Source organism: Ochotona curzoniae, unplaced genomic scaffold, assembly GCF_017591425.1.
Source record: "Ochotona curzoniae isolate NIBS_2020 unplaced genomic scaffold, NIBS_Ocur_1.0 scaffold_2476, whole genome shotgun sequence".
Taxonomy (NCBI): Eukaryota; Metazoa; Chordata; class Mammalia; order Lagomorpha; family Ochotonidae; genus Ochotona; species Ochotona curzoniae.
Genome location: NW_024467095.1, coordinates 21008424 through 21062306, shown reverse-complemented (window position 1 = coordinate 21062306; position 53883 = coordinate 21008424). Strand labels below are relative to the sequence as shown.

Below are 53883 nucleotides of genomic sequence, written 5' to 3'. Positions count from 1 at the left end.
TCCCTCTCTGTCGGCCGCCCTGCTCCTGCTGCTGCTGCACCCACAGCAGCGCTCTCCGAGCCCCTGGCAGCTGGGAAGTGTGGCTCCTGCGAGGAGGCCTGGGCGGCACCCTGCATCTTCGGTACCCATTACCGTGTTCCTTTTGCTTGCCATCACGTGTGTGTTGGAGGGCTCCAGCTGTGCGTGTCTGTTCCCTCCAGGCTGCCCCAGAAGACGAGACCTTGGTGACCCACGGTTTCATGGAACCAGAGATTGGTCCCTCAGTCTGCTGCTCATGGCGGCAAGCACACAGAACTCCTGTCGGCCCTTTTCTCATCATTTGCAAGCACCACGCGTGTCTCCAAGCAGATAGAACTTCTTTGGTGGGGAACGGTACACAGTTGCATTCGTCTCGTTAGCCTTGCAGTGCCTCGTGCAAAGGAGTTGCTTGTTCTAAACCGTGATGATGAATGGATGGCTCCCCTGCCCAAGGACCCGTGTTACCGTGTTACCGATGCAGGCTCTGGGCTGGCTGCTGATGCTCCAGCCCCACAAGCTACTCAGTGTGTCGCCTTCAAGCCGCTGCAACCCACACACGTCTTCAGAAATCCAAACCGCTAAGTTAACTGACGGAACTCAGCAGCAGCAGATCTGGGGATTGGTAGTGAACTTGACCAGATGTTTTAGCCTGAATATCACTTGTATAAAATATAGCAGCAAAGTGCTGAGCAACCTAAGCAGCTTGGGAGTGGAAACCTGTCCCCACCTTGCTGTAAATGACACATGTCCCTCCCAGATGTGTGAGCTGGAGAGCGGGGCTCTGGGAGATCGGAGCGTTAGGCCCGGGTTTCGTGGCTGCCCTTGTAAACACCTGGGAAGCCCCTGAGAGGAGGTCCCTCTGCCAGGCGGGAAGTGACACCAGGTGGCCGACCACACACCAGACAGAACCCTCACTGGAAAATGTGTCGGTCAGCACCTTGAGGTTGGATCTGTGAGATGTGAATGCATATTGCATAGACACTCGGTCGATGCTTATTAAATGGCCTTCTAAGACCTAACTTGCTTCACTACGCTGCCTGACCCAATATTATTGTTATTATTGTTATTATTATTATTATTATTATTATTATGTCAGATATACAGAGAGGAGGAGAGACAGAGAGGAAGCTCTTCTGTCCATTGATTCACTCCCCAAGCGGCTGCCAAGGCCAGAGCTAAACCAATCCAAAGCCAGGAACTTGGAGTCTCTTCTGTTGTGCCCATACCTGGCCCTATTTAAAAAGTTTACTGGGGGGCCCAGCATAGTAGCCTAGTGGCTAAGTCCTCACCTTGCACACACAAGAATCCCATTTGAGCAAGTTTGTGTGGCCCCACTTCCCATCCAACTCCCTGCTTGTAGTCTGGGAAAGCGGTGGAGGATGGCCCAAAGCCTTGGGGTCCTGTACCCACAAGGGAGACCCAGAAGAAGCTCCTGGCTCCTTGCTTCAGACCAGCACAGCACTGGCTGTTGTGGTTAATTGGGGAGTGAATCAGCGGTGAAAAATTTTCCTCTCTGCCTCTCTTCTTCTCTGTATATCTGACTTTCCAATAAAAATGAAATAAATCATAAAAAAAGTTTACTGGGCCGGTGCAGTAGTCTAGTGGCTAAAGTCTTCACCTTACACATGTCTGGATCCCAAGATGCCGGTTCGTGTCTCAGCAGCTCTACTTCCCATCCAGCTCCCTGCTTGTGGCCTGGGAAAGCAGTCGAGGATGACCTAAAGCCTTGGGACCCTGCACCCAATTAGGAGACCTGGAAGAAGTTCCTGGCTCCTGGCTTTGGATTGGTGCAGCTCTGGCTATTGCAACTGCTTGGGGAGTGAATCATCAGATGGAAGATCTTCCTCTCTGTCTCTTCTCTATGTATATCTGACTTTTCTTTTTCTTTTGCCTTATGACATGGTTTCATAGGCTCTGGGATTCCCCTAACCCCTTCCCAGGCCCTCCCCCCATGGTGGATTCCTCCACATCGTCGCAGTAGTACAGTTCATATCCAGTCACGATTCCTTCATTGTGAGCATGTACCACGCCTAGCGTTAGTAACTGGCACAGCCAGTAAAGCTACAGACTGATGCTGGCATCCCATATGGGGACCAGTTCATGTCCTGGCTGATCCATTTCCGACTCAGCTTCCTGCAAACACTCCTGGGCAAGCAGCAGGAGTGTGTGGGCGCCCTCAGCCATGCGGGAGAGCCTGAAGAAGGCGTGAAGAGGCTCCTCACTTCAGACGGGCCTGGTAGTTACAGCCATGTGTGGAATGAACCACTAAATGGAAGATTTCTCTTTCCAGCCTCTCTGCAAACTCTGCCCTTTAAATTAATTTTATTTTAAATCTCAATAACATTGTCTTCAGGTTATGGATATAAGGATAGTCATGAAACATAAATTTATGAAATGCATTGAAGCAATATTTTGTGACTCTGCTTGTGAGGATGTTGGGGACAGAAAAAGAGCTTGCCTCCAGACAGCCCACGGCACTAGCAACCTTGGCCTCTGCCTGCCCTGAGTGCCTGAGTGGCCTCTGTTTGGCGCTCCAGCCCTAGCCCAGCTTGGCATCACATCCACCTGTTTCATGAACTCTGAAGACCCCACTTCTCTACCTCGCTTGCCTGGGATGAGAACCAGCCTCGTGGTTCCTCTGTCCCATCTGGAGCCCTCGCTCTGACCCTCCCCGGTGAAGGGCTTGAGTGAGTGGCGAAGCATTGTTCTTGGAATACAGTTCTTACGAAGATGCAAGAGAAAGAAAAAAGCCCAAGGCAATAAAACATCAAGGGAAGGCTTCATAACAGGTTACTGGCTGACAGCCTTTGGACAAGGTAGCTTGGAAGCATAACAGAGAAAGATGAATAGGCATGCTGTCCAAGGCAGGAGCCCAAGGTGGCCTGCACCCTGACGGTGGTTACAACCTCTCGAGTTGCTGCCAGGCCACCCGTGCTGGCTGACTTGGACTCATTTGGGACCCCTCGGGGTCTCTGACTGCCGTTCCGAAACGGAGGAAGGCACGATGTAAGAAGGAGATGTAGTTGTTCCCAGGGAACCCTGGCAGAGTCTGGACCAAATTGGACCCCAGAAGCCAGGCTGGGTACACTGCCTGGGGTCTGGCAGTGTCAAGAGTTGGTGCTCTGGAGGGCTCAAGAGACAAGTTTGGGCAGAAGAAAAGGAGCAAGCAGACAGGAGAAAGAAATAAGATTTTAAAAAGGAAAGAAGTTGCTGCCGGGCCAACCTGCCAAAACCCAAACACACAAAGCGCTCTTGTTTCAACTCTGCTGCCGTCTTATGTAACAGAGGCCTGCGGGCAGCGGCCTCTGCCTGGCCCATCACCTCTTTTGGCGAGCCCGAACAGAAAGGAGACTGTTCCTGGGTGGTTCAAGGCCCCGGTCTGCTCACTTCCCTGGTCTTTTGCGCCCACAGTCCTTCCTGACACCATGGAGAAGGGAACTGAAGGGCCCGTCTTCCCAGGGGACTGGAGTGTGCACCACAGGCCCCGGCCCCCGACCTGCCAGAGCTGTGCCCGCCCGGGGCCTTGCCTGCAATGCACCAGCACCATTCTCAAAAGCAAAACAGCCTCCACCTCCAAGTGCCCTCGCCTGGCAGGGCCCCAGGGAGGACATTGTGGTCTTATTGGTTTCCCAGATTAGAGAGCAAACTCCCAGCTGAGTTCTGCAGAGGGCACACCTGGGGACCCCCGACAGTCTAGTGGCTTTGGCCAGGTGGGCTTTCGGGTCCTTCCAGCTTTGGGAAACTGGCTCGCATCAACCCCGGGCTTTTCTGTGGCGCTGTGTATGGAGTGTGGGCGTTTGCTGCTGGGATTCGGCCTCGCTGACTTGGGTGCATGGAAGAATGGGACTTATCCCACAAACAGCTGCACAGCACCAGCTTATGTTAGAATATACACAGAGGTGTTTCACAGACTCCTAGGCGTGGATTTCAACGATGGTTTGCACCTAAATAAACATATCTCTACCTGTGAATTCCTTTTTCTGGGAGTTTTTTGTTTGTTCATTTGAAGTGCCTTGATACGCTTCTGTATAGAGCGTGAAAAGCTGGACCCATGATGCTGCTTTTAAGTAACTCAACAGTTGTACAGTTGTACACATTTATGGGGCTCAGTGTGATATTTCTTTTTAAAGATTTATTTTCTTTTTATTAGAAACACAGATACACAGAGAGGAGGAGAGACAGAGAGGAAGATCTTCCATCCGATGATTCACTCCCCAAGTGAGCACAACGACCGATGCTATGCCGATCCGAAGCCAGAAGCCAGGAACTTCTCCCGGGTCTCCCACGCGGATGCAGGGTCCCAAGGCTTTGGGCTGTCCTCAACTGCTTTCCAAGGCCACAAGCAGGGAGCTGGATGGGAAGTGAAGCTGCCAGGATTAGAGCTGGCACCTACATGGTATCCTGGTGCTTTCAAGGTGAGGATTTTAGCTGCTAGGCCACCATGCTGGGCCCCAGTGTGTTATTTTGACACATGTGTACAATCCGTGGTGTTCACAGGGTAGGGGGCAGGCCTGGTGGGGGTTATTGGGAGTTACCCCAAGTAGGCTGCAGCTGCCACTCGTTTGCGGGAGGTCCACGTGTGAAGTGGGCAGAATCACGCTTAACTGCAACAACCATTGCTTTGCATGGAAGACAGGGCTAGAAACAGAACTGACCCAGCAAATGCAACCACCAGCATATGCATAAGCTGATTGGGGTGACGGACTGTGCAGACCCTGTACTGGCAAGCTCACACAGGAATCAGGTCTGGGATCATCTCAGATGAAGTTTCCTTGGAGATCCCTCCAACTGAACTGCTGATCTCAGAACCCCGACCATGAAGAGACCATGTCAGCCAGTGGGTTCTGAATAGGTTTCATCGTTCTTGGAACGGCGAGGTTGGCAGCAATTCAAAACTGTTGAACTATCAGTACTGCTTGAGCAGGACCCTCGGAGCATGCCCCACATGGGGACCTGGGATGGGTGGGAGGCTGGGTGGGGCTTCTCCCTTTATCTCTCCCCTTAACCCAGATACAGAAAATAATAATAATAATCTTAATGTGGAAACAATGGTCTTAACCACTTACCTATAACCCTTGACTCTTTGTGCCCTAATCAATTATGTAAAGATTATCAAAACAAAAGAATGAAAATATTTATGGTGTTCAGTCAGGGTAATTAGAATATATGTCATCTCAAGCATTCATCATTGGCATAGTGGGATAAGCCGTTACCTACAGCACCAGCAACCCAACAAATAGTCACTGGCTGGCAACACAGCTGCTTTGCTTCTGCTCCAGGTCTCTGCTGATGCCCATGGGAAAGTGTAGAAGATGACCCTTGCACTTGATTCCAAGCACCCGCATGGGGGGACCAGAAGGAGCTCCTGGCTCCTGGCTTTGAGCTGCCTAACTCCGGCCATTGTGGCCACTTGGGGAATGAAGCAGCAGATTCAAGATTTTCTCTCTGTCTCTCCTCCTCTGTTTGTAACTCTGCCTTTCAAATAATTTGGTTTTAATCTTTAAGAAAGCAAACATGGAAAGGCAGGACTGAATCGTTACTGAGCCTCTGCTGTCACAAAGGAGGCGCCAAACAGGCAGCACTTCGAACCACATGCCGGTGTGGCCGTGGGAGCCTCCACTTAGCAGAAGCCTCAGGCACCATGAAGGAGCTTGTACGTTAAGGTTGGACAAGGTTGTCTGCAGTGGAGGCTGCGGAAACATGAGGTGAGAAATGAAGGGGGAAGGCAGGGTGGGCCTCAGATCCTTCCCTGGTTCATGTGTAACTTGTAGGCCTCAGGTGAGCCTACCTGTGTGTGCCACTCCCAGATCAGTGTCCGGTCCCTGAAGTGGCTTCCCTACATCCCCGCCTCGGTGAAGCCGTGTCCCCACGGGCCCTGCAATGCGGCCGCGCCCCTTTCCCTGAAGGCAGGAGCTGGATGATTCTCTTCCTTGCTGATAGAGTTAGCAATGACTCACTTGAAAGGGTACAGGATATTAGTCACTGTCATTACTATAATGAAATACTTGAGGCAAGCTGCTTGTAAAAGAAAAGAAGTTTATTTCAGTTCATGATCCTGGTCCAAAAATGACATGCTGCAGCACACAGCACACAGCGCAGACAGGAAGGATGTGAACGTGGGAACTGTCTTATGGCATTCTTAAAAGATTTATTCTATTTGAAAACCACATTTTATAGAGAGAAAAGGAGAATGTCTTCCATCTGCTGGTTCACTCCTCAAGTAGCTGCAACCACCAGAACTGAGCTGATTCAAAGCCAGGAGCCAGGAGCTTCTTCCAGGTCTCCCTCATTGTGTTGGAGCCCAAGGATTTGTACCAGCCACCACTACTTTCCCAGCACACTGATACAGAACTGGATCAGAAGTGGAGCAACCAGGATATGAATCGGCACCCATAAGGGATGTCGATACCACGGGGTAGAGAACTAGCTTGCTATATCACCATGCTGACCCCTAAAGAAGTATTCATTTATTTCCAGCCCCATGGTATAGTAGGCTAAGCCTGCCTCTGGCACCATATCTTATATAAGCGCCATTTTGAGTCCCACTCACTGGCTCTACTTCCGATCTAGCTCCCTGCTTGTGGCCTGGCAGAGCAGCAGAGGCTGGCATAAGTCCTTAGGCCCCTGTACCCATGTGGGAACCCAGAAGAAGCTCCTGGCTCCTGGCTTCAGATTAGCTCAGCTCTGGCTTTGAAATTATTTGGGGAGTGAGCCAGCTGATAGAAAATACCTCCCACCCTAGATCTTGGGCCTGCCAGTGGGCACTGCGATCCAGCCTGACATGGCTTCTTATCTTTGATTTTATTCTTTTGGAGATTTTTTAAAAAGGATTTAATTATTTTCATTGGAATAGCAGATTTTAAAAAATGATTTATTTATGTTTATTGGAAAGGGAGATAGAGAGGAGAGACAGAGAGGAAGATTTTCCATTGATGGTTCACTCCCTGAGCAGCCGCAATGGTTGGAGCTGAGCCAATGTGAAGCCAGGAGCCAGAGCCTCCTCTGGGTCTCCCACGCCTCCCACACGGGTGCAGGGTCCCAAGGATTTGGGCCGTCCTCCACTGCTTTCCCAGGCCACAAGCAGGGAGCTGGATTGGAAATGGGGCTGCCGGGATTAGAGACGGCGTCCATATGGAATCCCAGCACATTCAAAGTGAGGACTTTAGCCGCTAGGCCACTGCGCCAGGCCCTACTCTTTGCATGTTAATGAGAGGTGTCTGAGATGAGAATGGTCTTCCATCGTGGTGAAGAGAGGACCCTGACAAACGCAGCACGGTGACCACCTGCAGCTGTGTGTTGGCACGGGACCCCAGCCATGACCTGAGAGACTGTGAGGCTGAGGGAAGGGGCTGTGCCTCAGGCCTTCACTTCTTCAAGCTAAGGCCCCAGAACTACTGCAAGTGTCACCCCAATTGCTTTAAAAACCAAAACTGTGCTGAGGACTTGACAAATATGCCTGAGAAAGTGGCAAAGCCTACGCATTCAAGTGAATCTGGATCACACATTTTCTCCTTCCATTGAAACCTTCAGTCTACCTTAACATTTAATATTCCAAAAGTAAGAGGTATCTAAAATAAGAAAAATCAAGATTTGACAAGAGATGAAAAGAACAGGTTGACCACTTGCTAATAATTTGTATTTCCCTTTTTTTCCCCCCCTAGTCAATGTGAATTTCTCCTCTGGACTTTGGCGAGGGTACTGTGACTGCTAACTGAGTAGGATTTGGCGTCTTATGACAATAGCATTGGTAAAGAGGGTGTTGTCAGCATTTTGTGGCCACCTCTGTGTATCAGCAGCAAGGGATGTGGATGTAATAAACTTGGCATCATCAACTAATGTGTAACAACTATAAGGGGACACAAGGAGACAAGGGGAGAAGCCAGGCGGCAGCTGAACATCAGCATCGGGTGTTCCCACGCAGGGCTTGGGTGAGAAGTTCTCCAGCGACTACGGCGGCAGCTGGGCGGGAGGCGCATCCTCTGTGTGTTACTGCCACCTGCTGCCGCCGCGTCACAGGACGGCCACTGGGGAACCAGCACGATGAGGACCACCACAGCTCACTTGGTTGACACCAGATACTCCATATGTATGTTAATGAGCAGTTAGCACGAATCTGTTCTTGTTTTCCTCTCTGTGATTCATCAGAGTCCGTAAGATGTTTGTGCAGGACAGGAGGCTTCTCTTTGGTAATTTGTTTCTATTTCCCAGCATGCAACTAACTACGTTCATCCTGAATGTCTGCTTATGTTAAGCTGTTTTAAAATGCAGAAAAGATTATTAAGAAATAGATTGCTTTTTGCAGCATTTTATCAGCGTGTTCATATACATCAAATCCTTTTGAAAAAAAAAATAACTCCATGAATTCATCCTAAGTTATTTGGAGTGGCCAACCCAGAGCTTTATATAATGAAAGTGAAAGCAGCTGTCCTGGCTGGTCCGATGGTAGTGGGTTATCAGAACTTATTAACATTAGCTCACTAAAGTTGGTATACAACCCCCCCACTGCTAAATTTGACTGGCTTTTTGCCATTTGAATTCATATTCAATTCAAAACCCAGAATTGTCAGACACTCACTCTGGGAAGGAGCACTCTTACCTGAATTCACTTTTAAAACAAAGAACAATATCATTTTTCTGGTTTCAATCACATCCTTTTTAAACCAAAAATGGTATTTGCAGAGTGTCTGTACTTACACTAAATGCTAGACAGTGTCCTGCAGCTTGGGAGATTACAGTCTGCCCTGTTTTTAATAGCCACCTGCCCCAGCGGTCAGATTTCAGCCCCTCTGGCAGGCTGTCAGCCAAAGGGTGGCATGCTGAGAGAAGAAAGGGCACTGGCCAAGGTGGTCTTGGGTCAAGCACTCGAGAGGAATGGCCAGTGCTCGAGGGACCACGTACAAGGTTATATGATGGCCTCTGCTGAGGCTGTCTGTGAGGTCAAGGTTGTCTGAAAAACAGGTGTCCATTGCCTCATTCTGCAAGCATTCCAGGGCTGGCTGCTTTCATGAGAGTTTGGGGTGAGAGTTATAATGAAGAGCAAAGCGGGGAAATATTCCAACTCCTTCCTTGATCTGGTTCTATTATTTTTGCTTGGATTTAAAATAGGAATGAGCTTCTAAAGTTGTAAAGTTTTACATTTTTTTTTTCTCAAGATTTATTTTAATTGGACCCAGCGCAATGGCTCAGTAGCTAAATCGTCATCTTGCATGCGTGGAAATCCCATATAGATGCCGGTTCGTGTCCCAACTGTTCCACTTCCCATCCAGCTCCCTGCTTGTGGCCTGGGAAAGCAATCGAGGATGGCCCAAAGCCTTGGGACCCTGCACCCATGTGAGAGACCTGGAAGAAGTTCCTGGCTCCTGGCTTCGGGTCGGCTCAGCTTTGGCCTTTGCAGTCACTTGGGGAGTGAGTCAGCTGACAAAAGATGTTTCTCTCTGTCTCTTCTCTCTGTAAAATCTGACTTTCCAATACACATAGATAAATCTGCTCTCTCAGGCCATAAGCAGGGAGCTGGATCAGAAGTTCAGCAGCCAGGATGTAACCAGCACCCATATGAGATGTTGGCGCTTACTGGTGGGGTGTTAGCCAGTTGAGCCATCACGCCGGCCTCTAAAATTTTTATTTATCTGAAAAGTAGAATGCCAGAGAGACAGGGTAAGAAGGGAGAGGGGGAGAGAGAGAGACTTTAGTCTGTTGACTTACCTCCCCCCAAACATGCCTGCAACAACTAGATTGTGCCAGTCAAAGCCATGAATCAGAAACTCCATCTAGGTCTCCTCTTTGGAACCCCAGAGCTAGACCAACATCTACTGTCCTACAGGACACATTATCAAGAAGATGGATTGAAAGCAGAGGAGGTACTGGATCCCAGGCACTCCTTTATGGAAGGCAGAGAGGCAGCTTAACCCACTGTGCCATAACTTCTGTCACGAAACAGCAGTGATAAGAAAAGTAATAATAAAATAAGTCTAATGGGCCCAACATGGTGGCCTGGAAGCTAAAGTCCTTACCTTGAACGCACCAGGATCCCATATGGGCAGTGGTTCTATCCCCGACAGCCCCTCTTCCCATCCAGCTCCCTGCCTGTGGCCCAGGAAAGCAGTCGGGGACAGCCCAAAGCCTTGGGACCCTGCACCCACGTGGGAGACCCGGAAGAAGTTCCTGGATCCTGGCTTCGAATTGGTGCAGCGCCGGCCGTTGCAGTCACTTGGGGAATGTATCTTCGGAGGGAAGATCTTCCTCTCTGTATATCTGACTTTGCAATAAAAATAAATCTTTAAAAAATTATAAAATAAAAAAAGTCCAATTTTAATTTCCTGGAAAATGAGACCGGTCACTGGTGCAAAGTGAAGGAAGAACAAGGGTGATATCACCCTCAAATGTCCTGATTATGGTTGACATTGTGGCGACATGAGTGACACTGGCATCCCACTTGAGTGCTACCGCAAGTCCCAGCCGTTGCCTTTCCTTCGTGGTGCCCTGCTAACGCATCTGGGACAGCAGTGGAGGAAGGCCCAAGCACTTGTCCTGCCACCATCCACCTGGGAAACTTGAATGAAGCGCCACCTCCTGGCTTCAGCCTGACCCAGCCCTGGCCACTGCGGCCATCTGGGGAGTGAACCAGTACATGGAAGATCGATAGTTCTCTGTGACTTTGCTTTTCATATAGATAAATAAATCTTTTTTTTTTTTTTTTTAACAAATGTTCCTAAAGACCCAGTGTGATGCCTCAATGGCTAAATCCTCACTGTACTAGTGCTGGGATTGCATATGGACATCAATTCGTGTCCTGGCTGTTCCACTTCCCATCCAGCTCCCTGCTTGTTGAGGACGGCCCAAAGTCTTGGGATCCTGCAGCCATGTGGGAAACCCAGAAGAGACCCCTGGTTCCTGGCTTCAGATCGGCTAGGCTCCTGCTGTTGCAGCCACTTGGAGAACGAACCAGCAGTTGGAAGATCTTTCTTTAAGTCTCTCCTTCTCTCTGTAAATCTGATTTGCCTTTCCAATAAAAATAATAAAGATTTTTTTAAAAGCTCCTGATTAGGTGGGAATTGTTTCCTTTCTCTTTATTCTCCTGTAACAAGGAAGAAAGTCAATGGCTCGTGGCTGAGTCACTAAATTAAGCGCCTAGAAATATCACATCAGAGGATTCCTGGTTATAGAAAATGAGGACTTAGAACAGATCTCTGGAGAACGAGGGTGACCTGCTGCCCCCCAGCCCCTTGCCTGCTGTGTCTGGACAGTGGCTGCTGCAGCCATGAGTGAGTAGGGTTTCAGAGACTGGATTGGTGTGAGCAGGTGCACTGAAGAGCATCCCCGTAGCAGCCTGGGCTTGGTCTTCTCAACATGGTCCCTGGAGGACTCATAAGGGTGTTGATCTGGATCTCAAATGTCTTGTTCTCTGGAGGTCTGAGTGGAAGCTGATTCTTTAGAGAGACTCCCATTTCTGGGCCTCAGCCCCCTCCCATGCAGTCCCTGATGCCCCCAGCCACTGCCTTTGGCAAAAATGCCCTCCCCTTCCTCGAGGTCGAGTCCTTTGTGCTATGTTTATCCTGCTGCCTAGCACCTCGTGTTCTCATCGGTCTACCTCTTTGTGAGGCATTCCTGAGTCCTTTTCATCTCTGCATCCTCCAGGCTTGGCTCCTAAACTCCCATGTCACCGATATTTCTATTTTTGAAATGAAAAAAAAAAAAAACTGAGTTGAATAGACATTGAATTAAGTCCACTGATTTCAATATGCAACTCTTTGAAGGGCTTGGCACAGAAGCCAGTGTACTCCTAATCCATGGACTAAGCCAGCTGGACCTCCTGGGACCTGCAGCAGGTGGCGGAAGAGGCCTGTAAACGCACGCATGGAGGACAGAAGGAAAGTCCGCATTTATGAAGGCAGCTCTCTAAGCTCTCCCCTGGCTCAGGCTGAGGGGTCCAGTGGAAGTTGACAAAGCCTTTCTCTCAACCTACTCCCGTCAGCAGCAACTCAGAAGCACCTTCACACGTCCTTTTCAAGTGCAGGAAGCCAACGGGAGGCCCTGGCAGCGTTTCCTAGCATCCCAGGGCTGTCATCAGGGGTCCTTGGCAGAAAGCCAGTGGAATGCTGTTCCCGCCTGGTGGGCCTTCCCACAGTAAGGTCCATTGAACAGCCTTGGGGTCCCCAGTCCTCACATTCATTTGCAATATCTGCTATTTTTACTCTTCAGAATAAACTCCATTCAAAAGCAGAGGGTGCGTGTGGCTTCGAATTTTCTGTTCTGTCATTCCTTGGGGACTCTGCAGTAAACATGATCAATGGTGTGTCAGATTCTGGGACATAGGCAATGCTGCCAGGGCCCCCCCTGTCTCCCGGCTAAGGGGATAACAGAAGGCTTCAATGACCATACACGTCAAAAAAATTAGTCTTTGCAAAAACTGTTTGGGAAAGTCACGCAACAAACAGATGACACAGAAAATATTCAATCTGTTCAATAATCAGCCAAAAAAAATTACAACGTATGCAAAGAAATAAGAAAATATGGCTTATCCACACGGGAATGGATAGAAATTATCCCTGAGAATGTGCAGATGTTGGACCTATCGAGCAAGACTATAAGCTATTTCAAATATGTATAACAGTTGAAAGAAATAAATCATAAGAGTGTACTATAAGTAGAAAATATCAGCAAGCACATGGAAATCACAGAAAAAAACCACATGGAAATTTTGAACATAATATGTAAAAACAGCCACAATGAGAAATTCGCTACAGGAATTGAGCATCGTCAGAACACCCCACAGTTACTAAGTAGTTACACCCCAATCCAACTGAGGCTGCGTAGACGCGATTCAGTGATTTAGACTCAAATACAGAAACAATAAAGAGAAAAAGTTATTCAACGCAAGCAATAACTATTATGCCAATAGCAGATAAAATAGAATTTATGTCAAAAGTAGATATGAGACAAAGGATGATAAATAATGTTTAAAAGTGCAAGTCAACAAAAGGTAGAGGACCTGGCGCGGTGGCGCAAGTGGTTAAGGTCCTCACCTTGCACGCCAGAGAACCCATGTGGGCGCCGGTTCTATCCCGGCAGCCCCGCTTCCCTTCCAGCTCCCTGCCTGTGGCCCGGGAAAGCAGTCGAGGACGGCCCAAAGCTTTGGGACCCTGCACCCGCGTGGGAGACCCGGAAGAGGCTCCTGGCTTTGGATCTCACTTGGGGAGTGAATCATCGGACGGAAGATCTTCCTCTCTGTCTCTCCTCTCTGTGTATCCGCCTTTCCAATAAAAATAAAAAAAAAAAATAAATCTAAAAGAAATTTCTTTGTTTGTGTTTCTCTGATGGCTGGAGTTTCATTTGTCCTGACAGCACCTGCTCAGTGCACAAACCCAAGTCTCATCCAGGCTGCACAAAAGTGCCTTTGCCAGCTCATCTTAGTTTCCTTTCTTTTCTACCTCTTTCTCTGGAGTTTTGACAGCAAGAGTGCAGCCGGCTTGGAATAAATATTCATACAAAGCAAAAACTTGTCAAGTGCGTGTCATTGGAGCTCGGAAGACAAACGCTGCTTGTGACCCCAGGTGAGGAGGCTGCGAGCTGCAGAGGGAGGCTGGGTTTGGTTTTTTTTTTTTTTTGTAATTGTAATGTTATCAGCTGTGACACAGCTAGCAGTTAATCACCACATCAATCCATCCATGACATAATTATCATCTCTGTTGAAAACATCAGAGCCTGCTAGCAAGTATCATTAAGTCTAAATGGGTTCCCTGGTAAATGTTCTAATTACAATGTTCGAATTTTTTAAATGAACTCAAGGAAAGATTGGTTTCATGCTGTAATTATTGATTTCCTCCTATAGGACAGGAATATGCACAGTGTATTCTGGAAGTAAATGATCATGGTCTCCTTGTAGCACAATGGTGGGCTTATTTGTTTGATTAATTAAAGTAATTACTTCTCATTTCTTATCAGAATATAAACTAAAATAGATTATACTCCACTCACTATATAGTATATATAATACAGTAATATAGGGTACCATCATGTAAATATGTAAAGAAATGTGAATGCGGAATGCAACTTCTAATATTCACGATAGTGTGGATAACATTGGATATCAGAGAATATATTTCACATTGTAGATATTCTTTTTAGGAAAGATGCATAAGTAGGAAATAAGAAGGTGTCATTTCCAGAACCAAGTTAAATGACTGTGCAAAGTAGCAGAGGCACATAGAATGTGAAACAAATTAGGCTGGAAGGAAGTTGTCTTTTAACTAAAGCAGCCATGGCAGTCCTGGGATTCCGCCTGTATCTCCCCGGGCCCTGCAGCATGTGCTGGCCAACGGACAGGTCTGCCAGGAATGTGTCCCTGTTGGTCTCCGTCCAGGCAGCGCCACCTTGGACAGCCCAGTGTGCTGTGCACTGCACAACTCCAGGGGGCACCGTCCTGCAGAGCAGAGACTATCTAACGCACGTGTTTCAGAAGCGCTGTGTAGCTCTGGCTCTCCCATGCACTACGCAGGCGGCCAGGAGGGCTTCTGAACACCCTCCAGACACCGTCGACTCTGTTTTCAAATCCACAGCTTTTACAGGATGTCAATGTTTAATGATAGAAATATCCTGTACTGATCTGTCTGGCTCTACCATCCAAGTCTAGGGGAGGCATTTTAACCACCACCTGATTCTTTCCTCCTGTATCTTTTCTCCAATTACTCAGTAGATGTCTAGCAGTATTTTAATTGGCCATCCTCTTATTTTGAAGGGCAGGCATGGAGAATGTTTTAGTTCCCACGAACCACTAACCCACAGTGTCAGAATGAGCGAGAACTGCACTAGTGAAGAACTAAATGTGGAAATCCACGTGTCCATCAGCTGCCAGAGGTGTAAGCAAAGCACTACGTGTGCATGCGCAGGGACGAGAACTGTTGCTCCTCATTACCACATGCGTGCATCTTGAAACCATTATGCTAAGGGAGAGGACAGGGGTTCCATTTACATGAAACACTCAGAACATGCAAATCTAGACAGATAGTAGGTTAGTGGCTACCAAGGTTTGGTAGTCAGGGGAATTTGGTGTGACTCCTGGTGGCTGGGGGGTTTCTTTTCAGGGTAATGCAAATGAACCCCCACCACATCTGTCTTCACACACCTCCCCCTTCCCCGGCCAGTCCATGAATGACAGAAGGTACAGGGAACTCTCTTCTCTCTGGCAGGAAGCTGCCCCTGGGACCATGATGCCCTCAGACTTCCTTCTGGGAGAGATGGTGATTGGCACAACCTGCTCGGACGTGCTCCTCTGGACCTTCCATGGTGATGTCAGAGCCTTCCCCTGTCCACATCCCACCAGCTGCGTTAGCTACCAACAGGTGTGGCTGCATGTTCTTGTCAGGCGGCCACCCATGGCCCTGACCGCACATGGATGGCCACTGTTGGTTTCTGTGAGAGCAGGTGAGAATGGACCTTGCTGGCCAGAAGCGGCATGTGCAAGAGCTGAAAGCAAGGGGCATGAACAGGTGTCTGTGGAAAGTCCTTGCTTTGCATGCGTCGGGATGCCATATGGATGCTGGTTCATGTCCCAGCTGCCTCATTTCCCATCCAGCTCCCTGCCTGTGGCCTGGGAAAACAGTCGAGGACGGCCCAAAGCCTTGGGACCCTGCACCCACGTGGAAGACCCGAAAGATGCTCCTGGCTCCTGACTTCGGATCAGCTCAGCTCTGACCGGGGGGATTCACTTGAGGAGTGAGCCAGCAGATGAAAGTCCATCACAGAACAAAGGCAGCGGGAAGCAGCAGCAGGAGGAGCCCAATTGCTTCTTCAACTGGTTCAGGACGACCAGGACGCCGGCTGCAAGGCGGGCGAGGTCATCAAGGACCACATGTGGCCAATCCTGTTGGAGTACTACTTGGTTCCAGAGACGCATCATGAGGCTGATGATGAAGGAGAGCGGGAGGAAGATGGCTAGCAGAAGACACTGAGGGGTTTCTCCAGTCCCTGGGAGCAAGTTGCCGTCTGCTGGTTTTTTATTTTTCCCCCCCTTGATGCTCACTCGGTCTGTTTCTGAGGTCTCTTTACTCCAAAGCTATCGCCGGATTGTGGGTTAACACCTTCCGCAGAATACAGCAGGAAGAGAATCTCCTACCCTTTCTGTCCCCTTCTGGTCCGAATCAACACCACTGTGCTCTGTGGGAAAAGCGAGCCTCCTGCTGCCCCGGTCCAGCCGGGAGCTGGCAGCTGCTTGGCCTGTGTCAAACACAGAACTCTAGCTTTCCCCTGCTTTCTCTGCACGTGGGCTCAGAGATTACACTGTGTCTTTGATGTGAATACGGACAGCACTGGCCAACATGTATCTGTCTACCTTCTAAAAAAGAAAGAAAACAACTTTTAAAAACGGGGTTCTAGAAGGTCAGCGAAGGGTCGTTTTGAGATGTTTGGGTGGGTTCCATGGGCGGTCTGACCACATGGTTCCCCCTTGGCACGCGTCGTTGTGCTTAACAGACATCCTCATAGGCTAAGATGACACTTGAAAAATAAAAATTATCTCCTAATGATGATCTGAGCCCCGCCACCCAACAGCAGAACCAGCAGAGCCTGGGGGGGCTTCTTTGGAGTTGAGATTCTCTATTGTAATTTTGTCCCTGTTTATCTTAAAATTGTTTCTTTTTGTTTTACTGGAAGAGAAAAGATGTTAATGAATTTGAAATGTTTAATGTGTACAAAGTTGCTTTGTTACAATAAAACTAATTGTGGACACACACAATGCAGTGGCACACACCAGCCCCTCCCTGCCTTTGGCTCAGTTTTGCTGTGAGCTTAAAACTGTTCTGCAAACAGTGTGTTTTAAAAACAAAAGCAAAAAGACCAAAGCTCCGCGGGCTGGCAATCGTGCATACAAGAAATAGAGCTGTTTACAGCACATCACAGTTTGAAATTCTTCGAGGCTTAATTGAAAATGTCATTAATGTTAAAATGAACGGATGTAAAACTACATCTCAATTTGATTACTTTAAAAGCTAAAAAAATAATCTTTAAAAATAGGAGCCTAGGACACAACAAAATGAAATTCTTTTAAATTTGGCATTCAGTTCGTACATGAAATATTCAACCAAACTTGAAAATAAAAGATCTTTACGATGGTAGTTCCTTTAAAGTGAAGGACATATAGAGAAAACAACGGTTGTTGCTGATGCCCGCTCGAGTTGCCCTGAAAACCATTTTGTCGTCCAGGACCGTTCACAACGATGAGCGCGGAGTCCACCTGCTGAGCCTGGAAGCGCGAAGGGATCGCGCGGGGCTGAGTGGCCGCGGTCGCGCCCCACGCGGCGGGCAGGGAGAGGCGGTCCGCCCGCTGGCCGGGGCTGGAACCGGGGACCCTGCCCGGGCCGCCAGCGAGGCTCCAGGCCCCGGAGTCTGCAGCCGCTGCTGTTTTGCATAAAAATCACCCAGAATGCTCAGAGTGGGGCTGCTTCAGAGTGCCTTGATTTCAACGACTGTCACTAATAAAGTCAAGGTACCTAATATACTATACTTAGTATAGTGTAAGTTTGAAGCACGTATTTATATATTTTAAAGCAAGGATGCCTATGAAAAATCACTATAACTGTAAAGGCAACAGCACTTTTGCGGCTTATATAGGTAACGGCACACTGTGCGATATTGGCTGGTCCGAGTGCAGTGGTGCTTACAACTAATTGATCACAACCAGTTACAGATTTCTTTGTTCCTTCTCCACTCCCACTGCTTCACTTGACCGGTCTTTTGCTGCTCCGGCTTTTCAAAGTGCTTTTGCTTCCCCCCCAAGACTCGGTAGCACCAAGCTTTGCCTTCCTTAATTTAGTTACTGACAAAATAAAGACCTTCCGCTTTTTACATACCTGACTTTTAGCAAGTAAGAATTATTTTTGGCTTCAAATGACCGTTTTATGTCATGTTAGCAGAATGTGTTATACAAAATATGGGACACATACTTCTATTAACCAAAATTATTAACTAAAATTTCAAAATACAAAAAAAAAAAAAATACAAACTATTAACCGAAATTCAAATTTGACTATTGCTACGGTCTAAATGGGGGGTCCCCTGAGATGCGTGTGTTGGAAATACAATCCCTTCTGCAGGTGTCGGGGGGTGCGGACTCCTGGGAGACGTTTTGGGCTTGCAGGAGTGGGCTCCCGCTGCTCCGGCATCTCCCACCTGGCATGCCAGGCCCCAGCAGGAATGTGCTGGCCCAGACGCCCACGCCCTGATGGACTGCCCAGCCCTCAGAACTCAGCCAGCAATCGCCATCCTTTCCCAACAATCACAGGATCTGCGGTGTGCTGCGACAGTGGCGCTGCTGCTTAGGAAAAAACTTAATCCAAGTCTGTTTTTTTTTTTTTCCCTGGAGTTATTGTGGGACTCCAGGTTCCCTTTCCCTGGCCATCCATTTGCTCTGCTGGCTAAGAATCTTCAGGAGAGCCTGGACACCTGACCAGCCTGTGTGCCGAAAGCTTCCCAAGGCCAGAGAAGCGCACCGTGCGCTCCGTGCTGCCCAGCTCTCCAGCACCAGCGGCACCGTGCGCTCCGTGCTGCCTAGCTCCCTAGCACCAGCAGCTCTTCCACTGCCCCCAGACGCGCGCTCTCTCCCATTTACTTGCTTACAGTGCTTCTACCGGCCCGGCAGTAGGGTGATGGGTTCTGTGGCTCTGTTGCCATGATTTTGCTGTTGATTTTTTTTTTTTTTTTAATCAGGGAGTTACAGAGCGCTCAGGCGTGCTCTTGTCCCTGAACACGCCTGAACTCAGGGTAGTGAACTCAGCAGCGGCCCTTGGGAACTCCAGGAACCTCAGCTTTCCCCCTCGCAAGGTGGCGGTGCCTGCCCTGCTAACTCAGCAAGCCCGAGTATTAACTGAAGGTGCAATAACTCTGCACCTCACAAGGAGGAATACAAATGTGTAGCTTGCCTTGATCCCACATGGACCATGGCCAATCGACGATCGCTAGGCCTGGACAGAGAAGGCCTAGCTGGGTGCACTTGACTCACACCTTGGCTTTCCTGAGGCGGCTGTTCCGAATGACACCCCTCCTTCTTAGGGGACTCCCCCAGACTGAAACGCGATGGAAACCATGGAAGCACTTACTTAGCAAGCGTGCCTGCGCCTAGGCTAGTACCATTTCGCCTTATTAAACACCCAGCTGTGGCAGGCACCCTTCAGTGGCCCATGAGCACCGCAGTCCAGCCAAGGGACAGGGCAGAGCCGCTGCAGGTGCACCTGTGTGTCTGGGGGGAAGGTAGCTGGAGCCTCCCGGCGGGACGCTGCAGGGCCCAGCGGAGCAGGGCTGAGAGAGAGGGCTGCTCCCGTGGCCACCCTGCAGCGTGCGCTGCCCCCTCCAGCCCCCCACTCTGCTTGCACACTCGCAGACTTGGTGCTTCCCCCTCTCCCCAAAACACATTCTCGTTGAGCACTTTCACATTTTCATCTTCTAAACGAGCGTGTCAGCTTTGAAACTTTTCCCAATGGTGTCTGTTGGGTGTTGTGTCTTTTGGCCTTTGTGTATTAGAACAGTTGAAAACCCTGGGTTTCAGAGACTCAGCCTTTCGTTTTCCTGTTTTCTCTCCATCTCTCATCTTTTGTTTGCAAATGACTTACAAGATGTAGAAATGACACGCAATCCACACAGTATTAAGAAGTGGCACAAAAAAAAAAAAAAAGCAAAGCCACTAGTACATTCCTTCTGCAACAAACATTGCTTCGTGCCAGCGTTAACTTCCAAAGGCAAAAAGACTAGTCAAGTGCAGTAGTGAGGAGGGGGGAAGAGTAGAACGAGGAGTTCGACCTGTAACTGACTGTGAACAATCAATTGTGATGGCTCACTACCTTCGGACCAGCCAGCTCTGGCACCTGCTGCTGGCGCTATTTAAAGCTCACAAAAGCTCTCACTTTTACCTTAGAGCGACATTTCTGCGGTCGCTGGTCCATGACTATACGAAGGGTCTCCATGACCTACACCCTCTGAACATCCCCCCCCAGCATCCCGTTATCCATGGGAGGAATAAACGTATTTCGCAGCAGGAAGCAGATGTGGCTGCGTCTTGCTGAGCATCCTGGGAAGCACGCATGCAAAACTAGCCCTCGTCACAGGGCCGGCCCCTCCGAGGAGAGCCGCCCAATCGGCGCCGCCTCCTTTGTCTGCTTCGCGACCTTCGGGGCAACTCTCCTTCCGGACCCCAAGGACACGGTCCGGCCGAGGAAGCCCCAAGTGAGGGCAGCGCCCCCCGAGCCCGGCCGGGGAACGTGGGGCCGGAGGGGGCGAGTCGGACGGCACCTTGGAGGTTTCCCAGGTTGTCCGAGCTGGAAGCGGCAGCCGGAGGCCAGGGCGGCGGCCCGTGGCTGACCATGCTGCCCAGAGCCCCGGGACCGCGAGCCCTTGGGGTCCGCAGACACTGGACAGAGCCCGAGGACCCGCGGTCCCGCCCCGCGCCACGCCTGCGACGCCGCTCCTGGCCCACTGCACAGCGTGGAGTGGTGCCCATTGCGAGGCCTGGACACTCCCAGGGCACCAGCAGCCAGCGGCCAGGGACTCGGCCTCCTCCCCGGGACTGGCTGATGGCAGCTTGGCTGGAAGGGGCCGACCACAGAGAGCTGCCGGTCACCTGCCCTTCCCCTCCCCGCAGCAGGTGGAGATGGGCCGCTTGGGGTCCCCTGGATCCTGCCAGCCCACTTCCTGGCCAGCAGCACTTGCTGACTCAGTTGTGTGACTTCGCTAAGGTCTCTTCACCACCACCCCTGAATGGCTTCAGCCTCCACGATTTATTATTTTATTATTATTATTTTTTAAAAGAAAACGCAATTTTTGTTAGTTTGAAAGGGTTACACAGAGAGATCTTCCAACCACTGGTTCATACCCCAGGTGGCCTTTGTGGCCAGGGTGGGGCCACAAAGCCAGGAGCTAAAGCCAGGAGCCGGGCGCTTCCTCCCTGTCGCTCATGTGGGTGCAGGGGCCCAAGCTGGTGACCGTCCTGTGTTGCTTTCCCAGGTGCAGCAGCCGAGACTCGAACCAGCATAGCTGCAACGCCCACCCAACTTCCAAGTTTTCTCTCCCACACAGATGTCCCTCTTTCAGGAAGGGCAACTCCTTGTGTCCGTGTTTGACCACGGGTCCTCCTAGCACAGCAGGGAAGGACTGTAAGTGCCAGTGGGTGACACTGGCCCTGCTCTACTGGCTTTTGGGGATTTGCCTCCTGCAAGGTTAGGCCTCCCCCTGTGGCTGCTTGTGTGGCAAGGACACACACAGGAACTTGAACACAGCCCCCTGGGAAAGCAGCACAGCCCCTGCCTGGCTTGCAAAGCCAGAGGAGCTGGCAGGAAGGAGCAGCCCCGTTTTCCATAAGTCATGGCAAGCCGGCAACTAGTTCGCTGCTCGAGCGGAGCTGATCCTCCTGTGCAGGGTCCCAAGGTGTCGGGCCTGCTGCTTTCCCAGGCCACAAGCAGGGAGCTGGATGGGAAGTGGAGCAGCTGGGACAGGAACCGGCTTCCTTATGGGATCCCAGCATGCGCAAGGCAAGGATTTAGCCATTGGGCCCAAGAAAATGTTAAAATACTTTAAACTCTAACATAAAGATGCCTAGCTTTTCTTGAGTAATCAGAATAATTACAGCAGGTCCAAATCCCCACGGGAGGTGCTGGGCCCCAGCATCAGCCCTGCTTTCACGTGGAACATAGAACCTCAAGTGTGGCCTGGTCGCCACTGCTCCCTGTTGCCTCTCACTGCCTTTGCCTTACCTGTGAGCTTCCTGGGGCACTGCAGAGTTCAAGGTCTCAACAGGTGCTTGTTAGACCCCAGTTGGTTCTCACTTCTGAGTGAGGCACTTGTCCTAAAGAGGGAGAGGAGGATTTGAAGGCATCACTGTTTACCGTGATGTAGCTTCCTGAGCCAAAGCCACACAGTTACACACACACCAGAAAAACCTGCGGGAAGCCCTTTACAGAAGGGCTGCCCTGCACCAGGGTTCCTTCTCCACTCACCGCCACTCTCGGCAAGACCCTTCCCTGTCTTCCTTGACCAACAAGCACGCCTTTGTCCTCCTGTGCCTCCCCGGCTATCTCAGTAACCCAAGATGCGAACACGCGCACACAGACTACTGTGCTCCTTTTGTTTTGCACTGAGCCAGTGAGAAGAGGGTGAACCAAGGGGAGCCCCTCGGGCCGGGCAAGGGTGCCCCTCCCCTGTGCCGGGCCCTCCAATCCTCTACTTGCTCATTCAGGAGTTAAGTTACAGCGGGCCGGGCCCTAAGTGGCCTTCTGCTTCTGCTTTTTACCCAAGTCCTTGGCCCCACAGGCAGGCAGGTGCGGCTGGAGGTGGAGGAGGATTCCGAGTCAGGGTGGGAGGAATCGGACGTTCCCCTCCATCCCGGCAGGGTCTGAGCCCTCTGCACGACCTGTTGGAGTGACTCATGCGCTGCTTGCTTTTTGTGCACCGAGGTTGCTTAAGGCTCCGGCTTGTCCTTGGGGACTCTGGAGTTCTCCTTGGCCCACAGTTCTCACCCTGGATCCTGGTAGTCGGGGCCTTGAGGAGGGCAGGCATACTCTTTGAAGGCTGCTGGCACTCCAGGGGGGCACACTGTGGGGCTCTGGGAAGTCCCAAATGCAAGTTCACGGAGCAGGGTCATGGCAGTCCCTGGCACCTGGAGAGGCAGCTCTGGCCTTTCCCATGCCAGACTTGAATGTGAACGGAGCATCTACGAACCTCCTTCAGACGCAGGGCAGGTAGTGTGGAAAGAAAGGACACTCTTTTAAGATTTACTTTATTTGAAAGGCAAAGTTACTGACACACACACAGAGATCGCCCATCTACTAGTTCATTCTTCAGATGGTTGCAATAAACTGGAACTCCACGCAGCTCCCCCACAGGAGTGGCAAGGGTTGAAGCACTTGTGCCATCTTCCGCTGTTTACCCAGGTGCACCAGCAGAGAGCAGGCATGGAAGTGGAGCCCACAGGGGATGGTTGTAGATCAGATGGTGTTTAACACGCTGTGCCACAACTCCGGCTCAGAATGCTACACCGGCTTGCCCACTTACAGAGCCAGCAGTTTTAGAAGAACCTGTTGAATTGCTCAGCCCACCGTTGCTTTTCTCCTCCACGGGGAGGAGAACGTGCCCTGCCTTTTGCACACACGGTGTGGGTGATGGAAGTTTTAGGGAATAGATGCCGAGCTCCAACCTGCAGGCCGACTCTGCAAGCGGGGCGCCACGCCCGCAGCAGAGTCTGTACAGTCCTGTGGGGCAGGAAGTCACAGCTGAGGACAACAGTGACTTCAGCAGCGAAAAGGCCTTCAGATGGAGGCCTGGCACCTTTCAGGTGAACATCTGCTCTGTGCACCAGTTTCCTTTTGCACACTAGGAGGAAAGCACTAATCCAGCACACAGAACCGTTGTGTTGGGGGAATGTGGCCTCCACTGACCACAACTCTGACCCTGGGGCTCAGCTGCCGCTGTGGGGCCTGGAGCAAGGCCCACCGGTTTCCTGATGGCCACAAGCTGGGCACAGCACCAACCATGTGTACACAGCTCGCTGACCTTACCAGTCCCTTGGCAAGTTGTATTATTATTATAAAGGCAGAGTTACACGGAGAGGGAGAGAGCTCTTCCATCTACTGGTTCCCGCCTCAAGTGGGCTGGGTCACACTGAAGCCAGGAGCCTGGAGTTTCATCCAGGTCTCCCACGTGGGTGCAGCGGCCCAAGCACTTGGGCCCTCCTCTGCGGCTTTCTCTGGGTCAGCTTAACCCATTAAGCCCCAGTACTGGCCCTGGGGAAGTTGTTCTTCACAGTAAGCTCAGAGAGAGGCAGAGCTTGTCCAAAGCTAAGCTGCACAGCTGAGCAGCAGAAGCAGCTTGGGTTAAAGTTCTAGTAGCAGAGCAGATAAACGGTGCCCGAGTTTGTCTTGCTCTGTTTTCCATCAGCCACCTGCTAAGGTGCACCTGGGAGTCACTGGGTGATGGCTCAAGTCACAGAGTTCGTACTGACCACGAGTGGGCCCAGGCTGAATTTGCATCTCCCAGATCTGAACAGGTGCAGCCCCAGCTGTCACAGGAATTTGGGGTTTGTGGTCTGTCCTTGCCCTAGGCATTCCTCCTCCTCCTCTCTGGCTGGCTGCTCTGGACCCCCTGCCTGGGAGTCACCCTCTCTGGGCTCCCACCTTCCTGCACATGTTCACTATGATATGCTTACCCTGGACTGGAACCGCTGCACTTTCCTCCACGACTCTGAGCCAGCTCCCCGATCTGTGTGGAGCTACGGGATGCAGGGAGGGGGTCTTCTGATGGAGGGTTACCTCCTGGGCGCTATGGTCTCCAGACTACACCTCTGCCCTCCTGGTCCCCTGCAAGGAACATCAACTCATGGTATTTCTCGAAGGTTTGTGGAAAGTAGAATTAGAAGATGAGTTCATTTTGGTGCAAAAGACTTTCGGAATGTGTGTCTGAGCACTCAAAAATGCCTATGATAAAAAAAAAAAAAAAAAAAAAAAAAACCTGCATGGATATCAAAAACTTGGTGGCATCCATCTGTTAATTCCACTTCCCTAGGCAGACGGGAGGACATGCAGCGGGCACAACACACCCCGGGCCACTGTCGATTTGGAAGCCCAGCGGCCAGCAGGTGCCCTGTGCCCTAGCCAGACTCCCCCCTCCCACCAGGGCCTGTGGGAAAGCCCAGCCGGGCCCCGTGCCCCGGCCCCTCCGCAACCAGGCTATGTGCCCACAGGTCACTGCCCACAAAGCCAGGGAGCTGCTGGGTGGGGCACCCGGGTCCTTCCTGGGAGTGCCTGCCTGGGTCAAGTCCTGGCTCTGTTTCCAACTCCAGGTTCGAGCTGACATGGTCCCTAGGCAGCAGCACGTGATGGGACAGGTGGCTGGGTCCCTGCCACCCCCAAGTTCCAGTTCCTGGCTTCGGTCCAGCCCCGCTCAGCCCTGCTTGTGAAGGGGATCTGGGGAGTGAAACAGCAGAGAACTGGTTTCATATAAGAAACATTTTAGAAACACAAAGCCAGGATCAGGTGACAGGCGAAGAGGGAGGAGTAGAAAGACTTACCAACAGGAACAAATTCCTGGGCGAACGCCACGGGAAGTGGTCTGACCCACGGCACCCTCCAGTGAGGGCAGGCCAGGCTCCTTCCCTCCCAACACCAGCGCTCTGCCCCTTCCCCACCACGACAGAACCGGCCTGAGGTCACCCCTGCCCACCAAGCTGGGGCCGGGCCTTCTGTGGTTCCCGGGACACAAGTGACATCACTGAGGTTGATGCTGCGTTTCTGTCCTGCCCTGCTTCCCGTCTGTCCACTCCCACCCTGAAGCGTTTGTGTCCGGGTCCGGGGCTAGCTCTACACGGACAGGCCCATCTTCTTAGGGTAGCCATCCCTCGGACAATAAGAAAATAAAAGGCAAGGCCAACATGGTGTGGCAAAGATTTTTTTTAAACTTTAAATTAAAAAAGAAGATATTTTCAGAACAGATTCAGCTTACAAGCTTTGAGGAAATATTAAAGAAAGTGGAAAGCCCAAAAAAAAAATCAAACTCCCAATGATAAAAATAAATGTATCTTCCGTAAAAATCTGGACTAACTATTGGGTCATTCCCGGCTACTCAGTATTCAGAATGTGGGCTAGAATACCAAAATATAAAAAAATTAACAAAACGAAACAAACCCCAAAAGGTCACGGTACTGCCTTGTGAGGCCCCAGCCGAGGCTGCCGCAGTGTGGCTCACCCGGCCCTGCGCACGCTGCAGGCCTTCAGAGCTCCTCCCTGGTCCGGCTCTGTGTGGTCACGTGTTCGTCTACAAACTTGCTCAGATGCTCCAGATCTCTGTCGCCACCCTCAAACTTAATTGGGTTCTTTTTGTCCCCACTGGGAGCGAAGTAGATGGTGGGGAAGCCATCGACCTTGTAGCGGTCGCTGGTGATGTCGTTGGCGGTGGCGTCCATCTTGGCGATGACCAGGCCCTTCTGGCCTTTGTACTTCTTGGCCAGGCTGGTGTAGACGGGTTCCAGCTGCTTGCAGTGCCCGCACCACGGCGCGTAGAACTCAATGAGGACATCTTTCTTGGGGTCCAGCACGATGGAGTCGAAGGTTTTCCCCACCACGACCTTGACCGGCCCCTGGTTGCTCTTGGGCACCGGCTGCGACTTGATGACCGGCTTCAGTTTTCCTGTCAAAGCAGGAACGCAGTGGGAAGGCAGTGTCAGTGACCCGGGCTGACTCATGTCACGTGCTCCCTGCGCCAGCCCCACCCTGCCAAGGGGCACCTTATTCCTCCAGTAACCCATCTCCCACTCTCCGAGCAGTCCTTGCCAGAGCCAGCAGGTGCAAGTGAACCCGGCCCGCGGTCTAATGGGTTCCAGGCTCTGCCCAGAGCAGGAGTCACTGCGGCCCAGGAGCACTAGGACGGGCACTGGGACGTTACTGTCCGACAGCCACAGCAGCCAGGGCTGGGTCAGGTCAAAGCCAGCAGCTTCCTCCCAGTCTCCCATGTGGGTGGAGGGGCCCCAGGCACTGTCCCAGGCCCATGGCAGGGGTGGGACAGTTTCCGCTGCACCACACAGTGCCAACCCCCAGAAGCCTGTTTTGAAGGTGTGTTAAAATTCCTGACACATTTGTCCTTTTTCTTAAAAGCAAAAACAAAAAGAAAAAATCCCCATAACCAACCAACCAACACCAACCACAGAGACGAAAGGAGAAGCGTAGGGGGCTGGCTCTGTCCTCGGATTCCACAGAGCCAGGAGGGCAAACAGCTGGAACTGAGGCTCCCAGGGGACGCGGAGGCTGCCGAGGCGCCAGCAGTCACACCCCAGCTCTGCTCTGTTTCTTGGCCAACGCCTCTGCCGGCAGCAAAGCCCTGCTCTCGCCCTGAAATTGAGCTTGCTGAGGCTATGTGATCCCAAACAAACCTCAGTCAGGGCCCAAATGTGTCCCTGCTTTCAAAGTGAGCAATGGAGGACCTGCCGAAGGGAAGATTTTCCTGAATGTTCCCAACTCCTAGCTACCTTCGTGGCTTGAGGTTCAGGCTGCCCAGGGGAAAGTGGGTGTGTGCGTGGGAGGGGCCCAGCCGGCCTGGCTCGTGGCTGGAGTGCCAGGGCCACGCTGCCTGCCCATGCAGTGCGAGTCTACCCGTGAGGCAGGTGGAGGAGAGCAGCTGACCTTTCTTGAAGGCCGTGACAAACTCGCGGAGCACGTCCGAGTCAAACTCCTCGGGCTCCATTGCGAACTTCTTGCCGCCCTCGTCCAGGATGGCCGCGTTCACGTCCTCCCCGCTCTCGCTGAGGCCCAGGTCCTTCACCTCCGTGGCATAATCCTCCTCGTCCGCAATGGCAAACGTGTACTCGGGGAAGTCCTTGGCCACCTCCAGGACTTTGTTCCGCCAAAACTGAGTGGCTGCAACGACAAGCCAAGGGCTGTGAGCTCAGCGGCCAGTAGAGCGGCAGCCCCAGCCAAAACCCCAGCAGGGGCTTGAGACCGACACCGGTAACACCCCCGAGCACGCCATCAGTCAGGGGAACATTCCAGAGCACGGTACGCTCTGTGAGCACAGCTGGGTCACGGCCCTCAGGCCCAGGAGACACAGCTGCTGCCAGGGAAGGCGTCTTAGCTCTGCCACCTCCCTCTGAAGAGAATTCTTGACTCGACATTAAACTTGTCTCTCGCTAAAATGGGTGGGAGAACAGAGCTATGCGGCACATAATGAAAATCCACCCTGGCCACCGGGGCAGGGTTTCTAAAGTGAGGTGCCCTGGGCCAGGCAAGTCTTGGGGACTCACCCGCTCTATAATCGAAGCTGAAGTCCACACTGTAGTAGACGACCACCAGGGGGCGCTTGGTGTAGCGCTTGGCATCGTTGGAGCTCTTGCGGTGGCCGACCAGGGGCAGGGCGTGCTTCACTATGTGGTCCTTGATGGCCGATCCCTCCGTGGAATCCTGGCTCCAGGGAGGTCATGGGTTAGAGTGGGCTTCAGTGGACAGAGATACCTCCCACCCCTTTCCAAACTCGTTCCTTCTCTTCCTGGGAACATTAACGCTCTTCATGGAGCCCCACTCTTTAGCACCGGGATCAGGGAGCCCATTGTTTCAGGCATGTCCTGGGCTGTGCAGAACCATCCATCTTTAGCTCTCCTCATCATCACAGCCCTGTGAGCAGGTGGGATGAAGCCCGGAGAAACCGCACTCTGGCCCACACATTCTGCCGGGCAACAGCATGGCCTCGGATAAGAAGTAGGAGTCCGAGGAGCTAAGAGGCTACCACGCTGAGACCATCCACTTCTATCTGGAAGAGAACCATGAGCTGGCGGGGGCACAGAGCTCAGCGGCCAGGCCAAGGTGGCAGGGGCACAGAGCTCAGCAGCCCGGTTGAGGTGGCAGGGGCACAGAGCTCAGTGGCCAGGCCAAGGTGGCGGGGACACAGCTCAGCGGCCAGGCCAAGGTGGCAGGGGCACAGAGCTCAGCGGCCAGGCCGAGGTGGCGGGGACACAGCTCAGCGGCCAGGCCAAGGTGGCGGGGGCACAGAGCTCAGTGGCCAGGCTGAGGTGGTGGGGCTGGCGGGTGCAGAGCTCAGCAGTCAGGGAGGGTGCTCTACTCTACAGCCAGGTGGGAGGTCTCAGTGTGAGGTTAGCAGCTGGGCATCATGTACCAAGGGGGGAGGAGGTCTGGTTTGATGGCACGAAGTGGGTACAGTGTGTGGGAAAAACACGCAAGGAGGGCCCTGGAAGCCCCGGTAAGCAAATGAAAGTAATAAAACCAAACCAGTGCCAAGACACCACCATGTTCCTGCTCTCCCTGCCCTGTCCTCTTCCGGGTCCGCCTCCATGCAGTGGGGTCAGCAGAGCCTGGCAGTGACTCTTGCACTGCCCTCTCAGCTCTGCCTCCACTGGCGTGGCACCTGGGATGGGTTCAAGAACCCACAAGCTGACTTCCTCCTAATCTTAAGCTCTATTCAGTGAAGCCCTCTGGCACATGAAGCTAGACCCAGGCTCGTCCTGGTCTGGGTGATCCTCTGTACTTCTAGAACTGAATGTGCCACGCCCTTTAGGAAGATGATGTGGGTGGGTTCAGAGTGGGGGACTGGACAGAATCCAGGAAACAGAAAGGGCTTGCCCTTGGCTTGGCAACAAGCAAGGCGAGGCTCTGCCAGCCACACACCTGGTGACAGCCTGGCTAAGCCCACAGCTGAATGGTTGCCAGGGGCACCTGGTGCTTGCCTTCTAGGAGATATGAGCGGCAGGAACAATTGTTCTGGCAGAAGCAGGTGGAGCCTTGCTAGAGTCTCGGCTCCAGAAGGTACCAGGTACGTGAGTTCCCAATTCTGTCCAGTAACGGGGACGATGAGCCAGCCACTGGCGCCATGTTCCCGTCCCACGCCTCCAGAGAACCTCAGGCCAGCCAGGTGCCCTGGGAGCCGCCCCTCACCTGTACGTCCATCACGTGGCTCTTGGGCTCATACTTGGACTGGAACTTCTCAGGCTGCAACACTACCAACTTCCCTGGGGCGACTTTCAAGAACTTTGCTATTTCAGTGCTAAAAGTGTGGTGAAACTTGTAATCTTCTCTTAAGTCGTTAGCTGAAAAAATTATCAGAATAAAATGCAATTTAATTAAGGTGCTTAAGTGTCTGAAGTTTTTTTTTTGAACACAGATCAGCCAAAACTACTCAGCAAACAGGTGCCACCTTGCCCATGCCTCTCTGCTGAGGTTTCACATCGAGCACCCACAGCGGGGCAGAAGGTGGGTGGGAGATGGAGGCATGCGCATGCATACACACACACACACTCAATCCCATCTGCTGGTTCACTCCCCAAATTCCCACACAGCCAGGACCAGGAACTCAGTCCAAGGGTGCCTGTCTTGCCTGCAGTAGCAGAAGCTGGATTTGGGAGACATGGCTGTATAGCAAACACCTACACTTGGATATGGCTTGTGGTCACCTTAACCACTGGGCCAAATGCCCAGCCCCTCCATGGGGCGTCAACGGCTCCCCCTGAGGTGCACTTCAGCCCAGGACGCAGCCCTTCTGCGTTCAACAGACCCTCCTTTATGCAGTGGGTCCTGGGGAAGGGGCTCCTCAAAGGAAGAAAGCAGACAATCAACTGGATGAGTCTGACTAGGCTCCTCCCCCACCTTAGCAGCCAGGGAGAGAGGGCACAGTGGGTATCCCCTACTCCCAGCATGACCACCACCCCATCCCTGGGCAATGAAGGAGCCAACTCCAGCCCCGGAAGGGAGAGCTCATTCCCACTCAGTCCGTGGGAGTTCTGTGCCACAGCGGCCACCTTCCCCGGGCCTGGTGGGGCTGTGGGGTGACAACTCACCGGCATCCTGGTACTGCTGGTAGGCCGGGTCAGTGTCCCCCTTGAACACCCCGATGATGATGACATCGTCTCCATCCTTCAGGAACTCCTGCACCTGCTTCAGGGTGGGGACCTCCTTGGAGGGAGGGCCGGACTGCTCGATCATGTAGTCCACAATCCCTGGGGGCAAAGCAGGCATTTGACCGGGAGCCCTCGGAACTGCCCGTCCCGCCCCACCCGCCAGCTCCTGGCACCTTCAGGGACAGTGCCATCCCACAGGGCGGAGAAGAGGAAGCGGCATACCATATTTTTCTCGTGGGCCATTGTAGTCAAAAGGTCTTCCCTTGCGGAAGATTTTCAGGGTGGGGTAGCCGGAGACCCCAAACCTCTTGGCCAGGTCTGTTTCTGCTGTGGCATCCACTTTTGCCAGGGGAATCGGGGGAGAGCGCTTGTTGAGCTCCTTGGCTGCCTTCTCGTACTCGGGGGCAAGTTTTTTGCAGTGCCCACACCTGCGAGGAGGAACACGGCTGTCGAGACCTGCTCCACTGCAGACTTAGCCCCAGCCCACAGCCCCACCAGACATGTGCCCTGAGCATGTCTGCTAGGTGAGGGCACTGCACAGGCCCCTCAGGAGACAGCAGGAGAGCTTCCTGCAGAGGCACTAATGCCCGGGCCAGGCGAGATGCCCTCTCCAAGAGAGAGTATTTTCTTGGCTGGGAAGTTGGGGACCAGCATGGACACAAGTCTAGGATGGCTTCATGTAGGCAGTGACAGCTGAGCTGGGACGTGAGTGGGCAAGAAAAGGTGCAGTGGGCAGAGCCAGTGATACCAATGGGGCGCCAAGAACAAGAATGTAACAACCACCCCCTCCCCGACACACACCAATGAGGGTGGAGGAGGAGTGCCGACCAGAGGAACTCTCAGCCAAGACAACCATGACACCTGGCACGCACACCTGGCCTGGAACCCTGATAGTCCCCAAAGATGGAGGCACGCATCCCACAACAAGTGACTCAAAGTGAAGACAAGCATTCTCAGAGTAGCACAAGCCTGATGGGCCTGCACCACACGCACGGCCTGAGCCGCGCCAGCCAGCACCCAGTCCTGGGCCCGCACCACACACACAGCCTGAGCTGCGCCCGCCAGTCCTGGGCCATCCATCAAGGGATGGCACAGTCATTGCTGTCTTTCCTCCCATCCCCTAAGCCAGGGCCCCTTTTGTAGCAGACCAGCACCTCACAAAGGAGGGTTATGAGGGTACTCGGGACCCATAGCTCCCCACATGCAGTGGTATTTTCTTCCTCCTCACTTAGCTTATTTTTTTCTTCAACAACCCATCTGTTGGGGCCAGTGCCGTGCTGTAGTTAGCTAGCCTCTGCCTTATGGATGCCAGTTCAAGCCCTGGCTGCTCCACTTCCCATCAGGCTTACTGTTAATGTGGCCTGGGATAGCAGTAGAACATGGTCCAAGTGCTTGGGCCCCTGCACCCATGTGAGACACCTAGAAGAAGCTGCTGGCTTTGGATTAGCCCAGCTTGTCATTGTGGCCATTTGGGAAGTGAACCCTCAGATGGAAGATCTCTGTGTCTCCTCTCTGTAAGACTGCCTTTCAAATATAAAATAAAATCTCTTTTGAGCCAAGCATAGTAGCCTAGTAACTAGGGTCCTCATCTTGCCATGTGCCCAGATCCTATATGAGTGCCAAGTCTGTGTCCCAGCAGCAGCCCCACTTCCCATCCAGCTCCCCGCTTGTGGCCTGGGAAAGCAGTAGAGGATGATCCAAAGCCTTGGGACCCTGCACCTGTGTGGGAGACCTGGAAGAATCTCCAGGCTCCTGGCTTTGGATCGGCACAGCACCGGCCATTGTAGCCACGTGGGGAATGAATCAGCAGACGGAGGATCTTCCTCTCTGTCTCTCCTCCTCTCTGTGTATATCTGACTTTCCAATAAAAATAAATAAATCATATATATCTTTTGTCTTTTATCTCTACACCCATACATTACCAGATGTAGTGGTTTTTAAACTACAAAATTTTGCATGGTGAAAAACCCAGAGAGCAGGAGGGAGCACGTTTGCCTGGTGCCCTCCCCTCCACCAGGGGGAAGGTGAGGCCCTGCACTGGGTGTCGGCCTCAGCCTCTGCCTACGGATTTGAGGTCCCAATGCTTCCTCTCCTCAGTGAACCCCAAGGCTCAGTCACAGCGTGCAGGCTCTAGAGGCAAGTCCTTCTGGGTGGATGGTTCCTAGTCTAGACTCAGTCTGCTGGCTCTCACTCTGGGTGTACACAGTACATTCTAACACCAGGCCTAACCAGGACCAGAACCATCAGGTGACTCCTGGCTGTGCTCTGGGCCATTTCCTGGAACATCTGACCGACCCCTCACCACTCTCCCTTGCAAAGCCTTTACTCCTTCGGCTGTCTACCCCGACTGCTCCCATCTGACCCACACAGTTGGTCACTTCCCTTCCCCAACAACCTCCCCAGGAAAGAGCGTAGCAGCAACCATACTGGTTACCAAAAGCTGGGTCCCTCACACACACATCTTTTCTATTTTTCTTGTTGACATCCTCTGGTCTTAGGGTTGCTGTTCTCTTGAAGATACAAGCCCTCCATCCTCTTTCATCCCTACATCTCCCTTCTAGTCACCTCTCATCAGCAGACCGGAACCTCTGCTTTGGCCTGCAACCTGCAGAGGCCTGCTGTCTGTCTGCCACGCCCTCACCCAGTGCCCAGGAATGTGCTGAATATGGGAAGGCCCCAACCAACATGCAACAGCAGGAAACCCAGACCCTTCTTACCAAGGTGCATAGAACTCCACCAAAATGATATCTGCGTCGTTCACCACGTCATCAAAGTTCTCTTTGGTCAGCACCAGCGTGACTTCCGGCGGGGGGGTCCAGTTGGGCTGGGAGACCTCTTTGACCTTAGCGACAATTTCTGAAAGAAGCCAAACAAGACCCTGACTGAATAAGTCCTTCCTCCTCACTCCAGGGCCAGAGGCGGACAGGACAAGACAGTGACAGTGTCCCCAAGGAGACCAGGAAGCGTGACCTGAAATCCAACAGCACCTGTGCAGCTGAGAGAGCTGAAGAGGAGGAAGGTCCCCACTGCCCCATTTCCACCCCCACAGGCACACCCTGCAGGCTTTCCTACAACGTGCCAGATCTGCTGCTGAATGAAAGTTCCGTATTCCCAGGCTACAGAACCAGCTGTAAATGACATGGACTCCATCTATTAATGCAACCGTGGGTACCTCCCTACCATGTACAGAGCACAAGTGCACTACCTGTGTCACAAATGAGTTCCAAAATCAAGAGGGATGCCAGAGGAGCAGGGGCTTGTAGCTTCTCACCCCTAAGATGGATTCAACTCCTATAGTGGGACACTGAACCTACTAAAACCCCATTGGGTGGTTCTCAGGACCAGAGGCTGCCGAATCCAGCAGGAAGCCAACCCTCAGTGTGAGCACAGGCACGGCAGTGGATTGGGGAACATACTGCGGGCCCTCTCCAGCGTCCAGTGGGAGACACCTGGAGGGGCAGGCCAGCAAAGTGAGCAGTCCACTTTGGCTTACGCTTTCTCATGGGCCAAGTTCCACACAGTCCAGTGCAGGGCACACACCTCCAAACAGGTATGGCTATTTACTTCCAACCTGTTTTACTTATTTTTATTTATTTCAAAGGCAGAGAAACAGACGGAAACAGAGAGCTATCCCCTGATTCACTTCAGGAGGCCGGAGCTCTGACACAGGTGGCAGAAGCCCGTTTTCAGCCATCACCTCCCGCACCTTCCTCTGGAGTGCACACCACACCCCAGGCGGCCAGGATGGGGAGCAGCTCTGGGTCTCGGACTCTGGCACTTCGATATGGGACAGAGGCATCACGAGCAGCGCCAAACACCTGTCCCGACATCCATTTTTAGATACCGTTTCTTAGGCACTGATATGGCCAAAGTATATTTGTTAAATAAAAGCATGAGGGTGCAGAATGGTATTTAAGATAAGCTAGCAACTGCAAAAGCGAGAAGCATAGGCACAAACATATTTGCCTTTCTGTACATAAAATACTTCCGAAGAACATCAGAGAGACTTGCCATTCTGATCACAAACATGAAAGAGACGGTTCACTCTGAAAGACACTTCACTGCACGACCTCAGATTATGAATCCCACACGCATCCCAGTCAACACACAGGCTGCAAAACTAAGCATCAGGTGACCCACAGCAGGTTCTACCACTTAAAGGCACAGAAGGGGACTGTCACACCAACTGGAAGGAACCAGGCCACATCCAATTGATCTCGTGTCCCAACAGTCCAGCACATGTGCCTAATGGGTGGCTTTAAAGAACTGAGCCCTGAGGCCCAGCGCCCAGTGGTGAAATCCTTGCTTTGCATCCACCTGGATCCCATATGGGTACCAGTCTGTGTCCCAGCTGCTCTACTTCTCATCTAGTTCCCTGCTTGTTGCCTGGGGAAGCAGTAGAGCACAGCCCAAAGTCTTGTGATCCTGCACCCGTGTGGGAGACCCAGAAGAGGCTCCTGGCTTCGGATTGGCCACTTGGGGAGTAAACCAGTGGATGGACCATCTTTCTCTCTGTCCCCTTTCTCTCTGTATATCTGTTTTTAAAAATACAGTAATAAAGTAAAATAAAATAAAAAGAATTGAGCCCTATCTAATGGATGCAGTGTCAGCTGGCTGCTGCCGTTAAGTCACTAAGAGACATACTGGACAAGCATTTGGGTGCTGCTGGGCACGCCGGCATCCCAAGTGGGGGCACCCGGTTCACATTCCAGCTTCTTCTTCAACACGCACCCATGGAGGCAGCAAGGTGATGGCTCAGGTCCCTGATACCCACAAGAGAGATACAGATGAGTTCAAGGTCCCTGGTTGCAGCCTGGTCCAGCCAGGGCTGTTCCAGCCATCTGATGAGCCAATCAGTGAGTGGAAGATCTTGGTCTCTCTCAAATAATGTGAAAATAAGCTGGGGGAAGAGGGGAGAGGAGAGGGAGGAAAGACACGGCCTCGCTACAGGATGTACACCATGCAGGATGCGGGCCTGAGGGCAGGTGCCATCCAAGGCCCCTCAGCACACGGCACTCTGCAGCAGCGGTTCTCGTCACACGAGGTTTGGCAAGCCCTGGGCGCCTGTGAGAAACACCAGTCAGCTGGCTCAACCCGAAACTCACGGAGCAGAAGTCCTTGGAGCTGCCATTCCAAATGACTGTGTTGTGTGCTAAATGCCGAGACCCACCGAGAGTCAAGGCTGCAGGTGCCATTTCTGTCAAAGAAATGGACAGACCATTTCTTTGCTAAGGGCAGGTTTAACCAAGCTCTCCAAGACCCTAAACCTTCCAGTGAGGAGCTGTCACTCCTGGGGAAGCCAGTTCCCAGTCTCCCCAACTTCCCTTCCTTTCCTACTCACTGGGAAGAGTCCTGGCCAGCGTCCTCCAGCAACTCAGGTACCTGCTCACCTTCCTGGGTCCTGGAGCCATCGTAGTCCACAGCCTGCCCCTTCTTCAGGATCTTGATGGTAGGATAGCCACTCACATCAAACCTGCTGGCCAGCATGGATGCTGAGGTCGCGTCAATTTTAGCAACAGCAATGGGAGGATCGTTCTCCTTCAAGACTTTGGCAATCTTTTCGTATTCTGGAGCAAACTGTTTGCAATGCCCACACCTGAGGATCAGATTTAGGGAAGGTGAAACAGGTCAATGGTACCCCCAAAATTTGAATTCAACAATACACAAACAGGAGCTTTGGGAAGGAACAGGCAGTTAAGGAGACACAATGGGAGAGGCCTGGAGGGCGTGGAAGTCCAGCTGTCTCAGGGTGTGCGGTCAGCTCTGCCCGGGGAAACACAAGCTCAACGGTCGGTGTGGTGATCCCTCCTGCTGCAGTCTAGGAGATCAGAACTTCTCACATGACTCATTCTCTCTGGTACTCTTGCAAGTGTGCTACAGAGTGTTCAAGAGGCTCCCAGACTCACAAGCAAGTCAGCCTTCTGCTGCTGCTATCCTTTCAAATTGAATAAGCACTTTTAGATACTGGTAAGTCTTACAAACACAGACAGCTCTTGGGAGCTCTGAATTGTTAGGTGTTAAGGAGTCCTGAGAACAGAGTTTGAAAACTGCTGATCCATACAACGGAAATAATATCATAACCTTGTTAAAAGAATTGATTAGTTATTTGAGAGATAGACAGACAGACATAGGTCCTGTATGCTGGCTTGCATCACCAGTGCCTGTGACGGCCAGGGTTGGGTTAGGCCTACCGCCTCCTAGGGTGTGCATGAGCAGGCAAGCAGGACCAACAGAGCCGGGTCTCAGACCAAGGTGTCCCCAGAAGCATACAGGTGCCCTGACAGGATGCTAGCACTGCGGAAGATGTCCACCCCCAGCCACCACACAGAAATGTTCACACTGTGCTTTAACATCAGGCACTGGACAGATAACACACACATATCCCTCTATTTCAGCAACAAAACAGGGAGGGCAAGAAAGAGAAGTGGCTGAGACAAAACAGAAGAGAGCTGGGGGTTGGGGTACAAGAGTTATCACATACTACAAAATGATGGGTCAAACGCAGGAAGACAAGTGGGGTGCCACACAGGCCAACAGTGTACACTCAGGGAGGCCACCTCCATCGCAGCCCTGCACGGCCAGGGAGCAGGGAGTAGAAAAGGACCTGGCTGTTCCTGGCACCAGTCTTTCAACATGCCTTGTGGAATGCCCACGCCCCAGCGGTGACTATCAGGATGGGTCTTGTATGTAAACCACCACCTCGGAAGCAAGAGGCTCATCATTCAACACAAAGCAGCTCGCAGGTGAGGGGGTGCGACTCCCCGCCGCCCGTCACCGGGGGAGGAGGTAGAGCCAGGCCCTGGCTAGCTGTCCTTACCACGGAGCATAGAACTCCAGCAGCACCGTGTCTTTGTCAGCCACAAAGTTATCAAAGTTCGCGTCATTCAGCACCAGGACGCCATTTTCTTCCTTAACTTCTAAGTCATCTTCCTCCTCATCTTCCTCTTCGTCCTCCTCTTCTTCATCCTCGATGGCATTTTCTGTTAACAGAAGAATTTGAGTAGAAAATATCCGCAATGGTTAAGAAACCATCCACTCTTTTTAAAATTCGTCTAGATCCCCAAAGCCTCAAAACGCTACTACTAGTCCTGGGGAGATGGGTGGTCACACGCCTCAACATGGCATTTCTGCTCTATGCGTGGCAGCTGGCGCCACTGGCATGACTTCATGCTCAAGCCACAGTCCAGAATTTATAGTCCGAATGCCCGGATGGGATTTGAAAGGCAGGACAAGCGGCTTCCCATGGTGGGGTCATGTTCAACAGAACTTCTTAGGAGCACCCAAGACAGCACCAACAGGAAGCGAGTACTCATTTTCCGTCTTCCATCATGGAGGACAGGGAAGCAGTGGAATGTAACCCACAGCCCCACAGGTCTTACCACTCTCAAGGGAATCTCCCCTGCACTATCTACAGGGGGGCAAGTTTGTTTTTAAGATTTGTTTTTTTTATTGGGAAGACAGACATACAGAGAGAAGGCGAGACCAGAAAGATGTCTGTCCACTGGTCCACTGGTTTACTTCACAAGGGACAGCCACAGTTGGAGCTGAGCTGATCTTAAGCCAGGAGTCAGGAGTTTCTTCCAGGTCTCCCACGTGGGTGCAGGGTCCCAAGGCTTTGGGCCATCCTGGATTGTTTTCCCAGGCTACAAGCAGGGAGCTGGATGGGAAGTGGAGCAGTTGGGACACAAACTTGTGCCCATATGGGATCTTGGCAAAGTGAGGATTTAGCCACTAGGCTGCCGTGCTGGGCCCTAGGGTGTCAGTTATTGAGATGATGAATTGAGGGTCCAGAATGTATGACAAATATACAACAAGCACGTAGCACAGCAGGTGGGACATGCACATCCTATTACTGCAGGGCCCAACCCAAGTGCCAGCTCCACTCCCAACACCAGCTTCCGGCTAAAGGACACTCGGGGAAGCAGTGGATATCAACTCAAGTGGGTCTCTATTACTTGGGAAGAAGGCCTGGAGAAGTTCTGGGGGCCTCGTCGTGGCCTGGCTGAGCCCCGGCTATGGCGTGCATTTGAGGGGTGAACCAGCAGACAGGAGATCTCTGCAGCACATACAGCCTTTCAAATAAATAAAACAAAATTTAAAATACATATACAATTACAGCCACGCTTGGAAGCGAAGGACCGTTTTCAGGACGTGAGAAACTCAGTATGTCTTACTGGAAAGGTTTAACTCAATTTTCTGCCAAACACAGAAAAAAAGAAATTGTGAAACTACAGCTCTTATTGAAGGGGGTTCTCCAGTTACCGTTACAGCATGAACAGAACCGAGTGCAGCCAGCGGGGTGATCTGGGAACTCTGAAGCCAGAAGCTTCCATGGGGCCAATTATTTTTCTCTTCTGCAGAGGATTCCCAGGGGACACATCAAGAGTGCCAATTACTACTGGGGGCAAGGTGATGGCCTGAACACCTGCTGGGAAGAGGCCCCACAGGTCACCGCACCCTCCCAGGCCCGGCTGGGAGAGTAGCTTTATCCTTTATTCCTGAAGTCCACTTCCTCCCCCAGACTAACGGCCACCTCCCCCTGCGCATGGCCTCACAATCCCACACACCCCTGCCCTTTCCTGACCAACGGACTCCTCTCTCCCACTTAAGGTAACCTCCTCTTCACTTTGAAGAGGGACAAGCAACTCTAAGACACTGCAAGAAAAAACCCCCGCTGAGACACGGGCTCCAGGCTGGCTTTGCGATGCTTCTCCTCACCAGCCCAGAAAGCCAGGCCAGGGCTCAGCGGCAGACACGCGGGCCCACCCACGACCCCGCCTGCGGGAGGACGGCCTGCCCTGGGGGGGTGCTTTCCCCACATCTCCCAGGGGAGACTAGGGCAGCTTCCTCAACTCCTCTCAGACCCCTCCAGGTAATCTTTCCTCATCTATTTACATTTCTCAGAAAAGAATCACAGGAGATTAAAACACACGTGTTGCTCTGATGTTGTTAGCTAAGAATAAACTGAAATGGCAAGGCACAGCCCATGCCAAGGCTGACAGCGCACCAGAACCCAAAGCTGGTTCCACCTGCGACTCGAAGCCCCTGCTGCTCGGCCCAGTCGCCATAAACCAGAGGACCTCACACTGGGACACTGGTTCTCTGGAGTTACTCTTCAGGTACACGGGGAGGCGTGGCCACAGCAGCCCTGCCCAGCTGGGAGCTTTGTGGAAGCGAGGCTGGACACCCCTCCAAGTAATGGGGGGGGGGGGTTTGACTCCAGAAGGTATTCAAGTTTCTCAAGCTTGCAGCTGGGGTCTGGAGCGGGCGCACTCTCCCTGTCCTGGGTCTCTGTTGGTGCCCACTGTGGGCAGCCAGGAAGGGTCACCCACCCACAGCTCTGTCAAGGAAAAGCGAAATTTCCATGCAGGTAGAGGAGGATGGAGAGAAAGCACTGGGGGAACTTCACCCACTCTGCAGGCTAGGAGGGGAGGGAGAACTCCACAATCCACCCAACACACAGGGTGCAAGACTCAGCCAGCAAAATATCTAACACACACCACATGGGCAAGGACTTCTTGGAGTTTTAAGACATACTTATTTTTATCTGGAAAAGCAAAGTTATTGACAGGGAGGAAGGGAGATGGGAGGAGAGAGAAAAGAGGGAGAGACAGATCTTCATTCCGCCTCAAATGCCCACATGGTGACACAGGCTGGTCCAGAGTCAAGGGATTCACCTGGTCTCCCCAAAATGTGCAGGGGCCCAAGTACGTGGGCCATCTTCACTGTTTCTCCAGGCCATTAATAAGGAGCTGGATCAGAAGTGGAACAGCCGGGACTGAAACTGGTGCCTATACAGGATGTCAGCATAGCAGGCAAAAGCTTAACCTGCCATACTGCTAGGCCTACACAGGAAAGTAGATTCCCAAAATGTGGGAATCTAGCTAAGTGGCTGCAAGACCCCCACTCCCACACACTCACCTCATAGCAGCAAGGGACCCTGGCCCAGCCTGCTGTTCACGCTGCAAGCTATGAGCAACAGGATAAACTCCTGCTGTTAGGCCGCCACGGGGTGGCTGAGGGCAGACACCGCTATGCAAACTGCTATCGGCTATTTGTCAGTAGAGTTTCCGTGCCAGGCGCTGTGCCAAGCTCAAACACATTATTTCACTCCTGGAGGGAAGTTGGTTCCACGTACTTCACAGAGAAGGAGAGAGAGGTGAAGTGGAGCGGAGTCACTTGCCCAAGATCCTAAAGCTCGTGTGGCAGGTGCCTAATCCCGTAACTGTTACGCATCTTGTCACCTTCGATTCTCTTTCCCCAACACCTAAGGCTGTAGGTGGAATCGCTCAGGCGGCCCACGTGCTGAAGGCCGGCCAGGAACAGAATTCCTTCTCAGGAGTGAAGATACAGGGGAGGGCTAACAGTTCCTTAGCACAACACACAAGTGAATTTACACTAAAGTGAATTTACATCGAAACCAGCCAACCCGCAACAAATGCAGGTAACAAACAAGAGCAAAACACCTCCTTATTTTACCAGGAAAGGGGCAAAGAGAGCAGGTGACGACACAGAAAAGCCCATCAACGCTTAAGACCTACACCGTAGGATGTGTGTGTGAGAGAAGGCCGGGGAGGCAACACTGAGACATAAAACTCCAACAGCAGCAGAGGGGGGAAGCCCAACGCCTTGGAGCATGGGGGGCAGGAGGCAGGCACCGCCCTCCTGGTCTGTTGTCGAAGTATCTGGTGGGCCAGGGAGGCCCTCAACCCAGGAGACTTGCTCTCCGCCACCAGGATCACAGGCCAGAATTGCAGCTGCACTAAGTGCCCTGCCACCCACAGGGAAAACACCCTCACTGCTTCCCAAGCCTGCTCCTTAACCCCTCCACCCTGACTCAAAGCCAAGGCACCCTCCCACCCACACCGTCAACCCCAAAGTGCATCCCAATGTTTTCTCCGCCCCAGACAGCATGAAGAACTTGCTTAAACTGGAGAGCCTGGGGCCCTCCCATGCACCCTGCCATAGTGCGTCTGGGGGGGTACCTGAATTTACATAAGTAGCAGGTGATTTGGATAAAGGGGCCCAAAGGCCCTGCTACCTGTTTCCCTTCCACAGCTGCATCTTTCACAGGGCGTTGCTTCTTACTGCCTCTTCTATTTGGGCAAAGACTCATGCAAATCAGTGACCTATACTTAAGTTACTCAAGCGGTTTGAAAACAAGAGTGTAAAGTTCAGATTTCTCCCACACATTCAGATTCAAAATGGGCGTTTATTTGTATTGGAAGGAATTCAGCAGGTGAAAGAAAACAGTGCTGAGAACGGTTACTCCTCATCAACAGGGTGACAACGCGCTGTTTTCTAGGAACAATGACTTTTTGCAGCCAGCCTTTCTACTTTCCAAAGTTCTCTGGTGTCTGCCTTCGCTGATTTCGAAGAAAATTGCAGACCCCGCGCTCGTCATCCTGGCCGCCCAGGACCTCCGGGAAGTCCGCGTTAAATACCTGCTGGTACAAGGCAGGCAGTCTCTAGTTCCCAAAAGACGCAAGCCGAGCGTCTCCCTCCTCTCACGCCAGAACACCAGGGTTAAAATTTTGCAAATGTAGAGTCCCCCCCCCCTTTTTTTAACTCCCGCTCCGGTCCTCACGCCCTCACTCCTCACACCTACGGAGCCACGAGGGACCCTGTCCCATTTCACACTCGGCCACGCCAAGTACTGGCCAGTGTCCACGCTCCCCTTCCCGGGAGCGTTACAAGGGGCCACTTTTCCTGCCTCAGGTGGCAGGGGATTCCTCCCCAGCCCCGGCCTCCCACCTCCCCCTGGATCCCTTGCTTCCGCCACCGTCCCCAGGGACTCCGTCAAGTCACCCCCCTTTCTGGTGCGCAGAGTCCCCTCGGCCCAGTCGCGGGGAGCGCAGGTCGCTGCGTCCCGCCAGGCCCGGGGCGCACGCCCAGCTCACCTTCCTCGTCCGCCTCCTGGGCGCTAGCCACAACCAAGAGCTGCGCCAGCGCCAAGAGTAGCAGCAGCAGGCAGGCTTTGCGGGGCCTCATGGCTGCCGGTGCGCAGCGCGGCCTGCTCGCGCCGAGGGCTGCGGAGCGCTGGGCTCGCTGGGTCCGCCCGATGGGCTCCGAGCTGGGAGAGCGACACTCAACGCGAGGAAAAAACCCTCCAGGAAGTCGTCCCTGGCGATTGGCTGGGGGCGGAGGAAGCCGCGGGCCGGCCAATGCGCGCGCGACGCAGGGCGCGCGGGTCGGGGCGCCTCCCACCCGGCCACCCACACCTCCCGTTCGCCGCGCGCCCCTCGGCTGCGCGTTTAAAACTCCCAGCGCTAGCGTGAGGTGCCCCCTCCGGATTGGCTGCGTGGCGACCACCAATCAGCGCCTGCCACTCGGTTTGCGGGGAGCGCACAGGCCCAGAGAGGCGGCTGGGGAGAACAAAGGCGGCGGGCTGAGCTCGGCGGGGCGGGCCCTGATGACGCCGCGGGGCCCGATTGGCCGGCGCTGCTGCCGGGGCGGCGCCTGGGAACTGGGATGGGGAGGCTGTGCTGACTCACTTCAAACTTGGCAGGAAGAACACGTGTCCGTTCCTGGAGCCATGGCCAGCCCGGTGCTCCGCGCGCGCAGTGGGCAGAGGAGGGCACGGGGCTCCCATGTCCGCTTCGGGTTGCTCGGCTTGTTTATGGAACTTACAAAGGTTGCGCTTCTTTCCGGGTCTTGGGCGGCTGCGCGGGGATGGGCGCACGGTGTAGTGCATGCTTTCCAAGGGCTCATGCGAACACGCTAGGGTATTTTCCAAGCGATGCCTCCTGTTATTAGTGCCTCTGTGGATTTTCTGCAAGAGAAATACCACGTAGGCAATATAGGTGGTTTGCCTAGGTCTAAACAGGGTTTTGAGATTTTCCACGCTTGACCACTTTGGAGAAGCAAGCACGGTTAAGAATAACTTGTTGCGTCAGGAAAGAAGCCCTTGATATGCGTTAGGATTTGAGGCTTTTGACACCTGGAGAAGACAGGGCAGAAACAACAGAAAACCGCAATGAAACTCAAGGGTTCCACGGTGTTTTTCTCCATGAAGGTTTTGCTAGGGCAATGCAGTGGCTCAGCAAGCTAATAATCCACTGGAGAGCTCCTGCATCCCATGTGGGTGCCAGTTTGTCTCCTGGCTGCTCCACTTCCCTTCCACCTTCCTGCTTGTGGCCTGGGAAAGGGGTGGAGGACGGCTTAAAGCCTTGGGACTCTGCACCTGTGCAGGAGACTCGGAAGATGTTCCTGGGTTCAGATCTCAGGTCTACCCTTTGTGGCCATTTGAAGAAGACCTTTGTCTCTCCTCTCTGTAAATCTGCCTTTACAATAAGCATTTTAAAAATCTTTTAAAAGAAAGTTTTTCTTAGCCTCTTTGATTTGGCCGTGGGAGTTTGGTAAAGCAGAAAGGTGTGAAGGTAAATTTTTTAATTTTATTTTTGATGATGTTACCATAGTTGATTAGAGTGGGAAGGGTCAAGGGTTAGGGGAAAGTGGGTGAGACCATTGTTTCCACATTTTAGTTTTTCTTCTTTCAGTGTCTGGAGGAAGAGGGGGATAAGGGGAGAAGCTGCACCCAGCCTCCCAACCGCCACAGTACCAGGGATGGGGAATGGCCACCCAATGTCGTCCCAGGGTCCCCAGTGTGGAGCATGCGCCAAGGATTCATGTGCAGGTAAACGTAAGAGCAGTGATTGTTCTGAATGATTTATGAGTGCTGTGTCAGCTCTCCAGCAGTTCAAAGATCATCCTAAAGAATTCTTCCAAGGCAGTAGCACTAGTTGGAATTGTGTATTTTTTCAAAGTGTCTTGTGAGCCTTTATTAAAGTGAGAAGAAAAAAGACCCCATTGGCCCAAATACGGGACCAATATAACCGATTTTCCTAAGCCCCTTTGTTGAGTCAGGTGTAGGAAGGAAGCTTGTTAAAGTGCATTGTGCTGTGGGTTAAGCTGCCAACTACAGTGCCAGCATTCCATTCCCTGCCAGGAAACCAGGACACCTGCAGAATTCCAGCAAATCCCCAATTAGGTGTGAGATTCTGAATGAGACATATGGTGGGTTCTGTTTTCTTCTCTGTCTTGTTGGAGATTGGATAAAACAAAACAAATCCCCCTTAAGTTCCTTACAGTTATAACTTAGAATCTTTAAGTTATTCTATATGCTGTAAAAATGACTTCTTTCAGTGTTTATTTGAAAGGCAGAAAGACACTGCCATCTTCCATCTGTAGATTCAAATCTGCAGTAGTTCTGGCTGAGCCATGGTAAAGCCAAGAGCCTGGAGTTCCATCTGTATGTTCAGGGGTTGGTGATGACCCAAGCATCTGAGCCCACATTTGCTGTAAGATGAGGCAGCAGAGCCGAGGATTGAACCCACAGAGTCCAACGTGGGACTTGCGCGTCATGACAGCATCTTAACTGGAGCTGCTGGGCACGATATTGAGCCACAGTTTTCACATGACTGCATAAGAGGCGATCAAGGCATTTCTGGGATTGTGTATGTATGTGTGCTGTTTTCCCCTTATTTGCATGAACTCCCTCCCTCCTTACACACTTACATCATAATCATGTATGTATGTGGACTACAAATCAAACAGAACCCCAAAGTACCAGAATTTGCACAATCTGTTTTCTTCCATTTATTTTCCTATTTTTCTACCTGTTGGATCTTCTATTTTACTTTCTACAGATTTGTCACTAATCCTAAAATTTTATTAATCCATTTCTCTCAACAACTTAGAAGTTATTTCCACATGCCTTCTTTTCCATAAGCTTAAGTTCTTATTTCACAATAATATTTGCTCCAATTATTATGAGTGCTTTTTTTTGGAAATTTTTGCTTTCACTTCCTAAATCATGATTCACTGAGGATATTTTTTCTTCCTCTTTGTATGAAAGTTCTTCTTCAAGTGCTTATAATCTTTACAAATCTTTATTTTTAAGATTGAAGGAATAGACAATTTAATTAGAATCTTTATGTAATTGTTCATGCAACACTTTTTTTTTCTCTTTGAAGATTTATTTATAAATCTGGATCAGATTTATAGAGAGAAGAAGAGACAGATCTTCTGTCTGCTGGTTTATTCCTTAAATGGCCTCAACAGCTGGGGCCGAGCCAATCTAAAGCCAGGAGCCAGGAGCTTCTTCTGGGTCTCCCACATGGGTGCACAGTCCCAAGGCTTTGGGCCATCCTGGATTGCTTTCCCAGGCCACAAGCAGGGAGCTGGATGGGAAGTGGGGCAGCTGGGACATGAACTAGTGCCATATGGGATTCTAGCTCATGCAGGGTGAAGACTTTAGCCATTAGGTTACTGCGTCGAGCCCTCCTGGACTGTTCTGCTGGGTTATGTTCCCTCAGCTCCAGTCAGCTTCAATCATCGCAAACAACTGGCTAAGCCTTTCCTTCACGTCAGGCTGGGCTGGAGGACGGAAGGATTTGGCGTGCACTCTGGCGTGCTCAGCCAATTTGGATTTATAGATGAAGCCCTTCCCACAGTCCCCGCAGGCGAAGGGCCTGTCAGGCCTGTGGATGCGCTGGTGCCGAAGCATGTGGCCTCTCTCCCGGAAGTTTTTATCACACTCAGGGCAGTGGAAAGGTCTCTCCCCTGTGTGCAGGCCCTGGTGGCTAAGCAGCTGGGCCTTCAGACGGAAGCTCTTGTCACACTTGGGACACTGGAAGGGCTTCTCTCCCGTGTGCGTCCTGATGTGTTCGATGAGCTTGGACTGTTTGGCAAAGCCCTTGCCACACTCACAGGAGAAGGGCATCTTGCCGCTGTGCAGCAGCTGGTGGGCCTTCATGTCGGCTTTCACGCGGTAGCTCTTGCCGCACTCCGGGCACTGGAAGGGCCTCTCCCCGGTGTGCAGGCGCTGGTGGCTCAGCAGCTGCCCTTTCAGGCGGAAGCTCCGCTCGCACTGCGGGCACGGGAAGGGCCTCTCCCCGCTGTGGACGCGGAAATGCTCGGTGAGCTTGGACTGCCTGGTGAAGCCCTTGCCACACTCCCCGCACGAGAAGGGCCGCTCCTTGCTGTGAGTGCGCAGGTGGGCCTTGAGGATGCCCTTCAGTCGGAAGCTCTTGTCGCACTCCGGGCACCGGAAGGGCCTCTCGCCACTGTGCACCCTGAGGTGCTCGCGCAGCTTGCACTGGTGCGTGAAGCCCCTGCCACACTCTCCGCAAGAGAACGGCCTTTCTCCGCCGTGCCGGAGCCGGTGGGTTCTCAGCATGCCCTTCAGACGAAAGCTCTGCCCACACTCCAGGCACCGGAAGGGCTTCTCCGTGTGCAGCCGCTGGTGCCTCAGCAGCTGCCCCCGTTGGCGGAAGCTCCTGTCACACTGGGCACACAGGAAAGGCTTCTCTCCGGGGAAGCCTGTGCCACGCTTCCGGCAGGAGATGCGCCGTTCCCCACCGCGTCCACGCATGCGGAAGCACCTGCCGCGTCCTGGACACGGGCGGGGCTTTTCTCCCAAGTGTGCCAAGTGTCCTGCGAGCTTGGCGCGCGTGGAGAAGCCCCTGCAGCACTCAGGGCAAGCGCAGGGCTGCTGTCTGCCACACCTGCGCTGCGGGGCCTCCGCGCCCACTTCCCCATGGCAGGGCTCCTCACAGTCCACGCGTGGGCCTAGCTTTTGTCCTGGTCGTACACTGGTGACGGCCCTGCGGCCTCCTTTCCAGGGCCCCGGCCTCGCTGTGCCGGGCAGGCATGGCTGCGCCTGCGCATTGCTCCTCAGGCGGAAACTCTTGCCACACGCGGGAAGCTGGACAGCCCTCTCCCCCTTGTGCGTGAGGCGGTGGCTGAGAAGGGTCCGCTTGTGGCAGAAGCACATTTTGCATTCAGGACACTGGAATGGCCTCGTCCTAGAGCGGGCAGTCAGATGTCTCAGCAGATACTGCGTCAGGCGGAAGCTCTCCCCGCACTCCTGGCACCGGAAGTGCCTCTCTGGCCGGGGGACGCTGTCCTGCTGCTGCTGTGGCCCAGCTCGTGTGCTGCACGTCAAGGCCTTATGTGGCAGGTGGTCGGAGTGGCTCCTCTGGTGCTTCACTAAATGCTCCTTCTTGCCACAGCTTTCCCCGCAGTCAGGGCAGGGGCGCTCGGGGCCCTCCCGGGACAGCCCCAGCGCTCTGCGACCTGGGAGTCCTTCTCTGGGGAGACATCTCCCGGGGCCGTGGACTGCTGCCTTAGCATCACCTGGGCTATGTCTCCGTAGATTCTTGGTCTCTGCCTTCGTGGAGCCTTGGGCAAGCTCGAAGGAAACATCTTCCCTGTCTGCTGACATGAGCCTGAAAGAATGCTGACTCTGAAGCGGGTCTGACCGGAAATGGCATTTAATTTCTCCTGAGCTCACAGGCTGCTGGCTTCCTGAAACTGAAGACAGTCAGTCAGTTAGTTTTCCTGTCAACCGCGTCAAGTGGTCTGTACCAGTTTCCCCGGGGTAGCCTGGGAACCAGGCTTCCATATCATGTGGGTCTGCTTTCATCAGCAAAATGAATTTGGTGACAGTCTGTGAAACTAAACTGAACAAGCATAGATTTTTAAAAACTGAAGGGGCTGGTGTTGTAGTGTGACACGTGAAGCTGCTGTCTGGTGCCGTCATCTAACACAGGCACTGATTCTGAGTCCTGGATGCACCATCCAGTTCCTTGTAATGCATCTGGGAAAAGCAGAGGACGATGCCCAAGGCCTTGGGCCTATGCCACCCACATGGGAGGCCTGGAAGAAGCTTTGGTTGTTGGTCCCAGCTGCTGTGGTCTTCTGGGAGTAAATCAGAGGATTAAAGAGCTCGCTCTCTCTTTCTCTCTGTAACTTTTTCTTCCTTTCTGTAACTCTTTCAAGTAAATAAGTAAATCTATATTTAAAAAAAAAAAGAAACTTTGAGAGATAGAGAGCTCCTATCCACTGGTTTAATCCCCAAATATCCAAAACAACGGGACTGAGGCGGGAGCCAGGAAGGTGGCAGAAACCAAATTACTATGGGTGATCCCAGCTGCCTGCCAGGGTCTGCACTGGCAGGAAGCTGGAGCTGACTAGCAAGCCCAGGCACTCTGACAGAAAAAGCTAGGAGTCTTAACCATTATTCTAAATACCTCTCCCTGAACAGCAATGCTTATAATAATACTGAAAAGAGGAAAACACGGGTTGCAAATGTGGATAGCTAAGCTCCAGAATTAGACTGCGGCCATTTGTCCACTGGGCAATTTCTGTCAGGCTAATCTCTTTCACTTCATTCCCTTCTTCTAGAAGAACAGGGGAGCAGCAGCACTTGGGACTGGGGTGTTACATGAGTGAATGTGCGTGAGGGTCCTAGCATGGTGCCAGCATGGTGCGTGCACTCTTGAGTGTTGACTCACTGCTTCTGAAGCGCCCCAGTCCAGCAGACAGCATATCATTCTAACCTGATGTGGAAGTAGTTACATACAGACACTGACAGCAGTGAAGGCCCTAACAGAGACCCTAATGACATCTGTGCCATCTGTGATCCGTCTTAAGACCAGTCTGCAGGAGCAGGCTGACTCCTCTCTCCCTGCTCCCATTCCTACCAATGCTCTTCAAAGGTTCTTGAAAGAAGTAATAATAAATGGGAAAGAGGAAGCGATTTGTGGATAAAGACCTCCTAAATAAACAATTTGACGAGACTCCTTGACATGAAGCACCCATTAGACTTTTTCATCCTATATGCTGTTTATTTATATTGATTTGAATATCACATCAGCTAGGTCTGGACCAGGTTGAAGCCAGAAGCACAGAACTCCAGTTGAGCTGCCAACATGGGTGCCAGGGACTCATCTGCTTAAACTGCCTCTCCACTGGCATCAACAGGAAGCTGAATTCGAAGCAGAGATGAGACTATGTTCTCCAGTATGGGTTGTGGGCCTCCCAAGCTGCACCTTAACTCCATGCCAAAAGCCACTCTCATTCTGAACTCGGATGCCAACTTTTAAATAAGATCTATTATCTGTCTATCTATCTGGAAGGCAGAATAACAGCGAAAGAAAGGGAGAAAAGGAAGAGATCTTCCAGGTGTTGGTTGACTCCTCAGTTGGCTACCACACACAGGTCTGGACCAGGCCAAAACCAGAAGCCAGGAACTCTGTCCTGGCCCCCCGTATGGGTGACAGGGACCCACATACTTGAGGCATCCTCTGCTGTCTTGAACATCTATTAGAAGGAAGGTAGATCGGAGGCAGAGCAGCCAGCCAGGGCTTGCACTGACACTCCAACATGGGATCCTGGGGTTGCAAGCACTGCACTCAAAATGCTGGCCCCCTAAAACTGACTTTAACGAATCCAAAAATGTTGGCTGCTTCCATTATTACAAGAAACAAATAAGGAGAGCTAGATGGTAAGCATTTAAGGACACAACAGCCTCTGGACAGCCAAGAAGCCCATTGGTCGCAAGGATCCAGGTAAGTGGCCTCTACATTAGCTCTTTGCCTCCTTTAAGATAGCTTCCAGCACTGGCTCCTGCCGCTGGGGATCATGTTAACACTGCATTCACTATCAGTGTCAGTGCTTTCACTATTTTCATTTTACACAACAGAAATTGAAATACTCTGAGATTTAATAACTTGACTAAAGTCATCCAGGAAAAGCAAGATCCAGACTTCAGCCAGAACCCGCACTCCTAACCACTGTGCTTTATTGCCTTTCTTTAGACTTTCATATGTCAAATATCAGCTTGGTCAAACAAGAAGATATAATCAGAAAACGGAAACTAAGAAATCTCAATATGGATCTTAAGACCATGACTCTGATTTCTTAATACTTACCGCAAAGCGACTGTCCCTCAGTTGCTGCATTGACATGTGGATTGGTGGAGGAGTGAATGATGCTTTCTGGTTTCTGCGACTCTTCAGAACTTCCGGACAGCTCTCCCTCCTGTTCAATCCAGGATATTAGTTCCGGTTTGGGAAGTCCACTATCTGCACAGAGAAGTCGGCCGGAGAGTTTGGGCTTCCTTAAACACTCCATGTAAAGCACAATAATTACTTCTACAGTTCTCTAAATGGAACGATATACAAGAAGTGCTGGAACAATGTGTCAGAAGGGATGAAAACAGCTTACAATCTTTCATAAAGAGGAACCACACTGACCCCTTACCACACAGTACTTCTACTCTACTTCTGATCTCTCTGCACCTGTTGGGCCAGGTGTGTTACTGTAACTTTGTCATGCCCCCAGTTGTCTGCAATGCTGTGTTTTGTCCAAAAACAAAATGGCATTTATCCTTTAAAATTTATCTGCGAGACAGAGCTCTCACCCACTGGTTTACTCCCCAGATACCTGCCACAGCCACAAGTAGATGGGCTGAAATCAGACACTGGTCTTTCTGAGTTAGCCCTATGCCATTATGCCCTATGGACAGACACATCTAATGGCTGAAAGTCCCTCAGGGAGCCATGGCCCGGCCATGCAACGGGATATTGCTTACCTAGAGAGACAAGCGTCTCGTAATTGGCTCGCATTACGTTTCTATAAAGCTGCTTCTGCGAGGCCGCCAGATGCCGCCACTCCTGCTCTGAGAAGTAGATGGCAACATCCTCAAAAGTCAGAGGGAACTGCAATGACAGACATGACACACGGTCGTGACAGCTTAAGGCACTCCAGCCCTGCCCACCATTCACTTACAATTAGCAGACTCCTGCTGCTAACCATGACAGCCCCGCCACCTCCAAGTGCTTCTGAACTGTTGATGCTAGCATACACGCGTGCGTGTGTGTGTGTGTGTGTGTGTGTGATGAAGGTAGGGTCTGGCAATGGAAACAAATCACTCTGAAACCTCATGGGGGTTCATTTGTCCTGGGTATCTTTCCAGGTCAATATTTGAAGACAAATCTATTTTTTGGTAAGTCACATGCCATGAGCACACATACTCTACCATTAAGATGCGTATTGTTCCCACATCATTTATAATATACAAACACAATGCTGCTTTGTGCTTCATCACATATTCATGCTTTCACTTCCATAAGATACAGTCTAAGACTGAGAATTCCTAAACATAAGGATACAGGCTGCTTCCGCTTTTATAGGTGCCATCTGAGATCTCCTTGTTTGTGTGCTTGTCAGTATAGAATCCTTATGGACACGTGTCCTGGTGCATGCTGCCTGTGTTATAACTCAGTACCCTCTGTCGGTGTGTCCTGGTGCAAGCGCTGCTGTGTGTTAGTGACTCAGTACCCTCTGTCGGTATGTCCTGGTGCATACGCTCTCTGCGTGTTTTAACTCAGTACCCTTCATAATCATTAATCAACTGTCCCAATACTGCAAAGTGCTTGTGGCCAGTAACCTTGTTCTACTTAAGAATGGCCCCAAAACACTGCAGAAGCAACAACGCTCCTGATGCGTATATGGCAGAGAGAAGGAATGAACACTTGGCTCTAGTTGAAAAAGGGGAAAGTTAGTTTACCTAATTTAAAAAAAATAAAGGTATGCTGATGTTGCTAAGATCGCCAATAGAATGAATCTTCTATCTGTGAAATTTTGCGCAGGAGAAAAATTTACGTTTTGTTATTCCACTCTAAAAGTTATGGTTAAGAGGAAAAAAGGCACCAAATTAGGATTTTACTGTCTGTTTCAGGCATCTCTGAGGCTCTCAGAGTACACATTCTGTGGTGAGGGACAGACACTGCTAGTTTTCCAGTGGATTTTAGAATCTCTTTAAGTTCACAAACAACCACACTGTCCCTTGATGTCACTTGTGAACGTAGCCGGGCCTTTATTGTAAGCAGCCTTTGCATCTAGCCTCATGGCCCAGCTCCCACCTACTTACCATTTTCTCTATTAAGGTGATGTGTGTCTTCTGCAGATTTAATCCCCAAACGTTGCAATTATGCAACAAAAAAAAGTTATTCGCTAACAAAAACGCCTATTTATAAAATAAAAAAGCTTCATTTTCAACAAACCATGAAATCATCCATATGTACTCCTTCTGAGCTTTTTACATCCTCTTAACACTTCTCTTAAAGTAGCTTCCTTTCTTACTCTACCCAAGCATCCCCACGTCAGTGCTAAATTCTGACCAAACATTTCAAGCACCCAGAATCTCACGTTCTTTTTTAAAACGTGTATGCAATCCGGGGACTGTGGCGTAAAATCGTGGTAAATCCGCAGCCCCTTTTTCCCAGCCTGCTCCCCCAGTAAAATCGTGGTAAGCCCGCAGCCCCTTTTTCCCAGCCCGCTCCCCCATGCTACCGGGTCTCACTGCCGGCTCGTCTAGATTGCTAGCTCGGTTTTGTTGAGGGGTTCGACCATGGACTCCCCCTTGGGCCCAGATCCGACCCCTAGAACCTGAGCGACCCGGACTCGGTCCTAATCCATCCGCTGCATGCGCCCACGAGGACCCACAGGAACCAGAGCGTCCGCGCTGGGCGGCCGCTCTTACCGGAGTCTGCTGGGCCATGGCCCCGTCCAGCCGCGGCTCGGTCCTCACTCGGGCAACGGTCGGATCGCCCCGCAAACCCAGCGCTCGGCAGCGCTCGGATGGCCCCGCAAACCCAGCCCGCGGGCGTGGCGCGCGTCGGGACGCGGCGGGCGGGGACGCGCGCTCCTCCCCACAGCGCCCCTGCCGGCGGGAGGAGCAGACGCGGCCACAACCCACCGGTCAGGACCCGCCTCGGGCTCTCCAAAGAGAAAGAGGGAGTCACGGGGAGACACACTCATCCTAGACAGAGACTGCGACAGCAAGAGGGAGGAGTCTGGTTTGGTTCCTCGTAGCTGAATCTGAGCCTAGGCTGGGATTCAAGAATTCTTCTGTGAGGTGATCCCGGGAATCAAGCCAGGGAGTTGGTACATGCAACTACATGGAATAATAATTATTAAAAAGTATAGTTTACCTTCTGATGGATAAAAGCCAACTACTGTTCTTGTGCCTAACCAGAGTGTTCAATTTAAGCAGATAAATACGGGCCTAGGCTCTGGGGCCAATGGGACACACTCCGTTACCCCTTTCAGCTTCCAGTTAGATAAGGATTTGCAAGGAGAAACTTAATCCGTGATGCCAGATCTGCATCATGATGCTTTTAGGGCTCTCGTTATCTACAGTTCTAGTTCTTCTCTGGAAATACAATCAAGAAAGGACCTGAAGTATTTGTAAATATAGGCTTCTGACAAATAATCCTTGACTAAAATTCTCAAAACCTCTGACAGAGAAACTGATGGACTCGAGATGTTGCTAATGATAATCAAACAAGATAAAAAGTAAGCATCAATAAACTTTTCTTGCAGTTGAGTCCACCACAACATGCCTGTTAGTAGGTTGTAATTCTATTTGTTGTTTTTCACAATTGGCTACATTCTTATTGGTTTTAGATGTTGTGCCTGTCAGAATTCTACAGTTCAATTTTCAACGTAATATTGTGCCTCCAAGACAATTTGAGGGCTCCCACCCACAAAACTAAAAAGGTTGACTTAAAAATATATATATTCTTATTGGAAAAGCAAATTGGATTTTACAGGGAGAAGGAAAGACAGAAACATCCTCTCTCTGTCGATTCACTCCCTAAATAGCCGTATTAGCCAGAGCTAAGCCAATCCGGAGCCAGGAGCCAGGAGCT

The 53883-nt window shown here is 51.8% G+C and overlaps 2 protein-coding genes across 4 annotated transcripts; both read right to left on the bottom strand.

Moving 5' to 3' along the window:
- Positions 1-25169: 25169 nt before the first annotated feature.
- On the bottom strand, positions 25170-42511 carry PDIA4 (protein disulfide isomerase family A member 4). Of its 2 annotated transcripts, XM_041002196.1 has the most exons (11): positions 42280-42511; positions 41038-41064; positions 37197-37338; positions 35770-35975; positions 33097-33235; positions 30602-30807; positions 30320-30478; positions 29421-29572; positions 27779-27935; positions 27162-27395; positions 25170-26172 (listed from the first exon to the last, which is right to left on the bottom strand). In XM_041002196.1, exons 1-11 carry the CDS (start codon positions 42368-42370, stop codon positions 25757-25759), a joined length of 1929 nt encoding a protein of 642 aa, XP_040858130.1. In that variant the 5' UTR covers positions 42371-42511; the 3' UTR covers positions 25170-25756. The 2 variants fall into 2 exon arrangements, with proteins under 2 accessions (XP_040858130.1, XP_040858129.1); XM_041002195.1 differs by lacking the exon at positions 41038-41064 and having other exon boundaries at positions 37197-37359; positions 42280-42510.
- Positions 42512-45589: 3078 nt separating this feature from the next.
- ZNF786 (zinc finger protein 786) lies at positions 45590-51037 on the bottom strand. 2 transcript variants are annotated; one of them, XM_041002456.1, is made up of 3 exons: positions 50760-51037; positions 50098-50250; positions 45590-47695 (listed from the first exon to the last, which is right to left on the bottom strand). In XM_041002456.1, the coding sequence occupies exons 1-3, from the start codon at positions 50791-50793 to the stop codon at positions 45693-45695; spliced, it is 2190 nt and encodes a 729-aa protein (XP_040858390.1). In that variant the 5' UTR covers positions 50794-51037; the 3' UTR covers positions 45590-45692. The 2 variants fall into 2 exon arrangements, with proteins under 2 accessions (XP_040858390.1, XP_040858389.1); XM_041002455.1 differs by lacking the exon at positions 50760-51037 and having other exon boundaries at positions 50098-50393.
- Positions 51038-53883: the final 2846 nt, after the last annotated feature.

Bases quoted from the DNA above. Each gene is read 5' to 3' on its own strand.
- PDIA4 (XM_041002196.1), bottom strand. From the start codon at position 42,370: ATGAGGCCCCGCAAAGCCTGCCTGCTGCTGCTACTCTTGGCGCTGGCG. The intron at 29,573-30,319 runs GTGAGTTGTCAC...TAATTTTTTCAG, and splicing joins CCAGCAGTACCAGGATGCCG to CTAACGACTTAAGAGAAGAT. The intron at 27,936-29,420 runs GTGAGGGGCGGC...CCCTGGAGCCAG, and splicing joins GCCACGTGATGGACGTACAG to GATTCCACGGAGGGATCGGC.
- ZNF786 (XM_041002455.1), bottom strand. From the start codon at position 50,299: ATGGAGTGTTTAAGGAAGCCCAAACTCTCCGGCCGACTTCTCTGTGCA. The intron at 47,696-50,097 runs GTAAGTATTAAG...GACTGTCTTCAG, and splicing joins TGAGGGACAGTCGCTTTGCG to TTTCAGGAAGCCAGCAGCCT.